Below are 72089 nucleotides of genomic sequence, written 5' to 3'. Positions count from 1 at the left end.
TGACAGGACTGCGAGCCGGGGACTCGATTTGGAAGGCACGTCGGGAGATGAAATCCAACTGTCCAACATCTTGTGATGCTGATGAAGGTTGTTGCTGACTTGGAGGATCTCGCTGTAATACGTTGATCGATTACAGCGATGGAAACAAAATTCTCTGAATTGGTCACAAGAGTAACAGAAGTTGAAAAACGAATCGATTATCTGGAATCATCGGAAAGGGAATTATCCGCTAATCCGCCCGCGTCCAAAATAGACTTGGAACACATTTTGGGAAAACTTGAACATTTCGAAAATATGAACCGAAGGAATAACATACGAATTGTTGGAATTCCTGAGCATGAAGAGGGCAGAGATATGGTGAAATTCCTGGACGAGCTCTTCCCGAGTTTGCTCGACATGGCAGGCCATAAGCTGGAAATCGAGCGAGCTCACAGAGTCCCGGATCTGCTGGGGGAGACAGGCCCCGATCGATTCTGGCCAGATTTCTGAGATCATCCGATAAAGATCTCGTGTTGCACCAGGCGAGGAGCAAAGGAAAGCTTTCTTGGAAGAATCACAGTATTTTCTTGTTGCGAATGCGACGAGAGAAACGCGATTGGTTCAAGGAATGTAAGAAACTCTTACATCAACGGAAGACTGCTTTTGCACTGATTTTTCTGGCCAAACTGAGAATAGACACCAAGGACGGCAGCAAAGTATATTTATGCCCCAAAAAGGCACTGGCCTTCATACAAACTATGGGTGAGTAAACCATTGGGCGTTTCTTATGTGAGTGGACTAACTCGCTGTTCAGTTTCTCGATTGTCTGAGGAAGCTGGGCGCCATTTTTGTTTCTTTCTGCGTTGGCTCCGCCTGGTGGCTGGAGTTTGTTTGTGGCATGACACTCCACGAAACCTTTGCATTGATGGAAGATCGCTTTTACACTGAAGTTCCCGGCCAGATTGAGAATGGACACTATGGATGACCGCAAAATATTTACATGCTTACATAAAGGACGTCTTTTATAAAGTTGTCGGACTGAGTAAGTTATGATGTATTTTTTTTAGGCGGCCTCCGAGTGAATTTGACTCGCTCAATACACACTTGATCATCCGAGGAACTGGGATGCCTGTTTTGTTTCTGTGCAGAAGCACCGGACTTGAGCAATCCGATGGCAAAGTTGTCGCGGGGGTTCTCACGTGCGTACAAGGACGCCGGTCCAGTTTGGAGGGATTGACGCCGGTTGGCACTGTCGTGCGTGGGGTTTATGCACACGTTTTTCTTTTTTCTGTTCGTTTTGTTCAGGGGGAAGTTCGGGGTTTGATTGTTGCATTAATGGGAAATGTGGTCTGTATAATCTTGCTTTTGACACACAATTTTTTTTTTGTTATATCAATATGTCAAATGTTAATGTGAATGGGTTATCTCTCTCCACATGGAATGTGAATGGGTTGGGGCACCCCATGAAAAGAAGGAAGGTTATTTCTTTTCTTAAGCATAAGAAATGTGATATAGTGTTTCTTCAAGAAACGCGTCTTTCCCCACAGGAAGCTGAAAAATTTGGGAAGATATGGGGTGGACATGTTTTCTTTAGTGCTGGCACAAGTAAGAACAAGTGGGTCATTATATTGATAAATAAACATCTACAATTCAAATTTCTCAAACAGATTAAAGATAAAATAGGAAGAGTCATTATTGTTTTAGCAGACATTCAGGGGCAAAGGTTGATTTTGGCTAATATTTACGCACCTAACGCTAATGATCAGGGCTTTTTTATAGATCTTGAAGGGTTGTTGCAAACCGTTAGCACCCCTCATGATATAATATTGGGAGGAGACTTTAATATATTGATGGACTCAATCCTTGATCATAGTGAAGCAAAAGTGTGTAAGCCCCCTAGAGCAACAGTGACACTTCACAAGCTGTGTAAAAATCTTAGTCTTGTAGATATCTGTTGACTTTTGAACCCATCTGGTAGGGATTATACATTTTTTTTTTCATCAGTTCATAAGATTTATTCTAGAATAGATTTTTTTTTTTTTTTATTTCTAAATCCCTCATTCCATCTGTTGTTGACTGCTCAATTGGAAACATTTTAGTCTCAGATCATGCCCTGGTGAATTTAGAGATGTTGCCACATACAGAGAAAAAGAAATCATATAGTTGGCGCTTTAATGTATCCCTTTTGCAAAATCCTGATTTCCAACAAATGTTAAAGACTGAAATCAGTATTTATATGGAGACCAACTGGTCCTCAGTATCCTCAGTGGCCGTGGCTTGGGAGACACTTAAGGCTGTTCTTAGCGGTCGGATCATATAGTATGCCTCATTCATCAAAAAATCTAAAGCACGAGAACTCATGGAATTGGAAGGGACTATTAAAAGTGCCGAAGCAGAGCTAAAGCGCCGAATGTCCTCTGATGGCCTCAGAGAACTGACCCAACTGAAATATAGATATAATACTGTTTTGTCACAGAAAGTAGAGTTTTGGTTATTCAGGGCAAGACAGTCATACTTTGAGTCAGGTGAAAAAGCAGGAAAACTTTTGGCTAGATATATAAAGCAGAGAGAGTCTTTGTCTACCATTCCCTCAGTGAAATCTGCTGGTGGTGAAATTTTTACCTCAGCCATTGATATTAATAATGCTTTTAAAGAATTCTATATTGATATTTACAGTTCCATGTCTTCGTCTACTTATGAAGATATTAGAAACTTTGTGGAACCATTAGTTCTCCCTAAATTGATGACTGAGCAAAATTGACGATTCTGAGATTACCTCATCAAGCTCCTCCAAGGTTATTAAGTCCTTACCTACAGGCAAGGCTCCCGGGCCAGATGGCTTTGCTGCTGAATATTTTAGATCTTATGCTACAAAACTGGCTCCACTTTTGTTAGAAGTTTATACAGAATCATTAAAGAATGGAAAGCTTCCCCCAACCATGACACAAGCCCGGATCAGTCTGATTCTTAAAAAGGACAAGGATCCAAGCGAGTGTAAGAGTTACCGTCCAGTTTCCCTGATCCAGCTAAATGTAAAAGTTTTGGCAAAAATTTTGGCTAACCGATTATGTAAAGTTATGACATCTCTTATACATATAGATCAGGTGGGGTTTATTCAGAGCCGCAGCTCTTCTGATAACATCAGGCGTCTCATCGATATCATGTGGTCAGTAGCGAATGATCAGTCTCTGGTCGCTGCCATCTCACTTGACGCTGAAAAGGCATTTGATATGGTAGAATGGGATTATCTTTTTAAGATTTTGGAAATATACGGGTTCGGGAAAACTTTTATTGGATGGATTAAGTTACTTTATAGACACCCGGTAGCGGCAGTACAAACAAATGGATTAATTTCAGATTATTTTACTCTGGATAGGGGCACCCGGCAGGGTTGCCCTCTTTCCCCATTATTGTTCTGTCTTGCCCTGGAACCACGCAGATGATATTTTATTATTCGTCTCCGACCCCACTAGATCTATGCCTTGCCTACACAGAATTATTAATTCCTTTTCTAAATTTTCGGGATACAGAGTTAATTGGTCTAAATCCAAAGCTTTGTCTTTGACAGCGTACTGCCCAGTAACGGCTTTTCAGCTGGGTGCCTTCCAGTGGCCCAAACAGGACATTAAGTATTTGGGAATTTTATTCCCAGCAAATTTATGTGATTTAGTCAGTTAATTTTGAGCCTCTAATAAAAATGTTTTCGAGCGATGTGGGCAGGTGGGCTTCATTACATTTATCGATGATTGGGAAGGTTAATGTTATTAAAATGAACTGCATTCCAAAATTTAACTACCTGCTGCAGTCTCTCCCTGTAGATGTCCCCCTCTCTTATTTTAAGCTATTTGTTTGCATAATGAGGTCCTTCATTTGGAATGGTAAGAATCCCAGGTTACATTCGAATAAGTTACATAGGCCAATTGACAAAGGTGGGCTAGGCCTACCCAAGATTTTGTTTTATTATTATGCATTCGGTCTCAGACATTTGGCCCATTGGTCGCTCCCACCTGAGAGAGCCCCTCCCTGGTTTGTTATTGAACAGGAAGTTCTTACCCCTATTTCGCCATTGCAAAGCCTTTCGATCAAACTAATCTGAGAAGTTAAGTCACACCCCGTTATCTCGCATCTGCACCTGGTTTGGACAAAAGTGTCCAGAGTGTTTAATTCGGACATTTATTTAAGTGTTGCCTCGAGCATATGGCTGAACCCTAAATTACACATTAATAAGTCCCCTTTCTGTTGGTCAGAGTGGATTGGGAGGGGGGTTACTACACTTGGTGGCCTATATGTGAGTGGAGTACTGAGATCTTTTGATAATTTGGTTCAACATTTTAAGTTTCCTAGATCCCAGTTATTTAGGTATTTACAGCTGCACCACTTGCTCTGTACTATTTTTGGGAGTAGTGTACACCCCCCTAAAGTGGCAGATACTTTGGAAATGATTACGGCTTTTGGGAAAGGTCATGAAGCATCAGTGTGTTACTCCCTGTTGATTCAGAGTCTGGGTGATGGAGTTTCATCTTCTCTCAAGAGATTATGGGAGAAGGATTTAAACTTGGTATTGGAGGAGGGAGTTTGGGCCAGGATCCTAAAAAGCATCAAGTCTGCATCTAGAGATGCAAGGGTCCGTCTAATGCAATTTAAGATTTTGCATCGGTTCTACTGGACCCCCTCTAGATTCTGCTGGCGGTGCCAAACAGAAGACGGGGACACAATACATGTATTTTGGGGATGTGTAAAGATCCAATTTTGGCTGAGGGTTCAGAACTTTATGAGTGAGGTGTTGAACACTAAACTTTCATTTAGCCCCAGACTCTGTATCCTGGGTGATGGGATGACTCTGGACATTGGGGACATTATTTAAAAAGTTGGGTCCAAGCCGGAGTCATGATTGGTAAAAACATTATCCTCAGGGGATGGAAGTCGACTGGGGCACCATCATTTAGGGAATGGTGTGGGGAGATGGGCGAGGTGGCAGCGTTTGAGGAGATGTTTTTTATAAGGCTGGGGAAATGGGATTTGTTTGTCAAGAAGTGGGGGGGGGGATGGTTCTCAGGGAATGGCTGTGGAGAGGGATTTGTTTTAGTTGGGTATGTGTTTTATTGATTTTATTTGAATGTATATCTTGGTTTTTTTATGTATTTTTTGTATTTATTTTATTTTGATGATTTAATTGTTGGTGACCACAGTACTGCATGTATGGGGGGTGGGGGGCTGGGTGAGGGGGGGTGGATAATGTTAATAATTGATTCCATTTTTTATGTTGCGTTTGTATGTTTTATTTTTGGAATCAATAAAATTGTTAATAACAAAAAAAGAAAATAATGCCTTTGCATTTTTTTAAGCAAGCCGCTGCTTTAATGTTCATGCTCCTTGGTGCAGCGCATCCATAACAGCCAGATAAGCAAGTTGTGGCAGCGGGGGCGTGGTCAAGCATCTCTCCAGAGAGAGAGAAAGCGGTAAGGGCACTTACACCTGAGCTAAATTATGTCTAACACCTGTCTCTAATTTCAGTGAGCACGGGGAGAGCGGCATAAATAGAGACACACCGCAAATAGAAGAGAGAGAGCCTGGGCACCACAGACGGGAATGAAACAAAGAGTGTTATTACAAATGATGAGAGTTTATTTTGTGTAGCGGTGTGCAATTGGAGATTAACTTAGTGGATAATGCAAAGACTGTGAGACTGTAATTGTGCTACAGACGCAGAAAATAAATCCTTACCTAAACAAGGAAAGCTGCTTCTCGCCGCCTCCTTTACACCGGTGCCGAAACCTGGGATTGAAGTTTGGGTCGAAGATGGATGGAAGTCGTCCTGTAGAGTCCTCCCAGTTGGTGGAGATCCTCCCAGCCCTCGCCAGCCTACATCAGAGCCACCAACAGACACTGCTTGAGCTCCGTCAAGATCAAGACCGCCGGTCGAGCTCCTGCACGCTCAAGCCGAGGACCGACAGGCGATCCGGAGCCTCCTCAGCCAGGAGGCGTCCTCAGCCACGACCCCGGACACTCCCACACCGTTACCCCCGCCAGCATTACAGAAACTGGGGGCGGCGGACCGCGACGTCGATGGAGTTATCGACCAGGTGGTACTGGAACAATTCATAGATCGACTGCCAAAAGGGACGGCGGATTGGGTCCAGTGCCACCGCCCGGCGTCGTTGGAGAAAGCTGTCCGACTTGCGGAGGACCACATGGCGGCGATCCCGAGGGCGGAAGAGCCCTCCTACATTTTCTCTCCTCCCTCTGTTTCTTCCCCCTCCCCTCTCTCCTCTCGTTCTGCTCTCTCTCCAGGTCCCATTCCTGCCCCACACAGACGAGGAGGACTTCAACCCCTGAGATCAGTTCCCTGGGTGTGGGAGGTGACACCTTCCCCTACTCCAATGCCCCGCCGCTCTCCCCCTCAGGGGGGGCGCCCGCCGACGCAAGTGCGGGCGTAGTGCCTGGGCCGGCCTGCTGGAGGTGCGGAGACCCGATCCACTTCCGAGATCAGTGCCCTCTGATGGAGCTGGGGACGGTGGTGCGGGTCTCTGACCTCCCACAGGCTGCCCCCAACCAGGCCGGAGCGTACCGGATACCGGTAAGTGTCAAGGGGGGTACTCACCAAGTGTTGGTGGACACCGGTTGTAATCAAACCACTATCCACCAATGCCTGGTTCAACCCGAGGCATTGGTCACAACTAAAACGGTGAAGGTGAAATGTGTACACGGGGATATTCACAATTATCCGGTGGTGACCCTGACGATTAAATTCTGGGGGAAAAAGCATAGAGTGGAGGCCGCGGTTAGTTCCCGCCTCACCCATCCGCTGATTCTGGGGACTGATTGGCCTGACTTTAAAGTTTTATTAAAGGGAATTTGCGCGGATGGGTCCTGTACGAAAATAGGGAGATGTGTGATGTGCGATGCTCTGGCAGGGGAGGCGGAGCTGGGGCCGTCCTCGACAGCTCCACATCATAATGACGAGAGAGGTGGAGAGGCTGCAGCTCCTCCCCTTCTCAGGGAATTCCCTGAGGGGGATTTCCCTTTGGAGCAGTCGCGAGACGAAACCCTCAAACACGCCTTTGACCAAGTGAGAGTCATCGATGGTCAACGACTCCAGCCTGACATCGCCCTTTCATACCCCTATTTTGCAATTATAAATGAGCGGTTGTATAGAGTGACACAGGACACTCGGACCAAAGAGGATACAACCCAACTTTTGATTCCAAGGAGCCGTTGGGAAATGGTATTCCAGGCGGCTCATTATAATCCCATGGCAGGTCACTTAGGAGAAAGGAAGACACTGAACCGTCTAATAGCCCGTTTCTATTGGCCGGGCATTGGCGGTGATGTCCGCAGGTGGTGTGCGGCATGCCGCGAATGCCAGCTGGTTAACCCACCGGCCACCCCAAAAGCACCATTGCGTCCTCTCCCTCTGATCGAGGTCCCCTTTGAGAGAATTGGAATGGACCTCGTCGGGCCATTAGAACGGTCAGCACGCGGTCATCGCTTTGTATTGGTCCTAGTGGACTATGCAACGCGATATCCGGAAGCAGTGCCTCTTCGCAACATCTCAGCACGCAGTGTTGCGGAGGCACTCTTCAAAATAATCTCCCGGGTGGGGATTCCGAAAGAAATCCTCACCGATCAGGGCACAACGTTTATGTCACGGACACTACGTGAACTGTACGAGTTGTTAAATATTAAATCGATTCGCACCAGTGTGTACCATCCTCAAACGGATGGCCTAGTGGAACGATTTAATAAAACCCTCAAAAACATGATTCGTAAGTTCGTGCACGATGATGCTAGAAATTGGGATAAATGGCTCGACCCCCTGTTATTTGCAGTACGAGAGGTCCCGCAAGCCTCCACTGGCTTCTCCCCATTCGAGCTGCTGTATGGGCGACGCCTACACGGTGTGCTTGATGTATTGCGAGAGGCCTGGGAGGAGGGACCTTCAAACAGTAAAAATGAAATTCAGTACGTTCTTAATCTTCGAGCAAAACTCCACACTTTGGGGCAGCTAACACAGGAGAATTTGCTCCAAGCTCAAGAACGACAGCGCCGACTGTATGACAGGGGAGCTCAGCTAAGGGAATTTGCACCGGGAGATAAAGTGCTTGTATTGCTTCCCACATCGAGCTCTAAATTACTCGCCAAGTGGCAAGGACCCTTTGAGGTCACACGACGAGTGGGAGATCTCGATTATGAGGTTAAACGAACCGATAGAGGGGGCGCACATCAAATATATCACCTCAATCTCCTGAAATTGTGGAGGGAGGCGGTTCCCGTGACGTTGGCTACGGTAGTTCCCGAGAAGGCGGAGCTCGGACTGGAGGTGAGTTCAAAACATAAACAGTTCACCCCAGTCATTTGCGGAGACCACCTCTCATTGAGGCAACTCACGGACGTTGCTAAATTGCAACAGGAATTTGCGGATGTGTTCTCCCCTCTACCGGGGCGTACAAACCTCATCTATCACCACATCGAGACCGAGCTGGGGGTCGTGGTACGTAGCCGCCCCTATCGATTACCTGAACACAAAAAGAAAATCGTTCGGGAAGAATTGGATGCAATGCTCGATATGGGGGTAATAGAAGAATCCCACAGCGATTGGTCCAGCCCAGTTTTTCTAGTGCCTAAGAGCGACGGGTCTGTACGATTCTGTGTGGATTATAGGAAAGTCAACGTGGTGTCTAAATTTGATGCGTATCCAATGCCTCGCGTTGATGAGTTGCTCGATCGGTTGGGCACTGCTTGATTTTACTCGACATTGGATTTGACGAAGGGTTATTGGCAGATCCCCTTGACACCAATTTCCCGTGAGAAAACCGCCTTCTCCACACCGTTTGGATTACACCAATTTGTGACACTTCCGTTCGGTTTGTTTGGGGCCCCGGCTACGTTTCAGCATCTCATGGACCGAATCCTCAGACCGCATTCAGCCTACGCCGCTGCCTATTTAGATGATATCATCATTTACAGCAATGATTGGCAGCGGCACATGCAACATCTGAGGGTGGCTCTGAGATCACTGCGCCGAGCGGGACTCACAGCGAACCCGAAGAAGTGCGCGATTGGGCGGGTGGAGGTACGGTATCTGGGGTTCCACTTGGGCCACGGGCAGGTGCGTCCCCAAATTGACAAGACAGTGGCGATTGCGACCTGCCCGAGACCCAAGACCAAAAAGGGTGTGAGACAGTTCCTGGGGCTGGCTGGCTATTATAGAAGGTTCGTACCCAATTATTTGGATGTCACCAGCCCGCTGACTGATCTCACTAAAAAGGGAGCTCCAGACCCGGTCCAATGGACGGAGCCGTGTCAGCAGGCGTTCACGCAAGTTAAAATCGCACTTTGCGGGGGGCCGCTTTTACATTCACCTGACTTCTCTCTCCCTTTTGTTTTACAGACAGATGCTTCAGACAGGGGGCTGGGGGCCGTACTCTTGCAGGTGGTGGAGGGGGAGGAGCGCACGGTGCTGTACATTAGCCGTAAGCTCTCGTTAAGGGAAACTAAGTACAGCACCGTGGAAAAGGAGTGTCTCGCCATCAAGTGGGCGGTCCTCACTCTCTGATACTACCTGTTGGGGCGGGCCTTCACCCTCTGCTCGGATCACGCCCCACTCCAGTGGCTCCACCGCATGAAAGATACTAATGCCCGGATCACCCGTTGGTATCTGGCTCTTCAGCCGTTTAAGTTCAAGGTGGTCCACAGACCGGGGGCGCAGATGGCTGTCGCCGATTTCCTTTCCAGAAATGGGGGGGAGTGGTAGGCAGGCTGGATGCTGCCCCTGCCTGAGTCGGGCGGTGGGGATATGTGGCAGCGGGGGCGTGGTCAAGCATCTCTCCGGAGAGAGAGAAAGCGGTAAGGGTTGCTTACACCTGAGCTAAATTATGTCTAACACCTGTCTCTAATTTCAGTGAGCACGGGGAAAGCGGCATAAATAGAGACACACTGCAAATAGAAGAGAGAGAGCCTGGGCACCACAGATGGGAATGAAACAAAGAGTGTTATTATTACAAATGATGAGAGTTTATTTTGTGTAGCGGTGTGCAATTGGAGATTAACTTAGTGGATAACGCAAAGACTGTGAGACTGTAATTGTGCTACAGACGCAGAAAATAAATCCTTACCTAAACAAGGAAAGCTGCTTCTCGCCTCCTCCTTTACACAAGTTTTCAGATCTTCTTTCTTTTGAGGGAAATTTCTCATAAGCATAAACAGTAGCTGGTGGCGGTTTAGAGTAGTTTGTGCTTTTCATTATTAATTTTCCACTTCACGGTTCATTATAATCACTGTACTGCATCCAGTTTATCCTTATCGTCATCAGTGGCTGATTCCAAAAAAATCAATGTCTATAAGGGGGTCTAAGTGTATTCTCTTCCGTCAGAATACATTTTATACACTGTAAAAATTTTTACAAAAATTCATTGTTAACATTTAAATAGTGACATTATCACAGCTATTGTATCTGTTTTTTTTTTTCTGTAGGTACAGCATTAGCAATGTCATCTTGCTCTGTGTGATATATTAATGATTTGCTTTGTTTATGCATGAACACACCTTCATGCACAGTAGTTACAAAAAACAATAGAAACATCTTAAAAAAAAAGACAATTTCCAAGCATATTTGGCAGCATACAGTATATATATATTTTTCATATTTCATTTATAGCGACATGCCAGCTGGTAGTGTGTATCAACTTTAGAAAATTAAAACTTTCAATAATTGTTTTATCAAAGCAACACAACTTTAACCTCTGTGTTTGAATTGTGGATATATCTATTATAAAACCTACAAACTGATTTGAAAGAAAAAGTCAAATTTACTTAAGTAGACATTTTGCTCATTTAACAATTTATATACAGGTGCATCTCAAATTAGAATGTCGTGGAAAAGTTCATTTATTTCAGTAATTCAACTCAAATTGTGAAACTCATGTATTAAATAAATTCAATGCACACAGACTGAAGTAGTTTAAGTCTTTGGTTCTTTTAATTGTGATGATTTTGGCTCACATTTAGCAAAAACCCACCAATTCACTATCTCAAAAAATTAGAATACATCATAAAAAAAACATTTTTAGTGAATTGTTGGCCTTCTGGAAAGTATGTTCATTTACTGTATATGTACTCAATACTTGGTAGGGGCTCCTTTTGTTTTAATTACTGCCTCAATTCGGCGTGGCATGGAGGTGATCAGTTTGTGGCACTGCTGAGGTGGTATGGAAGCCCAGGTTTCTTTGACAGTGGCCTTCAGCTCATCTGCATTTTTTGGTCTCTTGTTTCTCATTTTCCTCTTGACAATACCCCATAGATTCTCTATGGGGTTCAGGTCTGGTGAGTTTGCTGGCCAGTCAAGCACACCAACACCATGGTCATTTAACCAACTTTTGGTGCTTTTGGCAGTGTGGGCAGGTGCCAAATCCTGCTGGAAAATGAAATCAGCATCTTTAAAAAGCTGGTCAGCAGAAGGAAGCATGAAGTGCTCCAACATTTCTTGGTAAACGGGTGCAGTGACTTTGGTTTTCAAAAAACACAATGGACCAACACCAGCAGATGACATTGCACCCCAAATCATCACAGACTGTGGAAACTTAACACTGGACTTCAAGCAACTTGGGCTATGAGCTTCTCCACCCTTCCTCCAGACTCTAGGACCTTGGTTTCCAAATGAAATACAAAACTTGCTCTCATCTGAAAAGAGGACTTTGGACCACTGGGCAACAGTCCAGTTCTTCTTCTCCTTAGCCCAGGTAAGATGCCTCTGACGTTGTCTGTGGTTCAGGAGTGGCTTAACAAGAGGAATACGACAACTGTAGCCAAATTCCTTGACACGTCTGTGTGTGGTGGCTCTTGATGCCTTGACCCCAGCCTCAGTCCATTCCTTGTGAAGTTCACCCAAATTCTTGAATCGATTTTGCTTGACAATCATAAGGCTGCGGTTCTCTCGGTTGGTTGTGCATCTTTTTCTTCCACACTTTTTCCTTCCACTCAACTTTCTGTTAACATGCTTGGATACAGCACTCTGTGAACAGCCAGCTTCTTTGGCAATGAATGTTTGTGGCTTACCCTCCTTGTGAAGGGTGTCAATGATTGTCTTCTGGACAATTGTCAGATCAGCAGTCTTCCCCATGATTGTGTAGCCTAGTGAACCAAACTGAGAGACCATTTTGAAGGCTCAGGAAACCTTTGCAGGTGTTTTGAGTTGATTAGCTGATTGGCATGTCACCATATTCTAATTTTTTGAGATAGTGAATTGGTGGGTTTTTGTTAAATGTGAGCCAAAATCATCACAATTAAAAGAACCAAAGACTTAAACTACTTCAGTCTGTGTGCACTGAATTGATTTAATACACGAGTTTCACAATTTGAGTTGAATTACTGAAATAAATGAACTTTTCCACGACATTCTAATTTATTGAGATGCACCTGTACATTTAAGTCAGCTTTATGCTCTGTTTAAACAACTTTCCATCTCAAGTTGACAAAACTTAAAATTTAAGGCAGCACAAACATTTACAGTTTTAAGTTGAAACAACAAGATTTTTTTTTACAGTGTAGTTGACTTTTGACTGATAGTGGTAGTTTCATCTAAAAATGAAAATTCTGTTATTATTTACTTGCCCTAATAACACTCCAAACCCAAATCCTTTCTTCCTTGGAGCACAAAGGGGGAAAAAATCTCACAAATATTCACCATATAATGAACGTGAATAGTGATGTTGTGCTGTCAAGCTCCAAAAAAGAAGAAAAAAAAACAAACAAACAAACAAAAAAACACAACAGTAGTTGCTAACCCATACAACTAGTGCGCAATATATTCCTAGTCTTCTGTAGCCATATTATCACTGTGATAAATAGTAGACCAAAATGTAAGTTGTAATTTACACAAATGATTGATTAATATATAGTATTTAGTTTATATGCGATATAATAGAGTCATTTTGGCTACTTTTACTGAGGTTTTATATTTTATTTTTTGTCTTTTTTGGAGCTTGACAGCTCGGAGTCACTATTTAATTTCATTATATGGCAAAAAGTTGTGTGAAGATTTTAAAAAATATTTTTTGAACATTTTGATGAGTGGTGTCAAACTTTACAACATGAATGTACATTCAATTAATGTCTTATCAGTAGCTTTCATTAATTTTCTGCATAATGCATATGCATAATACAGGAGAACAATAAAGAGTAGGTCATCGTTGATTTATCCTCTTTTAAACCTGTATGGCTTTCTTTGCTCTGTGAAACACAAACGTGATGGAATTTAAATTTTTGGGTTATTTAACACTTTTAACCTATGTTTAAGCTTTCTTCACTTTTGCAAAAAACACATCAGTGATGTCATCAACTCCCACCTTTATGTCATGTGGTAGGTGGTAAATGCACAGCAGCAGCAGCTCATATCTACTGGCATTCAGGCTGGCACACACTTGCACCTCATCCAGAGGAACCACAGGGATTGATAGCCTCAGTGCGCCCATGTAGAAGCTCTCTCCCAGAGCACCGATGAGCAGCAGGTGACCCCCTTTCTTAAGCAGGCTAGAGATGTGACCCAGAGCTCGGGTGAAGGAAGGCAAGTCAGGACTTATGCTCTCCAGACAGAAAGACGACACTAGGCAGTCTGCTCCACGTGGGGGCAGGGACCCTTGTAATAATGGGTGGGACTGGTGGACATCGATGGGCAGAACATCAGACACAACATAACGTAGACGTGCTGCTTTCTCTGTCTAAGCTGTTGAACTGCAGATAATATAAAGATCCAGGACACATCAGATATGCAATAGTCAGATATCGGTGCTTTCTTGATGAGGTACATCTGTGGAGCTTTTTATTCCAGATAAGAGACCAAACAGAGTTCAGATTGCCATGAAAGAACATGGTGTTCCAACACACTCTCATAACAAAATGTCACACTAGTAACTAATGTTAAATTAGGGATGTCAGGTACGATACTGCACTCACGTACTTGTAGCTTACTTATACTCGTAAAACTGCTCCGATACCAAAAAAACGATATTATCTGATGTACAAATGTCATTTAGCGCTTAAATTAAAATCGCAATATGTCCAAGTGTGATTTTTTTAAACCTTAAAGGCTGCAATTTAATGAAAAAAAAATAACATAGTCTGCATGTGCTGCACACTTCAAAGTAAATGTGTGAAGCCGGCTGCTCGTTCTCTGTGAACAGCACATAAAGACTATATACAGGTGCATCTCAATAAATTAGAATGTCATGGAAAAGTTCATTTATTTCATTAATTCAACTCAAATTGTGAAACTCGTGTATTAAATAAATTCAGTGCACACAGACTGAAGTAGTTTAAGTCTTTGGTTCTTTTAATTGTGATGATTTTGGCTCACATTTAACAAAAACCCACCAATTCACTATCTCAACAAATTAGAATATGGTGAGATGCCAATCAGCTAATCAACTCAAAACAACTGCAAAGGTTTCCTGAGCCTTCAAAATGGTCTCTCAGTTTGGTTCACTAGGCTACACAATCATGGGGAAGACTGCTGATCTGACAGTTGTCCAGAAGACAATCATTGACACCCTTCACAAGGAGGGTAAACCACAAACATTCATTGCCAAAGAAGCTGGCTGTTCACAGAGTGCTGTATCCAAGCATGTTAACAAAGTTGAGTGGAAGGAAAAAGTGTGGAAGAAAATGATGCACAACCAACCGAGAGAACTGCAGCCTTATGAGGATTGTCAAGCAAAATCGATTCAAGAATTTGGGTGAACTTCACAAGGAATGGACTGAGGCTGGGGTCAAGGCATCAAGAGCCACCACACACAGACATGTCAAGGAATTTGGCTACAGTTGTCGTATTCCTCTTGTTAAGCCACTCCTGAACCACAGACAACGTCAGAGGCGTCTTACCTGGGCTAAGGAGAAGAAGAACTGGACTGTGATCCAAAGTCCTCTTTTCAGATGAGAGCAAGTTTTGTATTTCATTTGGCATTTGGAAAACAAGGTCCTAGAGTCTGGAGGAGGGGTGGAGAAGCTCATAGCCCAAGTTGCTTGAAGTCCAGTGTTAAGTTTCCACAGTCTGTGATGATTTGGGGTGCAATGTCATCTGCTGGTGTTGGTCCATTGTGTTTTTTGAAAACCAAAGTCACTGCACCTGTTTACCAAGAAATTTTGGAGCACTTCATGCTTCCTTCTGCTGACCAGCTTTTTAAAGATGCTGATTTCATTTTCCAGCAGGATTTGGCACCTGCCCACACTGCCAAAAGCACCAAAAGTTGGTTAAATGACCATGGTGTTGGTGTGCTTGACTGGCCAGCAAACTCACCAGACCTGAACCCCATAGAGAATCTATGGGGTATTGTCAAGAGGAAAATGAGAAACAAGAGACCAAAAAATGCAGATGAGCTGAAGGCCACTGTCAAAGAAACCTGGGCTTCCATACCACCTCAGCAGTGCCACAAACTGATCACCTCCATGCCACGCCGAATTGAGGCAGTAATTAAAGCAAAAGGAGCCCCTACCAAGTATTGAGTACATATACAGTAAATGAACATACTTTCCAGAAGGCCAACAATTCACTAAAAATGTTTTTTTTATTGGTCTTATGATGTATTCTAATTTGTTGAGATAGTGAATTGGTGGGTTTTTGTTAAATGTGAGCCAAAATCATCACAATTAAAAGAACCAAAGACTTAAACTACTTCAGTCTGTGTGCACTGAATTTATTTAATACACGAGTTTCACAATTTGAGTTGAATTACTGAAATAAATGAACTTTTCCACGACATTCTAATTTATTGAGATGCACCTGTATATATATATATATATATATATATATATATATATATTTTTTTTTTTATTGCAGCCTTTTGCAGTTTAAAAGTCACACTGGGTCATGCAGCAAACTGCTTTTCCGAAGGTGAGAAACTTCTGTAAAAAACACACAGAAACTGAAAATGCTTCGCTCAGTTTTCCGCCAAATTAAAAGCTCCATTTAAATGTAAAAAAAATTACAGAAATATCACTACTGTACAGTTATGTAATATTCAATACTACTACTACTAATGATAATGATAATAATAATACAATAATAATTGTCTTATATTCAAGCAGTATTTCACATCTGTGATGCTCTGTTTATTTCTGTTTTATTTTTCAGAATGAGAGAGACTGTAAAGTTAATTTTGTTTACGTTATTAAACTTTTGGATTACACTAACATATAGATAGCCTCAACGCTAACAAACACTTAAAGACACAAAACTAAAAGAGACACACACACACACACACACACACATGTTGGTGTGGCTATCCTTATGAGGACTCTCCATAGACATAATGATTTTTATACTGTACGAACTATAAATTCTATCCCCTAACCCTCACAAAAAACTTTCTGCATTTTTACATTTTCAATAAAACATTGTTTAGTATGTTTTTTAAGCGATTTCAATTATGGGGACACTAGAAATGTCCTCATATACCACATCTATAGCATAATACCCTTGTAATTACCAGTTTGTAATCTAAAAATAAGCCTCGTAAACCACCCAAACCCGCCCACACATACACACTTGACATTTCTACTGTTTATATTTGTTTACATGTTCTGCTAGTCAACATTCTATTCTTCTACTCTCAATTCCCCTATCTTTTTTTTTTTTTTTTTTCTTTAATGGAACTGAAAATATCAGTAAATATTCTGAATCTCACCTGCGGCCCTCCAGTCCACACACATTATCACACCAGTGACAGCAATAATATCATCACACCAGTGAGGTTTTGCAGGGCTGGTGATATACGTTAAAAGAATAAAGTCTGTAAACACCCGTTTTCTCCATGTTTATTACTAAATTAAAATGATGCGACTCTCACGAGCCGTCAGACTTTCACGGGCTTACAGCGGGAAACCCCTGAGAAAAAAACAAAACGATAAATGTCCTTCGTCTGCCACCATGGTACAGAGTTCTTGCCCACAAGTCACCATCCGATGCATCCTCGATTTCAAGAACAAATCCGGGTCATTTCCTGCATTCTCGATACTTGCGTTCTTGAGGATTGGAATCGAACTTCGGCAGTGGATGATGACGTAGAACGAGTCCACGAGAATGTAAGAACACAAAAGAATGCACATTGAGAAACAGCCTGTGCTATGTGCTGATTCTCACACACAGAAAAAAGACGCGTGCTGAGTATCATAAAAAGTGGCATTTACACAGAGCCAAAGCCTAAAAACGAAACTTTTCAAAATCTTTATCCTTTTGCTGCCTTGCAAGCACTGCTATTTCCTTCAGCAGATACAGACGTGCTCTCTTTCTGAAATACACAGTCGTGCTCACCATCATTAAAGGCTTTGTGCAGGCAGCAGTTTCCATGGCACAATGCTGTCACTGCACTCAAAGTCTGCTCGGGGTGGAGTGTAGTTATACTGCAGATATGCTGCTGGATCGAAGTGCTGGTAACTCCATAACAGCCATCGTCTTCAACTCGTCCAGCTCAGTCTTTGGTCTTTCACTGTCCATTCTAGCCATCTACAGCCTTTTTCACTCAAGACCGTATTTAATACCTTTTATACTCAAGACCCCCCCACCCCCCCAGAATCTTAAAACAATCTTTTCTTCAAGAATCCTCTTTTCCAAACAAAAACAGTTCATATTGAGCACTACTGTTAAGGTCCAAAGAAAAAAAAAATCATCATGACAATAACATACAAGTAGTCCATAAAACACTAAGCTGTTGTTTGGCCCCAGAATGCTTGGAATATAGTGCACAAATCATATAGACAACTGTAATGATGTCTTTATAATGAACCTTTAATTCTGCTTTTTAGTATTTGTCCTTTTTTAAGCTTGACCGCTCTTGCTCACTATAAACTGTTATTCCATGGAATAAAGCTGCTTAAAAGTCTTAAACAGAAAACTGCTCCATTAAAGTTGTGGTGGTGTAGTGGACTAAAGCACTGAACTAGTAAGCAAAAGGTTGTTGGTTCAATCCCCACAGCCACCACCATTGTGTCCTTGAGCAAGGCACTTAACTCCAAGTTGCTCCAGGGGATGGGCACTGTAATTCGCTTTGGATAAAAGCATCTGCCAAATGCATAAATGTAATGTTTTCACATTCACAATTATAAATGACATCCAAATCACGTACTGTACATGACATATTTTCAATTAAAAACATAGAATTTCGCAAAATGGAAAATAGTTTGCACCCTTGGAAATTACTTTCAGTTGGTACAACATTTTAATCATAAATCAGTGGTCAAATTTTGCATATTTATATTTTCTTAGACACAAGAATTTTAGGCCTTAAAATGTCTTAAATACAATTTCGACAGGTCTTAAAAATGTATTAAATTATGAAGTTAACATTACTTATAAAAAGTTCTAAACTTCAGTCTCGCTTTTAAATGTGTTTTGGAGAAAAAAAATTGTATTGATCACGCTGTAACAAAACTACAAAACGAAACCAACATGGAACCAATAACTACTCATGCAAACTGTGCAGCCCGGTCAGACTTTATCGGAGCATGCCCATGATGTGGTGTGTGGTTAACAAAAAAATAGCTACTTCTAGAAGTAATAAGTTACAATTGTTTCTGTTAACGTTACTTTCATCTAATATGGGTAAGTGCAAGTTCAACAAGATCTGGCTCGAGAACAGTGCATTTAGTGCTTGGTTGAAGCCTGTTGAAAATAACGAATTTGAAGCCCGCTGCACTTTGTGCAAGAAAACGCTCAAATTAGGAACTTTGGGTATACAGGCATTAGAGTCGCATATGAAGTCAGAAAAACATAAAGCCACCAGCAAACGCCTGGCATCACCCAATATTGTTCTGTATTCACATCGGGAGCATCACCAAAGTCCGGCCCCAATGCGACCCACTCTGCACTAACAACGTTAACTCCTGCAACTCCGGTAAGCAACCTCCGAACAACGTTTGGATCTACGCCAACATTAAAAGTGGAGGTGCTCTGAACTTTACACACGGTAGCAAAACATCAGTCATATAAATGCAATGAAGACATAGGTGAGTTGTTTCAAACCATGTTCCCTGATCCTGAATTCGCTTAAACCTTCATTACGCACTTTGGATTGGCAGATTTCATTAAGAGAGAACTCATCTCAAAAATTAGTAAGGGCCCATTCATGCTGATGTTCGACCAAATTCTAAATCAAACAAACAAAACCAAGCAATTGGACTTGCACGTACGTTTCTGGGATGGCGAGCATGTACAGTCGATTTTCTGGGGCATGCGACAGCCCAGGACTTACTGAAACATGTCAAAGTAAGTAAATGTTTTATTTATTAGCAAGCATTACATAATTTTTACTCTCACATTCATTTATTTTTTTCAATAGCAATGCTATGGCAAAGTGTGAAGATCTATTCTGTTGCATATTAAAGGGACAGTTCACCCATTTTTAACATTTTTATATTGTTTCACTTATCCCCAAAGTGGTATGTAGGACAGTAGTAATGGTGTCTACCTCACACAGTTCTAGCTGTACTGGTGGTTATTTTGCAAGAAATCTAGCTGGGGGGATAGTTATCTGAGCACAGCTTGAACTATGTGAGGAAGCTGCCATTGCCACTGTCCTACATACAGTGATGAGCAATAGCAAATAGCAAAGCTATTAGCTTAACTACATTTCTCAGTAGCGAGGTGGTAGCTTCGCTAGCTTTTAAACCAACATCATACATCACACCGGTGTTTACTATAGCCAGTTTTGAATCAGAACTAAAGATGTCTGACTCACAAATGAATCGCTCATCTGAGTCGGTTCTTTACAATGAATTGGTCACAGGTTATAGCAAAGTGGTCTGAATAAGTTTGCGACTCAATCCGAACGACTCAGAAAGCTTATGCACTGCGCGCTCTCATTTGTCAACACACTCACAGAATATTTTAAAATAATGCTTGTTTCAGTTGATCTACAATCAATGGAAACCAAACCTACAAATGCATCCTATCGTTTGCCATTGATGAAGAAGGTCTTTATTAAGTTCAACACCTGTGCAGCTTGTAAACGACTTCTGCAGGTAAAGAAACTGTACGACCAAAAGAGTATCAAAATTAATATCCTACACAAAAACACATAGAAAAGTACCATGGCATTACCATGTTTTTTGGACATGCACCATTACCTGGGAGCACTGTATTAATACAGTGGTTTACGAATAAGGTAGTCATATAGTGAAATACCATAGTAGTACCATGGTATTATTTGAATTACCTTGAAGCACCATGTACATTCAATTGTATATGAATGTGGTAATCATATATCAAATTTGGGCTTTCTGTCAGAAGCTGCTCATTTTGTCTCATGTACAGGCCTCTGTGGAGAGGCTTTTCTGTGAACAAGGAAGTGGAGACTTGCAACTTGCACACAGGCTTGTGTGTGATTATGTCACTCTACATGGGGGGTTACCAAGGTTCCCCTCACAAAAGAGCTCCTGACTACTGTGGCATCAGCCAGGTCCAGGTACCGTATCCACCTCGATCAAGAGAGAATGAAGCAGGAGTCTGATGCACAGGGCCAGAAGAGAATGGCTACAGAGGATTACCTTGAAGTACTAAAAAATAAAAGGAAAACCATCCAAGAGGTTTCTGAAAGTCAGGCCAGAGACACAGACAGGTTTGCAGAAGAGGCTGAGGGCAAAGCTGGCAGTCGGATGGCCCAGCTCATAATAAAGTCAAATGCTCTGAGGAGAGGCTGCAAGGAAAAGTTAGCTGAGCTCAAGAACAACGAGGAGGAGATTGCGGCCAAGGGAGAAGAGCTCAGATTAATGTAGCCTAGTTCTTGTGTACAAACACACACACACACACACACACACACATTACTCCTGCGAACACACAGTTCTGTGTAGTCATGTTCAGTTGAATGTTCATGTTGAATGTGAATAAATTAATTTACTTTGCAAGTAATTCTGGGACTCTTCATATCCTTCATATTCTTTTCCTTCATATCCTTCATACTTTGTTTGCCAGTAAGGACGTGAAATAGGTCTTAAATTGCATTCATAATAGTCTTAAAAAGGTCTTAAAAAGTCTTAAATTTAACTTGTTGAAACTTGCAGAAACAATGTTTTTAAGTCTTTATGTTATTCCTGCAAAACTTAATGACAATTATACAGCAGCACATAATGGACTTCAGCAGAACAGCAACAAGGATATCAATTTAGGAGGGACAATTTGGCCATATCTGATTATAGGAAGGAACTTGTCCCCCTCAGTGTATATTGCAGTTATGGCCCCAGCCTACAGAGATTATTTTATTTACTGTCTCCAGCTCGCAAAAATTGCATCAATGAATTAAAATAAGAGAGAGTGGAAAATTCAGGGATCTCTTGATACCAAGCCAAGGTCAGATAGACCAAGAAAGATTTCAGCCACAACTGCCAGAAGAATTGTTCGGGATACAAAGAAAAACCCACAGGTAACCTCAGGAGAAATACAGGCTGCTCTGGAAACATACGGTGTGGTTGATTCAAGGAGCACAATACTTGTTGACCCCACTCCAAACATAGCGCTTATGGTTGTGACCATAAAGCTCTATTTTGTTCTCGTCACTCCAAATTACAGTGTGCCAAAAGCTGTGAGGCGTGTCAAGGTGTTGTCAGGCATATTGTAACCAGGCTTTTCTGTGGCATTGGCGCAGTAAAGGCTTCTTTCTGGCAACTCGACCATGCAGCTCATTTTTGTTCAAGTATTGTCATATTGTGCTCCTTGAAACAACCACACAGTCTTTTTCCAGAGCAGCCTGTATTTCTCCTGAGGTTACCTGTTGGTTTTTCTTTGTATACTGGACAATTCTTCTGGCAGTTGTGGCTGAAATCTTTCTTGGTCTACCTGACCTTGGCTTGGTATCAAGAGATCCCCGAATTTTCCACTTCTTAAGTGATTGAACAGTACTGACTGGCATTTTCAAGGCTTTGGATATCTTTTTATATAATTTTCCATCTTTATAAAGTTCCATTACCTTGTTTCACAGGTCTTTTGACATATCTAGTCTGCTCAGTGCATCCACGTGAGAGCTAACAAACTCATTGACTATTTATACACAGACACTAATTGCAATTTGAAAAGCCACAGGTGTGGGAAATTAACCTTTAATTGCCATTTAAACCTGTGTGTGTCACCTTGTGTGTCTGTAACAAGGCCAAACATTCAAGGGTATGTAAACTTTTGATCAGGGCCATTTGGGAGATTTCTGTTATCATTATGATTTAAAAAGGAGCAAAACAACTATGTGATAATAAATGGCTTCATATGATCACTATCCTTAAATAAAAAACAGTTTTTTTGTATGATCAGTCATATTTTCAAAATCAATGCCAAAATTTCACAATTTCTGCCAGGGTATGCAAACTTTTGAGCACAACTGTAACTGAATTTAACCAACCTGAAATACCAAGGTTTTACTAAGGCATAACTTTCATTAGGTACAACTTTATCTGCTCTGTAAGGTCAAATCACTTTTTAACTTTGATGTATAACCTGACATGTCTTCTAAGCTCAAATCATATTTTCACTTTAATGTAAGTTCATTGCTTTATTCAGGTCAAATCGCATTTTCACTTTAATGTAAGTTCATGCGCCCATTGAACACTTTTCTTCTGTAGGCTGCAACATGTAGGTTCAAAACAAGCTCTCTCCATTCATTTGTATGGGATCTGCAAATGGGACTAATGGCACCTACACACAAGAGTTAACACTGCGTAAGAGAACGCTGTGAATGCATTGATTTAAAAGAGGATGGTGCATCGGAAGGACAGATGTCATGATATGTGAATGAACCCAAATTCAGACAGTCAAATAAATGAAATTACCAGAGAAATGAAGAGACATTAAATTACCCTTAAGAGGGGAAAAACTGAGAAAAGAAAACAAACGAGTACCAACTGACACAAACCAGACTGACCAGGAGACAAGACAAGAGGAATGAACCAGCACAGGCTAGAGCACAACAGGGGCGATAAATAGGGAAGCAAATAAGGAGGGTAACAAGGGAAGGCAGGTGTAACTGATAAATGGATAACAAGACAAATGAGGAGGCGGGGTTTCACTCAAGACTGAATTTACACATTATTGAGTGCACATGGCAATGAAAAACCAACAAAGCCATGTGCACTCATAAAACAAGAGAGACACATTTGAGTGTCAGGATCCAGCCACTAAAACTATAAACAAAGTCAACAGAAATGGCAGGATCCTGACAGGACAGAGAAAACGCAAAGGCTTCCGATAGTGAAGCTCTGTCATGTTAACAAAAGTTGAGAAAATGTCAACTTTTGCTGCAACGCACTCTGGTGTAGGCATCCATTGACCAATGAGAATCTCGGAGAGGCGGGAGCTGCGCTGCGAAATCGAAAAACATGCCGGACAAGCTCAAACATGCGGTGTATTCATTCCCTGTCCTCTATTATCTTTCTCTGTCAGGCTAAAAATATAGTAATTGTGGAGAGAGAGCCTGGAGAAGAATTTCAGTGTTTACTGGTACATTGTCAAAAATATATATTTGAAATATCCATCTCTATCCGTGACCACATCTACCCTCTGTTGTGCATGCCTTCCAAGTGGACCTTTAGCAAAACCATGTGTCCAACACTTCTTTGGAGCTTTCCCGAGTTTGTAAGCGCCCTTACTGTCATGTAGTGATGGCCGCTTTCGAATCACGCTTCACGAAGCTTCAAATCCTTTAAGAATCATTTGTTTCAAACCAGTGCTTCGGAGCGCATACTGAATTGGATAAGTCACGTGATTTCAGCAAACGAGGCTTCGTTACGTCATACTGTTTCAAAACAGTTTTGAAATGTTTCGCGGTTATGCTAGGGGGCGTTGATCCCACGGTGAAACCCTGAATTAGTGTTAAATGCAGGCTTTAACTGATCTCGAATCAGTGCAGAAATAAATTAGATCTGTAAAATCAGACTAGTTTCTGATTTGAATTTTAGTCATTTTAATTTCCCTGTAGATCACCTTGAGTTGTGTTCCCGAAGAAAAAAAATCTAAATGTTGTGTTTATGAAAAATAATTTTGAGAAAGACATAGATATTTTGTGATATTTAAAGAGATGTATTTGTTTTACAAAAGGTGAATCTAGAATTTCAACTATTGTACATGATGATGAGCCTTAACTTTTTTTATTTTTTTATTTAGTATACCACAATTGGTAATTCCAAAATTGCTGTATAGAGTAGTAGTTAACATGCTTGTTAATTTGTCTAAAGCACTTGATGTGTGAGTTTGAATCCCATGCTGTTTGAGTTTAACTTAATACCATAACGTTTCATTTTCAAATGTCAATGCACAATCTGTCAAAGCATTCATATTTGTAAAATTTCTTTATACAACAAAGTTGTTTTATAATATAAAATAAAATAAATAGTTTGGTATTTAAAATAATTATAAAATTGTAATCATATGAAGGTCTACATATTCTCCAGATATTCAGATCTGTTTATTCCAGGATACTGTAGACAAACATGAAAAATATATGTCAAATACAAGGCAGTAAATAATTTCCAATGTATTGTCACCATATCTGCTTTTGAGTCAAGTTTCTCATTGCATTTACAGTACAAGTCTGTGACCAGTAGATGTCCTCAGCATGCTGTGTTTCGAGCGCTTCAAAAACAAGGAATAATTTTCCGAAGCAATTGCTTCAGTTGACAAGAAGTTTTGGAAAGCTTCGTTTCTGTCATCACTACTGTTGTAACACGCTAGTTGTCCGTTAAGCTCTCTCCTATGGTTAAAACGCAAAGTTGTAATCCCAGTACGCCTTCCATCGCAACATTATTTCTACGTACTTTAGAGCAGATCTCCTATAGATGACACGACTCTGTACTGCCCTCTACAGGTCTGGTGGAGTATGACAATACAGTCGTAGTGTGCGTGTGTCGAACGTGTCCATACCAAGCTCTGTTGAGCTGCATTAGAAATTGTATTTTGGTTCAAAGAAACTCAATAAAGTTAAGCAATAATTCCTTGTTTTAGTTTACAAAAACCTGACTACATTAGGTTACACCAACAAAATAATTTTTTATAGTTTAAATCAGGTAAAAATAGCTCCTTCAAGCAACAACAGCATATGTTTCAGTTTTTTCAGTGTATATTTAAATAGATTAAGACCCTCATGCTGAAATCTGCAACAGCAAAAGCGCGCTTTTTTTCCCGCTCACTGCAATGAATTTCGCAAACATTACAATAATACATGAACTAACATACAGGTGCATCTCAATAAATTAGAATGTCGTGGAAAAGTTCATTTATTTCAGTAATTCAACTCAAATTGTGAAACTCGTGTATTAAATAAATTCAATGCACACAGACTGAAGTAGTTTAAGTCTTTGGTTCTTTTAATTGTGATGATTTTGGCTCACATTTAACAAAAACCCACCAATTCACTCTCTCAAAAAATTAGAATACATCATAAGACCAATAAAAATATTTTTAGTGAATTGTTGGCCTTCTGGAAAGTATGTTCATTTACTGTATATGTACTCAATACTTGGTAGGGGCTCCTTTTGCTTTAATTACTGCCTCAATTCGGCGTGGCATGGAGGTGATCAGTTTGTGGCACTGCTGAGGTGGTATGGAAGCCCAGGTTTCTTTGACAGTGGCCTTCAGCTCATCTGCATTTTTTGGTCTCTTGTTTCTCATTTTCCTCTTGACAATACCTCATAGATTCTCTATGGGGTTCAGGTCTGGTGAGTTTGCTGGCCAGTCAAGCACACCAACACCATGGTCATTTAACCAACTTTTGGTGCTTTTGGCAGTGTGGGCAGGTGCCAAATCCTGCTGGAAAATGAAATCAGCATCTTTAAAAAGCTGGTCAGCAGAAGGAAGCATGAAGTGCTCCAAAATTTCTTGGTAAACAGGTGCAGTGACTTTGGTTTTCAAAAAACACAATGGACCAACACCAGCAGATGACATTGCACCCCAAATCATCACAGACTGTGGAAACTTAACACTGGACTTCAAGCAACTTGGGCTATGAGCTTCTCCACCCCTCCTCCAGACTCTAGGACCTTGGTTTCCAAATGAAATACAAAACTTGCTCTCATCTGAAAAGAGGACTTTGGACCACTGGGCAACAGTCCAGTTCTTCTTCTCCTTAGCCCAGGTAAGACATCTCTGACGTTGTCTGTGGTTCAGGAGTGGCTTAACAAGAGGAATACAACAACTGTAGCCAAATTCCTTAACACGTCAGTGTGTGGTGGCTCTTGATGCCTTGACCCCAGCCTCAGTCCATTCCTTGTGAAGTTCACCCAAATTCTTGAATCGATTTTGCTTGACAATTCTCATAAGGCTGTGGTTCTCTAGGTTGGTTGTGCATCTTTTTCTTCCACACTTTTTCCTTCCACTCAACTTTCTGTTAACATGCTTGAATACAGCACTCTGTGAACAGCCAGCTTCTTTGGCAATGAATGTTTGTGGCTTACCCTCCTTGTGAAGGGTGTCAATGATTGTCTTCTGGACAACTGTCAGATCAGCAGTCTTCCCCATGATTGTGTAGCCTAGTGAACCAAACTGAGAGACCATTTTGAAGGCTCAGGAGACCTTTGCAGGTGTTTTGAGTTGATTAGCTGATTGGCATCTCACCATATTCTAATTTTTTGAGATAGTGAATTGGTGGGTTTTTGTTAAATGTGAGCCAAAATCATCACAATTAAAAGAACCAAAGACTTAAACTACTTCAGTCTGTGTGCATTGAATTTATTTAATACACGAGTTTCACAATTTGAGTTGAATTACTGAAATAAATGAACTTTTCCACGACATTCTAATTTATTGAGATGCACCTGTAGATATACATTATCTCAATCTACCACAAGGAAAAGTGCAATGAAAACTGTAAAGCGGTCCATTGGCATCAGCTGTTATATGATTGGCCAGAGAAGATTCACGTAAAGTTGACCGTTACACTCTCTACAATGGTAAAAGCTCGGAGGTTGATATCTACTGTATGTACTGTATAGAATATCTCTGGTTAGGGTTTAGATTAGGGTTAGCGTTTAGGGATAAAGGCCATGATATACTTCCGGAGAAGTTCTTCTTCATTCAGGGATAAAAAGAAGTTCTAAACAACCGAGCAACAGTATACTGTTTGCGAACTTTCAAACACCCGCCACACCGCTGTGGGAGTTGGGTGTCTGAATAGGTGTTAATATTTCAGAATAGAAACAAAACAATGGTCATATCTTACTTTGTGCATATGTGTGAATGGCTTTCACTGCAGATGGCACATGAGTGAATGGGAACTTGAGAGTATTTGAGTAGATTTGATTCCTTTTGTAGACTATTTAAAAAAAAATGTCTTTGAAAATGTCTCTATGTGAACGATCCAACTGATGTAGGTACATTTGCACCAGTTTACTAACAACTCTGCACGCCAGTTTGTTCATGTTGACTACTGACTGAACAACTTAAACAAAGTCTTAAACAGAGCTTCAGGTCACACTTACCGATGACGTGGACCAATGACAGTAAGAAGGTGTCAGATTTTGTTCTGAATTACGTCATACAAATTCGAATTTCGATTTCGCATGAAATATATCTGGGCCTTAAGTGTTGGGATAGGGTTAGGTTTAGGATTAGGGGTAAGGTTAACAGTGTAATTACAGATGTATTTAAATGCATGTACTTTAAATGTAAGTACAATGTAACAACATGTGTTTACCGGTACATAATAAGTAGTTAAAGACACCTAATATAAATTGGGTCAAAACATTTTTTATAATTTATTCTTACAATGTCTTTGATAGCAGAGTTGTATTGTTGAGCTTAATAAATGCAGTCAGCACAACATTTGTGTAGAAATAGATAAAAAGGAATGTGATAATTTCTATTCCTGCAGTGCTGTAAAAGGGAGGAAATTATGTGGTAAAACAACCTGTTCTCACTTCCAAGGCATCAAATAATGCTGCTTGTGCAGGAGCCCACAGTATCAATCTACGAATGGCAAAAACAGCCTCTAGTGTCTGTTTCTCGATGCACGCGGCATGTAAGCCCAGGGCCTCGTTTTCTTAGCGGTTAAGAGCATGTTCTACGAGTGATTTTATGAACATTCCTTATTTTTTTACGTACAAAGCTACACTTAACACAAACATGTGAGGACATGCTTTAAGTTTTTTTTTAAGAGAGTCGGGTTAGGGGTAAGCTAGGGTTACGGTTAGGTTTCATAAATTGCACAATATGCCCACCTCCCACTACTACACCACTGTGCAGAACCGATCACCGGTGATCACAGGCAGGTGAATGCTGGTTAGAAGTCTGACTTGCTGTGATGTCATAGCTACTTATGTCAAAAATACTCTTTCGAGAGTGAGGCGGTTGCAGTTTTTAGAGTAATGCGGCGCAGTTTCTTTTTTCCAAGCTGCACAAACTGTAAGACCAACGTGAACCGACTTGCTGTATGACAAAGCTCAATGAATTAAAAAACTGTGATGTTTTGTTCTCTTCTGATATCATGTTTTTATGTGTATATATTATGTGTGAATATTCACTCTGACAGTGCAGTTTTGCCATGGGCTATCTGGCCGGTATTTATATCGCTCCTCAAGTTTCCCCAGTAAGTGGCTCTGACAAGAACGGATGGTGAAAAGGGGTATGTGTGTGTGGCTGTAAACTAAAGGATACTGCCTATTTTTAAAAATGGGAAGGGTTGTTTGACATGTCCCGCCCCCACTTGCTGTTTCAGTAGGAAATATGTCGAATCACCAAATCAAACTGTGTACATTTAATTTACTAATTTACAATTTGAACTAAAAGTAATTTCACTGTAATGGCACAAATGGCCATTTCAAAGCAACTGACAATTCATGTACATTTCAAATATGAAGTTTCGTGATCAAATAATTTGAATGTACATTAATGAAGTAATTTAAGCTTTACTTAAGCTTTAGTAACAGATCTAAAAAGAGAGTTGTAAATAGTCTCTAATGTAGTTTAAAGTCCTTTATGCTTGTTACCAAATTAAGTTTAATATTATGTAAGATTTCAAAATAACTTATCAGAAGTTCATATATTAACTTTCTAGCAAACACCTTTAACTCAAATTATGTGTTTAATGGATTATGTTGCTATATCGCCTCTATTTTTTTTTAAATATACGTTTCATACACTACCGGTCAAAAGTTTTGAAACACTTGACTGAAATGTTTCTCATGATCTTAAAAATCTTTTGATCTGAAGGCGTATGCTTAAATATTTGAAATTAGTTTTGTAGACAAAAATATAATTGTGCCACCATATTAATTTATTTCATTATAAAACTAAAATTTAATTAAAAAAAAAAGTTTTTGAAATTGATGACTTGGACCAAATAATAAAGAAAAGCAGCCAATAAGTGCCCAACATAGATGGGAACTCCTTCAATACTGTTTAAAAAGCATCTCAGGGTGATACCTCAAGAAGTTGGGTGAGAAAATGTCAAGAGTACATGTCTGCAAATTCTAGGCAAAGGGTGACTACTTTGAAGATGCTCAAATATAACACAGTTTTGATTTATTTTGGATTTTGTTTAGTCACAACATAATTCCCATAGTTCCATTGATGTTATTCCATAGTTTTGATGACTTTACTATTATTCTAAAATGTGAAGAAAAAAAAAATTATAATAAAAATGAGTAAGTGTTTCAAAACTTTTGACTGGTAGTGCATATAAAGTTATTCATGTTGTATTTAATTTACATTTAACAATTTCCAGAACATGTGCAGTGTTTCTGGACCTCGGCTCCTTATCTTTAGATCTCCACTGCCATGAGGGCCACTTTCTCTCAGAAAGCACTACCAATGAGCTGCCAGTAAACAGGTAAGTGAGGGATCAAACAGTGTTGCATCACACAAATAGACTTTGTCATAATTTTTATCTCCTGTCTCCTCTTCTGCTTTATCATTCACACAATACAGCCTCAAACATTACAGGCCAGTATGCAGGTAAGAGCCCCATGCAGTCTGCACTATGTTCCTATACAACGGCCTTGGCATATCTAACTGTTTCTTTATTATCCCACACCATGAGTGTTGCATTTTTTAAGAAAGCATAGTTCAACTTTAAAACACATTTTAAGACCCTGTTGCGCTCCATCTAGTTATTTTTGAATGCAAGAACACAACCTTACATTATACAATCAGAAGTGAAGTGACAACCTCTTCATTCCAGTTATGCAATAGTTTTAAATTCTGTAACTTAAAAAAAAAAAACAATTTTGTTGTAATTTATTGGATGTTCAGAGACAACTATAATATGCAAAGACAACTATAAATCATTTGTAGGTTAATTGCCCTGAAAAGTGTAAACTTTGTGACTCTTTAAACATTGCTGTTTGTTTCTGCTTCCCGTCTTAGCAACATTGGCTCGTCCAGTGGTGTAATTTTGGGGCGGGACTACCTGTTTGGTTGATTAATGGCAGATGGGGGAGTGTTCGGGAAACCTGTTTGAAACCAGCTTTCTGTCAGCTTGAACCAGTCTAGCCATCCTCCGTTCACCTCTCCATCAACAATGTGTTTCCGTCCGCAGAACTGCCGCTCACTGGATGTTTTTTGTTTTTAGCACCATTCAGAGTAAATTCTAGAGACTGTTGTGTGTGAAAATCCCAGGAGATCAGCAGTTACAGAAATACTCAAACCAGCCCATCTGGCACCAACAATCATGCCACGGTCCAAATCATTGAGATCACATTTTTCCCCATTCTGATGGTTGATGTGAACATTAACTGAAGCTCCTGACCCGTATCTGCATGCTTTTATGCATTGTACTGCTGCCACTCGATTGGCTGATTAGATAATAGCATGAATAAGTAGGTGTAAAGGTGTACCTAATAAAGTGGGCGTTGAGTGTATATATACTATACAGTATATAGTATATTACACTCTATAGAATTTTTATCCCCCAAAAGTAACTAAATTTGTGATAGTAGATATTATAAAAAATGTAAATGTTTTTGTTTGCTGTACTCTGCTCTGCCCATGCATGACTGCATGGATTGGCAGAGAAATTGCCAGAACAGAACCATACCCCCAAACACCAACAGATGCTTCACTTGTTTATAAGAGAATAAAGTATTCAAGTATTCATTTGACAGAAGTTGTCCTGATTGAATGCAGTATTTACTGACATGTATCATATTATGATGTTAAAAGTTTGTTGGACATGACCTTGTTGAATTCCCCTTTATTCTTATTGGTAATTACTAATTGGTGCTGAATCCAAAGGTCAGGAAAAGATTCTCCAAATGGAATTTCATGATGTTTCCCTCTATAATAAGGCAGAAAACTGTGGACCGTAATGTAGGTGTAGACTAATGAGCAAGGGCGTAGATTTTGCTTGAACATTGAGGGGGTTGCAGGAGATGTAGACGATTATAGTTACTGCAGAATACCAAGCATTTGCATTATGAGCTCAAAGGCATGTGCGCTAAAACACACGCACACACACGTTGGTATTTGTGGTTTATGAGGACTCTCCACAGACATAATGATTTTTATACTGTACAAACTATAGATTCTATCCCCTAACCCTAACCCTACCCCTAAACCTAACCCTCACAAAAAACTTTCTGCATTTTTACATTTTCAATAAAACATCGTTTAGTATGTTTTTTAAGCAATTTGATTCATGGGGACACAAGAAATGTCCTCATAAACCACATTTATAGCATAATACCCTTGTAATTACCAGTTTGTAACCTATAAAAATTTCCTGGTAAACCACATAAACCTGCCCACACACACACACACACACACACACACACACAAAGAAGATTTCTACCACATGAATTGATCGAAATGCTTTTAGCATTTTTATTGTCAAAGTGTGAGAACAGGTAAATAAATTTTTGGCACATGCAGTGGCCCCAAAAGTATTTGTTCACTTCATATACACTTAAAAATGCTTGCAAGGAAAACATGAAGACCAAAAGTACTACTCTGTGGTTGTCAAACATTAGTGGAACATGTCCATAGTTGTCCAACATGTCCACTACACCTGTAGTAACTCTGTTAGGACACCTGTGTGAACGAGGGAACTGACTTTATACATTCACTTGCACATTTTTGAGTGTCCAAATACTTTCTGGGACCACGGTATTATGTATATAATAATGATTAATTCTTTGCTGACATTCACTATTCTGTCCAAAGTTAAAGGGGTCATGAAATGGAGAGTAAAATATTTTCTTGATATTTAGACATAAGAGATAACTGTATTATAAAAACATACTGTAAATTTCAGAACTCATAACGTCTGTTCGTGACATTATGAAACATTGCTAATTTGTATTTACACATCCCATAACATGCGTCATCTTACCTTTGGCCCCGCCCATTGGCGCGCAGTTCAAGTTAAGAGAGCAGGAATTGTGTGGCTAACTATTCCTAAAATAACACCAAAGGGGACCCATCTGGACTATTTTGAATTATTTTAAATCACCTTTATTTTGCATATAAACATGAACTACACAGACTCTTTGACCGCTGTCATGTATCTCGCCGCTTTAAAAAAATGCATTGTCAAGTTACAACTCTGAAAAGAAGCCACTCTCTTTTATGTCGAGATTCTCTTCTGATTGAGTTTGCTGAATTTGAGGGGCTGCATTATGTTAGCCAATCATTACAGTGGGCGTTTACGTTGAAGTTTTAAGGAGGCACTTAGGCCAAAACCAAGCGTTTCAGACAGAGGGACAAAAACAGGTTGGAAACTGATCATATATTACTAAATTGTGACTGTTTTTTGCAAACAACTTTTATAACATTCAGTGGACCTCAAGGAAGATAATACAATAATAAATAAATAGCATTTCATGACCCCTGTGAATATTAATTTCATTGAGAGAAAAAGAATAGACATTCCATTAAATAAACTAAATATTTCAAGCACTATTATGCAGTGTCAGTAACAAAAACTTAAAATAGCACAAAAAAGAAAGAAAAAAGAGACCCTTACTTTCAGAATAAACAATCTAGATCAGTGAGAATACTGTATTGAGTGTACAATATTCATGTAAGTATGATTGCTGTTATATGCATATTCACATTTGCATATAATCCCCTCCTTGATTTTTCCAGACTAATTATGCACTAAATGAAGTTAGAAGTAAGGCAGGAGATGGGGTGGTAGAGGGATTTTGGAAGAATTGTCACGGAAGTGAGGTAAGCAGCTGTTTATATACTCTTGCTTAATGATTGACAAGATTAGATGAATTAGCTCCTGCAGAATACTTCATTTTAGAACTCCATTAAACCAGCGTTGTCTCTTTCGTCCCATTCCTTTTGTCTTTGACAACAATCACATCAACATCTCAGTTTTTAAAATAATCTCTTAAAAATGCATTTTAGGGTGAATCTCGCTGCAAAAAGTATATTTGTCTTGTTTTCCAGTAAAATTATCTAAACATCCTTAAAACAAAATATTAAGAGTTGTTTCCACAGAATGTATCTTGATCTACGTATATTTTGTCTTGTTGCACTGGCAGATTTTTGTTCTTCATTTGTTTTGTTTATGCTTAAAAGTAAAAACAAAATACTTACTGTATATTCAAGTTACATTCTCAAATGTTTTGCTTCTCATGTAAATTTTCCACATTTTAAGGATGTTTAGATATTTTTACTGGAAAGCAATACAAATATACTTGTTTGTCATATCAAGAATATCTTTTTTTTTTTTTTGCAGTGCTCACAAAACTGTCCAGGTAACATTTCACCTTGTTGATATTTTTGCTTTGCATAAATGAAAACTGGGGAAAATTTGCATAAAATTAATAATGTCATAATGGTCAAATATGTCAAAATAGGCTTTGTTTTCTTTCAAAATATAATTTCTTGTTTTATTTATTTTTAATTTAGGTTGAAATATGTCATGAACATGTTCTTGAACGTTTTCGTGAGATTCACCAATAAGTAAGACATTTATACAAGCTTCCTCCCTTTCCACTTCACTCACAATTATTATTTTCCTTTTCCTTTCTTCTCATGTTTCACTCTTTTTCTTTCTTCATTCATCACTCTCTCTGTTGATGCTCTGCTGTCCTCCTCAGCTTTGCTTGGAGTATCTGGCTGTGGGCTGGACGTAGAATCCTGGCTGGTGACCTCACGCTCCAGTTGACACTTTGATTGGACAGATCTGGTGTCATCATGTAGATCTAAAGAGAACAAATACAGAAAAGATGTGAATTCAAAAGAAATTGTGTGGAAACATGTTGTAAAACATAGATTAAAGTTAAGTTCAAAAGCAGGGCATGAATGGTTGAACCTTTGGCAGATGTTACAGGAATGTCTTCTGTATCTGAGCAATCAGATATTGTGCTGCCCTCTGTTGGTTGTGAAGCATCCAGAAACTGCATATGAGCTTCAGCCATCCTTTGAACTGCTGTTCAACACAACAACACAATGCAAGTCAGTTACACTTTGGGGGTTTAATGGCGTAATCTAAGTTAAGCAGATAAAGCACTGAACCTCCTAAGATTTTCTCAAGGTCATGATTAATTACTGGCTGTCATCACTGTCATTCTGTTATCAATGGGTTCTTTCTTTGCTTCATATGCTGACTCACTTTCCAAAATCACTGTCTGTCATCTCCACATCTATTTTCTTAATACACTTGATGTCCCTATGGGAAGGTCACCTTGGACTTCAGCGTACAGGCTTCCACGAAAGTTGGAGTAACTTTGTCAGTCATTGTATTTGTGTGTTTGTTTGGATCACGCAATAACACAAGGAAACGTCTTTCTACCAACATTCATTCATGTAGCAAAACATTACTCTGGTAACATTTTTATTTAATTTCAGTAGTTTCCATGAAGACTTGGTTATCCTCAGACTCTGTTTAGAAGAATTCTGTAAAGTCTTGGTTATTTTTGGATGGTTTACAGATTGTGGCTTTTCACATGATTTTATTTTATTATTCTAACATTACTGTAAACCATCATGTAAAATATCATGATTTATGTGTGGATCACCTATACTAGCTTTAATAGCATTTGCGTGAACATCTGCAAAATATCTAAACATATTGCTTTTGCTCCTATTTCTGTATGTTGCATCCTTCAAAATTTCAGCGCACATGGTGCTATCACGTTTGATAGTTTTGATGAAGACGGAGGTGCTATATCACCTGCTGAGTCTGAAGGCAAGACCTGATCTCACTCAGCCGATGAGGATAATCGTGCGAAAGCAGTCTCTGACGCCGAGCTGATGTATGTTCTCTCTCGGGCAGTCAAAAATCTCCAGTTTGAATAACCCACTCTGAGTGCTCCCAGTGTTCTTGACTAGATGAACAGTTCTTACCAAGCCAATGCAACTCTGCGTCCAGCTGTCCAGTGCCATTTTTCTGCGAAATGCACAGCCAGCTGGTCAAAGCATGGAGTTCACACTACACAATCGCACATTTCTGGTGCAGCTGCTTTGATGACGCTCGATTGCATTGCGCAAATAGGCTATACTGAGATTCCCTCAGTTGAAGAGGCAGTAGTGGCCCATTTATGCTCTCCTCTGCACTGGGATGAAAAGCCAAGCCGGTGCATCAGTCCAAGCCAAGTTGGCTTACATCCTTGCTCGTAGGCTATGCTGCAGCCGGTCATGCTGGTTTTCCCCTGCACTCCATGGTGGTTTTGCAGGCCTACCAGGCTGACTTGCTCAAGGATATGGGAAGTGGAGTCTCAGCCTGTGGTTATGCCTCAGCAGCAATGGCCTAAGCATAAAAACTTAGAGGCGAGCCAAGCGTTCCTGATGGTCCGAAGACCATAAAGCAGGGACCAGAGCCCACGTACCAGTCTACTCCGGCTCCGAAGAAGGCTCAAAACACTCTTCTGTGTCCCTGCCGAGACATCCTCATTCTTGGGATTCGCCTTTGAGGGTACGGCAAACAAGTTCAAAGTAGGGATGTGCACAAATAATCGATTAATCGAGTACTCATTCAGCTTTAAATGTTCGACTATTAAAAACACCCTTAGAGTATTGCAATTTGATTTTACTTTGTGCCTTTTCCTGCCATGGGCAACATTAAAACTGCTGAATTCCCACCTTCTTCAAATCTTGCTGTTAGTTCTCCCAATAAGAAAATTCTGCCATTATTTAAAGTGATTGTATCGCTTCAGAAGACATGGAATGTATGTTTCTATGTGTGAGTGCAAATGTTTTTTTGTTTTCATTTTTGAATATAGATCTTGTTGTTTATGCATGGTAATAATTTTTTATAAGAAAAACAGGTTCAAAAGTTGACGGTTGAACTTAAATTCTAAATTTCAGGTAATCTATTACTCCTTTTTTGTGTGTTAGAGTACTCAACTACAAAATTACTCAAAATAGCCATCCCTAGTTCAAAGTCCTGCCCTTCAGCTTGTCCCTAGCTCCACACACAGTGTCGATGCGGCACTCGCTCTGCTGAGGCTGAGTATCAGGGGCAAAGCATCAAACACCATCTGCCAATAGATTGGCGTGACTTTAAAGGGCTTCGAGATCGTCACTTCTGGGAGAAGTTTCCCATAGCGTCAGCAACAGGCATCTTGTTCCCTCCCTTCAGGGAATCAAGTTTACAGTCGTAACCAGAATGTTAGGTAATCTTTACTACTTATCTTATGTGCTCTTGTTCTTTCACATCACTCTGCAATCTCTACAAGTAAGCTAATACTCAAGTAATGGCAAAACTCAAATCAATATTTCATGTCCATTTATTTATTTATTTTACAAGTAGTCATGTAATAGGCATAATAATGAACATTATTAAATAATGAACATAAACATTTATTATTGCAAAACAAACACCAAAATGTAGATCACAACTTAGATGCAAACCAGAAGTTAAATTCAGTGTTTCTGGAGTCTCTTGTAGTCTCTTTCGTCTCACATAATAACTTAGTTACTTGCATTTTTTTAAAGCGGCGAGATACATGACAGCGGTCAAAGAGTCTGTGTAGTTCATGTTTATATGCAAAATAAAGGTGATTTAAAATAATTCAAAATAGTCCAGATGGGTTCCCTTTGGTGTTATTTTAAGAATAGTTAGCCACACAATTCCTGCTCTCTTAACTTGAACTGCGCGCCAATGGGCGGGGCCAAAGGTAAGATGACGCATGTTATGGGATGTGTAAATACAAATTAGCAAATCAATATTTTATGCCCATTTATTTATTTATTTGGTAAGTAGCTATGTAATAATGTACAGTCACCTGGTCGTTATTGCTTTTTTCAGTGCACAGTCAGATGTAGTATAAAAATTGGTAACCTGTTACCTTAAAAGCGTCAATGTACTTCTAGCGAAATCAAAGTACAAACAGGTGTGACATCATTTCAAACAAAATCTGGCCAACAAGAAGGTGTTTTGAGTTTCTTACAGTGGTTCGTATAAACTCGCCAGTGCAAACTATCAGGAAAAATTTGTACCGGCTGCTAAACACCTTCACACTGCCACTGGTCCACGTCATTGTTAGGTGTGACCTGGAGCTCCACCTACTTCAAGGCCGACAGCTAATTTTCATTCTGTCAGTTAAGATCAGTCAACATGAACACACCGGCATGCAGAGTTATTAACGAACTGCTGAAAATGTACCTACTTCTGTATGATCGTTCGCATAGAGACATTTCCCAAGAACATATATTGTGATTTTTTAATTTTTTTTATTAGGCTACAAAAGGAACCAGATCTAGTCAAATAGTCTTAAGAGCCAATTCATTCTGTTGTTTGAAAGGCTGCTGTTTGAAAGTGCCATCTGCACCTGAAAATTATTTAAAGTTGTTACACAATGTTCAAGAATTGTGTTACATTAGCTTAAGTAACTAAAATCAATAAAGAGTAAAAATGCAAGTTGATTCACTGATTTTTTACTTCAGTTGACAATGTTTTATCTTACAAAAATTCTAAATTGTTTGTCATTTGCGTTGCATGATTAACGATATCAGAATAACCATCCTGGATATTTTCTAAATAATGCATATGATTTCATTGTGGAAACTTGGTGGAAACCAATGCACTTCATATAGTAAAGCTGCAAGTCTCACTCACAACGTACTTACCCTTCAGTGACGGTGGCTCATAGACGGCTGTGGCTCTTTTTGGCTTAAGGGCCCCATTTTCACTAACAGGTAACTACATAAGAGAAGAAAACTCAGCAATCATCTAATCATTTATTATTAAGTGACATTTTAGACAATATTGATACAGTTTATAGTGGTTCAGTAAAGAGTTTTATAACACTAATTGAGAAAAACTTGTTCAAATTCATGATAGGAACACTGTGATATTGTGTCGAATTACTGCTTATAGGCAACAGTATTTATTAGCCTATATGACAATGATTCCTTTAAAGTGTTTATATTGTAATACATTGTAAATCATTGTAAGAGTGCATGTTTTGTTTCCCTTATGAGTTTGTGTGAGCTGGGAGAACAGACATTTCAAAATAAGAGTCCCCTGTGTATTTCAGTCTTGTTTATTTTTAAAAGTTCAGGGTTTTGCACCAGTTTTTTTTTTTTTTAGACTTTTGATGTCTCTGTGTCTGTGCTTGTCACAGAAAGGAAAGACTAAGACATTTTTCATAACGTTCCTTAAATCAACTATTGGCCAATTAATTGATTAACAACCTTTCCCACCAGCTTAGTTTTTGATATCGCCTAAATCCAATATTGGTCAACCTCTAACTCATACCACACTTCACGATAAATGTAAATACCATAATTTTTTAATGAAACTATATGGCACACAGAAATAAGAATAAGAAAGAAACAAGTAAAACAGTGGTATCATTTCATTTTGTTTTGTGATTTTGTTGAACCTGATGGCCGATACTGTCATCATCTGGAGATGCATGATCTGTTAGCTTGAACAGGGTTGCTGGTGTCGGTCTTCGGCGCCGAATCTGATAGAAAAAATTGACAGTCAGTTAAAATCCCAATGTTACCAGTGTTCACTACCAAAGTTTTCAGTTACCATTCACTTTAATTGTATTTTTTTTTTCTTCTTCATTTTTTTTTTTTTTTTACAATGAAAGCAAACGGTAACTGAGACAATCCCTTACATTCTGCCTGACATGTCCTTTTGTGTTCCACAGAAGAAAAAAATCATTACAGGTTTGGAACAACAGGAGGTTGAGTAAATGACGAAATAATTTTCATTTTTGGGTGAACAAACCCTTTAACACCTGCTGTTAGCTGTAATATCATATACAGTAGACCATCCAATGTGCAATGTGCCACTCTTAGATGTTTTTGTGGAACTGCTGTCTGTTGTGAGTGCAAACAACAACAGCATTCTCATAATTTCAGGCTCTATAGACAACAGTAATGAGACAGATACTGGAATTTGGTTTAGATTCATGTGCACAGATGATAGTTTTTAAATAACATCTGTTCACATGAACCCAAACCAAGTTAAATCTTTTAAAAAGACTATAGTGGTGTTTCAATTGATGCACTATACACTGAGCACTTAGAGGCTGTCAAATTAAAATGAAAAATGCTAATATACATCGAATTTAAGGAAAAAAAAATGCACATTCTAATGCTAAAATTGTGCATTCGAATTTTGAATGCGTGCCAGGCACTGACAATGACCTGGGGGCCATTCAGACTGCTTACGTTTGGGCACTTATAAAATGCTAGACTCAGCGCAACGATTATAAACGGATGTGTCTTGAGACGCGTTTTAAAAGGTTCGAGTTCTTTTTAACTTGACAATGCATCTGCATGTGATGCTGAAAAAAACAGCGAGACACGGTGCAATGGTCAAAGATTTCCGTCTGGCACATGTTTTACATAGAAAAACAGCATGGACACCCTAACAAAAAATCTAAACTAGCTGCAAACTTATTTTACTCGTTATTTTCACATGCAAATGAGCTTTTGATTCATCGCAAATGTTTGCCAGAAATTTGTAGCACGTCGCCGGTAGTGGTGAACCTCCGACAAACCTTTGGCAACAATGGACAATTTGCGGCAAGTTTGTCATGAACTCTTGATTTTCGTAAGGGCAGATGCAAAAACAAGTTCAGTGTGAATGGCCCCTTAAGTGGAGATCTTTGCTATCTTTCAATTTGTTTTAAATGCTGTCAAGTTGAAAGTGGCTCAGTTTGGAAAAGCGCATCTTGGTATCCCCGCACGTGCTCTGTTCCATTCTTTTGTGCTCTGTCAAGTTTACTGTTTGAACAGCCTCTGTTGTAGCACTGGCCCTAGATACATGCTGTTACCATGGTGAGGTAAAGTCTGAGCTACAAATACCACTACACAACCAAGTTTAGCTGAGTACCACCGCTATCTTAGAATATTACTACCTTACATACAACTGTAATTAATGAAAAACACTGTGGTACCGCCAGTATTATGAAGCTTGAGTTTACCGGTATACCGTGCAACACTAGTTAACATAGAATCGTCTGTTGAAGCGTTTCTTTTCTCATTTTACTTTTTTACTTAAGATTTGAGAATATGAACTTGTGGACTTGAATGTTGAATTCAAAATCTGGTGATCACAGATGTCTTGTAGCTTTTTTTCCCCCAAACAAAAATAATGTCTTTAAAAATCGAATATGATTACATTTTTGAATATAATACGAATTTTGTTAATATTTAAGTGAAAAGTTCCAAAGAAGTTTCTCAACCCTGACAGCCCTAGAGCACTTACACATATACACAACCCTTAAGAAAATCGAGAGTTCATGGTAAATTTGTCACAAACTCACCACTGATCATTTTCATAGCAAACTTGCAGCAAATTGTCCATTGTTGCCAAAGGTTTGCTGGGGGTTCACCACTACTGGCGAAGAGCTGCAAACTTCAGGCAAACATTTGCGGTGAATCAAAAGATCATTTGCATGTGAAAATATCGAGCTGCAAATTTGTTGCAAATTTGCGGCTAGTTTAGATTTTTTTGTAAGGGAATGCACTTGATTCTCTAGTGTATGGATAATCAATTGTTTTTCACTTTGAGGAAGCAATGTTTCAAACACATCTTAGGTGTTGCAGCTAGCTTTAGCACGTTAGCCAACCTCAGTCCAACACTTATATCTCAAATAATGTACATATTCAGACAGCATGGGGTGATGGTAAAGTTTTCAACTCACATTTGTGAGGTGTTGTCTTCATAGACATTTTTGTAGTTGCTACTATCACCATTATAACAACTGTTTTTGTCAGTCTAGCAACCGCTTTGCAGGGCAAGTTGCGACTGCTGAGTGTTTTCATCATTCCACATCGTTTTTTTATTTTTCTCAATCTTCTGGGTACTCATAGTAATCTATGTTTCTTTTCCATTTACATCAACAAAGCATGGTGCACCGACACTGTCATTATCGAATCCCACTGTTCTGCTGATCTAAAAGCTATTGCCGCAGTGGATATTCCTCTGGATGCTAATGCTAAGTTAGCCATGAAAGATCTAGGTGCCAGTATTAGCAGGCTAAAACATCTTTTTTAAGCCAAAGGAAGAGACTAAAACATCTAGTTAAGTCTGAAGTTTAAAGAACTGTATTGTTCATAACATCATCCTTATATTGGCAAGATTCTAGCTGGGAATTATTATCTTTGTTCTCTTTTTTTTCCCTTAGTGCCATTATAAGTGTAATCTAATAAAATGGGATGAACCACTGATCTTTATGAATTACTATTTAACTTATTTCTTCTTCAATTCAAAATCAGTCGCTAACATATGATAAATGATTGCTTTATATATAAACACTTTGATGAAGCTTATATTCATTTTGGCTTAGGAAGATAGTGCTGAAGATATCTAAATATTCTAAATGTTGGTGGAAAACTGTCCACACATCTGCCTCACCACACTGTTGTCAAGTAATAAAACTGCCAGAAATTGTAAACCAGAATGCCTTTCTACAGGATTACATTCTTGTCAAATTGTCATAGCTTAAAAAGATATGGATATCATGTGTAAAAATGTTGTACTCTATCTTTTCTATTCCAGTCTCTTAACCTGATCATCACCCATAACCATAGGTCATTATGGTTTTTCATCCGTGTAATATTCCAGGCATTACATACTCCTGATTCAGATCTGATTCAGATCGATCTCACGAAAATTTGTCACAATAGTACGAGGTACAAGTTCTACACCCACCAATGAGAGACGCTTCCCTCGTGTCATTGTAGTTCCCAGTGTGGCATTTGTTCACATTGGAATGTATTAATCCAAAATTGTGTTTTTGTAACTTTAATCCCTAACCAAAACCCCATCCGTAAACCTAACCATAAAGTGTAACACCTTACACTACCCAGAGTATAAACATAACCATGATATATTAAAGGTACTCTTGTCCGCACATGGGGACAGCCATGTTAGAATCACATGACCAGCCAAATACTACTCGCTTAATCTCAGTAGCCGTCCTGTTATTTGACACTTTCACTCATTGATTAAAGTAATCATGGCTGACTGTGAATACTAAATTTCTACAATGACATCTGAAACTGAAAACTATTGATTTTAAATGATGCTGCATCCAAGCCACTAGGTGTCAGTGTAAGTCCAAGATGACACAAAGACAAAAGTTACTGAATGCACCTTTAATATTAAAAGCCCTGATGTAAAATACAGAAAAAAGTGACACTTCTGGGTTCCAAATGTGTGTTTGTGAAGCGTATGTGATTGGTTGATGTGTAAGTCGTACATTTTTGTATGAATTTGCCACCTCGTAGTATTGTGACACATTCTCGTGAGACTATGTTGTTTGTTCCATATTTCACAAAATAGCACATGCGTGTCCTTTGTACATAACTGTTTAGATACCAGCAATATCAGCAAAATGAGCTCCAGCTATAATGGGATAAAGAAAGATATGTCTTTCTGCAGTCATATATGGACATTAGAATGATATATTACAGTAAGAACAGTAATTGTATCAGCCAATTATTTATCATACAAAGTATTGGAACAATAAAACCAACACAGTATACGATCAGCTGAACTGCTGATGACAATTTATTTGAATATGTTGCTATGGCAACTATATGTAGTGTCCATCCTATGAATGTTTAACATGTAATACCATATATATCCACGTCATCTCATGCCAGCACTTATGAGCTGCAGACACAACAAGAGACAAAGTAGATTTAAATAAATGGACCTGAATAATATCATGTAATATATCATTTATGCTGTAAATAAATTGACTTTCAAAATCTATTAGGCTTCATACATGATTTACCCATGAAGAATAAAATGTCCTCTAATGAGACTGCATAGTTTGTGCCCTTGGGTTCTAGGACGACTACTCTATAAAAACATTCTACCTAAAGATTTGATGTATCATTCATGTCTGTAGCACAAACTGAATTTTAATACTTGGGATTAGGGGTTTGTTCAAATACATAAACCTAGGTATGAGCAATATAGCAATAGTGATGCTTGCCTGAGCAAATAATCACTAATTATGGAAGAAAACAGCCAATACATCCTCAGGCAAGCTATTTAGTTAGTTTCACATCCCAACCCTTGATGGTGGTCATTAGTTAATAATTTCTTCACATAAACTAGGTCAATTTGTCACAGCACTGTCTCAGTGCAGCTGAACTAGTTTCATGCTCTTGCAAGGGTCTGTTCAAAAGCATAAAAGAGGAGATGGTTTGATCAAGCAACATCTGTTTAATTTCATTTGGTTGTATTTCTTAATGGACTATTTGCATTAGGTGTAAATAGCACCTGCAACACAGCACCGTTATTTGCACTCCAATAGTCTGGTGGAAACACAGAAATTGAAGACAAACTGCAAATTGCTAACCCAAGTGCCACATAAGGATGTGCTTTTTTTTACGCGGAAGACCCGGGTTCGATTCTGCCTTTTGTTCACTTTTTTCCAAACCATGTCCTGTCTCCACTCTTAATATCTCCTTTAATACTACTTATATCAACCCTTTAAACTCGGATAACTGGCCCATGAGAAGACATTTTTTTTTTTTTCAAAATATTAATAACTACAGTCTTGACCAACACAAAATAGGTATTGTTTGAAAGCTTAGAAGCTCTACTTTGTAATGCATGTAGGGATTATGACTGTACAAGTGCTTTGAAATTTGCAGACAAATCAGAAGTGTTCCGTTTTGATTTATAAACAAATTGATTGAATTTACAAAAAAAAATTTTTTTTTTTTTGGAAAAATTGCAAATTGCATATTATTAAAATTAGTAAATACATCAAACTCATCAAATAGTCATGTGTCATATGTTGTTGGAAAGCTTTTAAAGAATAGAATACAACCAGCCTATTTGTTTTACTCACAAATTAATAGCCAATAATCTCTTTGACATTTAAGTTTCATGTGAACAGGTGTTGATTATATGCCGTGTTTTTGCTTATAACTTGACAAAAAATAAATGGAACATAAAATATCACATACCATTGATTATCTTTCAAACGAGCCCCCACAAAAGGTAATCGGATAGATTATTAGATAATCCACACGAAGCACAATGTTACAAATGGCCACCAGGAGATGGCACCGTGTAAATGACACAGACTCAATGCACACTCATTGACTCAAATGACACTCATTCTGTGAAATCTCATTACTAAAATCATGTCTCCATTCTATGCAAGCATTTAGTCATTGTTGTGTTTGAATGTGCAGTTAGTTCTTATGTATAATTCTTATGTTTTATTTGTTTGGAGAGGTTTTTGGACACCATGATAAATTAAATTTGTAATGCGATAATTTTTGATTGCTTTGTCTTATCAACACAAAAACGTTTCTCAGATACAGTTGACATGATTGGGAAAAAAACAAAAGCAGTTTTCGGAGCCACCCAGAGATATATAATGTCAAATCAAAAAAATAAGAAAAAAAGAACATTTTTGTTAAATTATGTTGGGCCTCATGTATTCAGATAGAAGACAAAGGCAGGCCTAACACAGTCGTAAAAACATAACTCAAGCCCCCACACATTCCATGTCGTAAATTTTACTGATAAAAATCGCGCCAAAATCAAACAAAAGGAGTCCAAAACAGACTACAGATCCATGAAGCCTTGCTCACTAAATGATCGAGCTCTCAACTCCTATTGGATGAGGCACACAACAGAACGTCCCTCAAACATGACATCATCAGGAGTTGAAATAATTCTGAAATGCGTCCAGAATTCGCTTCCAGCGACTTCGTTCACCGAATATAAACGTAGTTTTTTTTTGCTGCTCTCCGGTGCAACCTCGTGGCACAAGGAAGTAATGTCCGACTTGAAACTGTAGCCATACAATCAAAAGACGAGTTGAGATTACTCTGTGTTCAACCAAACACTCTAACGGATCCGAAGGAGGCCGCCGAGCAATTCGCATCTTCATCCGTTTGCCTACAGAAGTGAAAAGATTAAAGATTTCTCTTCCATCTTCAATCAAGTTGACATTTCTGAGTTCTCCGCCAGCCCGCCGAGAATAAACAGCCGTACCGCCCGCTGACAATCAACAGCCGTACCGCCCGCCGACAGAGCGAGGAAACGGCCTCCCGTCATCACACGAGCCTCAAGGAACCGGGTCAAAGTTAAAGGACGGAGGAAAACACATTCTACCTGTGTCCTCATGCGATTCAAGTAAGAGGTTTACGTCTGGCAGAGATAGAATATTATAGTGTGTTATTCTTGTGTTTCAAGGTTTTTGCTTGTACAGTTTACAGACCACCATGTCCGCTCATTATTAATACTCAGGGTATTAATTACCAAAAATTTGTTTTGCTGTATTGTGGTCCAACCAAATTGGATTGTGCAATTTCGCTATCGCGGGTGAGACAGCAACTGAGTTCATCCATTAGTCAAATAATGCATGACTTTTACAAGACCCGCTCGTAAAACCGCGTCTCTGAGTGATGAACACGGCTGCTTTATCTCCAGCTATCGCGAAATCAGCTTTAGGGCTGTCACTTAATCATCTCTCTCTCTCTCTCTCACTAACCACACTGACACACACACCTTATGTGTTATAGGATTATTTTATTTCCATATCTAATCATATCACTGTTTAGTTTGTAGTTGTAAGTCGGAAGTTTATTGACTGCATTGTATTAATTATTAATTGATATTACTGCATAAATAAACTTTGTTTATATTACAAAGAGAAGTGTTTTGGTTTGTTTTGCATACGCCTGTGTCACGCTGACGGGATGTCAGTGCTCGGATTCAAACCTTCATTCATTGTTTTTTTTCCCGAAAATCGATATTCTTCGGATGTCGATTTTCCTAAGAAAACAATCTAATATTGAGACTGTTTTACTATTCGGTTATTAGTCCCTGATTTCAGGGTGGTGCCCCGTCAATGTTAATCCTTATTAATATTCTGTTGATTTTTGATAATTGATAATTATCTTTGATGATTGTTGAATTTGAATGATCAATAAGCTAGTGTTAATTTGAATTAATGTTTCATAGATGTTAACAATTAACGATTATCTTTGATAATTGTTGATTTAAAGGATTAAAAAAAGCTAACATTGATTCTCATCAATGTTCTATTGATTTTAATAATTAATAATTATCTTTGATAATTATTAATTATTGCTAATAACCAAACTTGCTCCTAAACGTAGCACACTACATTTACTGGAGCCCCATATGAGGTTTTAATGAGTTAGATCCAATTAATTAATTTATATATTAATTAATAACTACAGAAATAATTATTAATTATTTCTGATAGTAACACTGATCTAAACAACCAGTAAAGCCCTACAATTATAAGCCTTTAATTTTAGGTATGCCACTGAAACGGGAAATCTTTAAAAACTATTGTGCAACGGGTAGCCCTTTTTATATCTGAAAAAATCCCTATATCAATAATCATTATGAAAATCTTCCAATTAACGATGAGTGTGAAAGGCATAGATCCCGAGCCTAGTTACTGTAGTAAAACCATGGTTAATTTTTGTAAGGGAAGGTTAGGGTTAGGTTTAGGGGTAGGGGTTGGTGTAGGGTGTCTGTGGGACTCTAAATTAACACAAAATAACATGCTGCAGTGATGCCCTATACTGTATGTTAGTATATATTTAGGGGTGTAAATAGCATCTATCGCTATTTGCACTTAGTGCCATTTCTTAATCCTTCTCTTCCAACTGCTTTAAACATGCTATAACAGCTCGGTTTTGCACAAATCATCTTCAAAACAGCACCTCTGTATGCAGCTCCTCTGGTATCATCCTCTATGTAACTGGGTCATGACTTGACACAGCACCTTTTTAGTGCAGCTGAACTAGTTTGGCTGTTATATTCTGGATATGTAGACGAACAGCACTTTTTACACACACAGACACACACGCACACTGAGAGATGCTGAACTCAAGACATTACATAATCTGTTGTCAGGCAGACTGATCCACGTCCTCGACATTGAAGACAAAAAGCATTTTATCCCAATTATCTCACTGATTTACCTTGAGAGATATTTCTACATGACCTAATCCTTAAAATGAGTTTCATTTGTGCAACCTTATGTAGCCAGGTTGATTCAGTCATAATAAATCAAAATTTTACTTTAATAAAACCAGTTAGATGTTTCCACATGAAGCACATTTTTTTAGGCTACCTGAGTCACAATGTGACCATCTGTGCGACGTCACCGTTACGCGGTTGTACCAGCAGCATGAACGACATCTACTATATCATCAATGACCTCAATGGTTTACTATTGATAATCTCAATGATATACTATTAAATATAGCTATATTAAATCCTAATACTAATAATCACTTGGCCCATTTCCAACAATCTTTTGCCGATCTCTCTGTAGTTATACCTTTGGGATGCCCCCAATCCCGTCACCTTCAGCTTCAATCAGCCTCATGATTCAAACCCGGCTTCTGCATTTCTGTCAGTCTACAACAGTCAGTTTTACAACATCTTCCTCTCACACACACTTCTTACTACTGTTTCCACACACAGTGATCTTACCAACTCTGCTTGTTTGGGATCCAGTTGGGAGGGCATTGCAGAGGGCACAGAGAAATGGATCTTCCTCCTGTCTTTCATATCTCCCTCCATCTCTGCTGGAAATGCTGGGTCCATCGATTCATACACAAGTTTTCCAGTCTAATGCTGAATCAGTCCTTCTGTCTGTTCATAAAGCACTTTGCAGCATTGTGTCCAAAACAATGTGTTTGATTAGAGGGCAACAAGATTTTGACTTGTTTGGTGCGTGCAGAGAAAAAACACCTATTTCTAAGTGTATGCTCTTTCTTGCTTTTAGATGGTCCCTTTTTCTTCCAAGAGCTGCTCCTCTGCCTCTTAACCACTAACCTGTGCTGTGTTGCTGTGTTGTAGGGAGGTGTGGCCTGAGAGAAAGTGCTATGATTGGATGGAGGAGGGAAGGGAGAAAGAGGAGGAGGGGAAAGCAGGACAAAGAGAGGCTGAAATCAGTGTACCACAATACTATGATGTAGATAGATATTTGATAATTGTGCTGATTTTTAGCGGACTAAGCACCGAAGGTGCTGGAACCCTACTGTATTTGTCCTGATTTTCTTCTTCTTCTTATTATTATTATTAGGAGCCAAGCACCAAAGGCGTTAGGCATATATTGTAACTGTTATTAGGGGCCAAGCCCAGAAGGTGTGTAACCCCTATTATATCCATTAGCATTCTTATTAGGGGCTAAGCCCTGAAGGGACAGAGGCCCTATTGTTTCTGTAAGTGTTCTTCTTATTATTATTCTGGTTGATAGCCCATAGAACCATACATAAGATAATTGTGAAATTTGGCACACTAATTGCTGAGGGTCTGATCATCAATCTACCCAACCTCAGTATCTCCAACTTAAACCCTCTAGGGCCACCATCAGTTCACAATTTGACTTTTTATCAGCTTATAACTTTTGAATCATATGGCCTACACACATAAATCATATATCCACTGATCTTTTCAACAGATCCCTCTATTCAAATCCATATTTATGACCTTGGGTGCAATCTTGAAATATATGTACTTTTGCTAACTTCTCACAGCCTGCGTCAAATCTGCCCAAAATTTGTATGAGATCACTTTGAGCCACTGACCAAAAGGCTTAAAATAGCCTTTGATTTCAAACCGTTTTCTTATAACACATCAATGGATTTAGCGGTGAGAATGCCAAACAGGAGATGAGAATAAATCTTGGCAATGCTTTGGTCTTTTGAAATGAAACTTGGAATGCTTCATTGGCACCATAATCTGAGGGTACCTGCCAAGTTTGGTGACAGCACCACCTACTGTACAAGAAATCCCATTTTCACAATTTGCTAATAACTTTTGAACCATTTGGCCTAAAATCATGAGCTTGGTCTCCATGTATTTTTGGGTCATACAGAGTCTGTTGAAACTCATTTTGCCATGATCGGCCATATCAGCTGTCGTCGACCATTTTGAAGTCAGAAAAGGCTGTATCTTACCAACAGTTTGGTGTATCGAAACAGAGCTTGGTAAACATCATTAGCACCATGCCCTGAACTAACTTGAGCAGTTTGGGTACAGCACCACATACTGTTCAAAAATCATATAAAAGTTCTTATAACTTTAGAAATCATTCACAAAAAGTACTCAAAAGATTTTTGAAAGGGGTGCTGATTCTCATTGGTATGCTTGTCTCGCAACAAAACATCAGCGTATCCAATGTGCCACACAGAATATAATCAGGAGGAGTTTCAATCCTATCTTGAACATGGTCATTTATTATTATTATTTTATTTATTTTTTTGCTGAGCACAATATAGGCTGATCTCATAGGCGAACAGCCAATCACGTGCAACATGGAGCGAGACGCACGATACACTTCTCGTGAGAGAATAAGCGCGACTTACTTCTCTGCTGAAGATAATGTATTTATGAAAATGTTGAAGAATTTAAACACAGTTACATCACACAAGAGGACGTTATAAAAATAGGATAAAATAAAACACATTTACACAACACGAATGATCACTATGAAATTATTAATAATTATAATACACATATACAACACATACGATCACTTAAATAATGAAGAATTTAAAGGCATTTGATTCACACAGGAAGAAGCATTGCTGCTGCTAGAGCATGAGAGGACTGCTGAAAAAACAAAAATCTGAATGTGATAAAAATATAAAAATAGCTGATATATCGATGTGAAAGTAACTTTATATAGATCCACAACAAGAACATTCAGGCTTTTTAATTTTAAAAGATTAATAAAAATGTGAGCAATTGGAAAATTAGTTCTTTCTATCAATATAACACACAATAAAGACATATTTTGTTTGCCAGTGTGCTTTTGTTTAACTTCAAATGAAATACATTCACACTTTTCTGATATATCAATATTGGGAATTATTATTTATTTTTTTTAAAGATGATTGATCATTATTGATATGCATTGTATTAATCTATTTTACTTTTTAATTATGTAATTATTTTAGGTTTATTTTTTCATAGAGATTTTATGGCCAGTGTGGGAAAATAATTGGGGGGAAAATTCGTGTCTTTAGATAAAATGCTGATGCTTAAATAAGACTGCTGAAAATATATTTCTAGCAAATAAATAATTATCATAAACAGCTGATTTTGTGGATTTCTAAAATTGTTTCTTTGTAGTGCCAGATTTTCTGGACTCACGGACGTGATCGTCGTCTGTGCGCATCATCGGCGCATGCACCGGCCATTGACTCTACTAAAAGACTAATCACAAAGAAGTTGTAGTGGGCATGCGTCAAACGCGTTCGTATTTGCTCGCTGTCAGAAGAGTATACTCAAAATCATTACAGTCGACCAGGCGCAAGCCGATTCGGAACACGCAAAAACGAGGTATGCCTAGGCCTTTAAGTTCAAAGTATACTTTAGTCAGATGTACAGGACTTGATGCAAATTTCGTCATCAGCATAGTGCGCGAGCACTGAATGCGCACAGCCTGATTTTTCTAACCGCGCGTCTTTGAACGTGCAAAATGTGCATGCAACTGGAGTTATTTGCTCTAATTAGTAGATCCACAAGTGGCAACACTTACATTTTGAGCTGTTGCAGTCACAAAGAAGTGCTAGAAGAAGATATAATCGCTGAAAAACATCAGGAGATGTAGGTAAAAATAACAAAAGTGTGAGGAGGTCTGGAGATACCTGTATTTGTATAACTCGAGTCTGAAGGAATATAAAGAATCTTTATGGGTCTAACCTTCTGAAGAGAAAGTCCAGTGTCTCAAAACAGTCTTAGCGCGCATGCACCAACTGCCTGTGAATGCGCGCATTGTTACTTGGAGTATACTTTGACAGGTTTGTGTTCGGCTACAAGTTATAATACAAATCATAAAACAGGACATTGTATCACAGAAAAGGAGGAGGTGACAGTATTTCACCAGATTTGTAGTAAACAACATTGCAAACTGTCAAATACACACTGCACTTTCAGTGTTTTGCCAAAATAAAAGCTCCAGAGGAAGTGAATACAACAGCACTTTAAGCTTTCCGACCAAATAAAAGCTGCTGGTGAAGGTGAAGAAAATAGGGCAGAAATATACGGTACAACTGTTGTACAAAACAAATATAATACTCATAATAATACTTATTTGGTATTGTATTAAAATTAAATTCAACTGGGCTCCAAAATGTGAAAAAAAATGGACCATTATTTTTATTTTTTTTAAGTTGTTTAGAAAATGTGTGTGTGTGTGTGTGTGTGTGTGTGTGTGTGTGTGTGTATATATAAAGTATGCATGTATTACCTATATTAATATTCATTGGCATTGTTCAATACAATTATGTTTTCTTGTTGTAGTCTAATGATTATTTGATTACCATTGTGCAAAAAACAAAACAACTATTATTAAATATAAGTTCTGTATGTTGGTTATCGAACACTTATTTACACTGTAAATAAATCAATATCCGTTACAAAAATCAATATCGGTTAATCTCTAGTTCTGTTGTCACTATTAAAGGTCATTGTGACATACTGGCAACCAGTAAACACTTGGAGAGCATCACACACAGCAGAGATACGTTCAGAAACATTGCAAACATACCCCAGTCAAGACTAGAATTTAAATTCTTTGAGACAAAGCAAAGAAACTGTATATCACTTCATTTCATTTCAGTCTACTGTATTAAATTCAGTCTATTAAATCCTCACTACTACAGTCTATAAAAATGATCACCTGACCAAACGTGATCGGATCACCTGAGACATATCTTAATACAATGTAATACTGGGGTAAAATCACCATTACAACACTTTCTCTTTCTTATCCAAACATGAACCACTTGAATTATTTATCCAAAGTGCTCCTATCATTTCAAATTTGTTTCTCTCGATCATACACCTTTTTTCTTTGAGGCTTTTATGTATTTATTAATTATTATTATTATTATTTTAAAAAAGGTTAACGTTTAGAATGTTTTAATGTGCTAATGTTTGAAACCAGGGCTCGACAATAAAAATGTTTTTCTGCTGGTGCGGTCAGGTAATTAGTTATTTTAACCAATATTTTCTCTGGCACCACCACACAAAATTATACATTAAATTTTTTTTAAACATATTTGTATATGTTTCAGAAAGAAATACATTTATATATTGCATTAAACAAACAACAACAACATGAAATTTACATTCATTTTATATAGCTTCTTTTCCCGAGGCATCTTCTTCCAGTGGCGGGCCGTGCATTTAAAGTCTAGGCCTTCAGTGTGATTCATGCCATTAAGAAAACACAGTTTCACAATGAATAAGACACCCTATGCCTTTGGGCATCATACATTATGTCGCAGCTAACTAGTAATACCAACTGACATTTTAAAAACACGTCCACGTACGCAAGCCAGAACTTGAAATGACACTTAATGCTCAAGCAAGCCTAATTTTAACTGCAGCATGACTGTTTTGTGAAAGAACGTCTCCCGACCAGACATTCAAAAATCATAATTTTTCATATGAATCTACCAAGGAGGTCTATAATACCTGGAAAAAATCTATCTAATAATATTTGTGATTTAAATGTTGCTTGCAATAAATTTCATTTCGTCAGGGTACACGGTTATGCTGCGTTCCATTCAAGTTGGATGTGGGATATTCCTACTTGATATCTCTGACCATAAATGCATTAAATTCCCCGATATTCGGAACTGCAACACTCCCGTTAGGTAAGCAGGGGTTTGACTCTCATTGGAGATGTCTCCTTAATTGTATTATTATTTATTTTGTAATTTTTTCACAGTTATCTCATGGATTTACCTGCTCTGCACAGCAAAAAGTTAAACTGTGCAATTGTCAGAGACGTCTCCCTGCCACCTCCTGCAGCTGGACATGGATACTTTCAGTTGCCTCTCATTCTTGTTATAATAAATAATATTTGGACTTCAGTAAAACCAGTTGTGGTTCAACATGAAGCACATTTTTTAGGTTGCCTGGGTCACAAAGTGACCCTCTGTGCTTTATCACTGTCCTGTGATTGTACTGGCAGCATGAATGACTGAATTCTTAACATTTATGACATCATCAATGAGCTTCATCTCACTGGTTTCTGTTTGGGTAGCTGTTCTTTAAAATATAGCTACTCTATGTTAACCCTATATGCAACATTACCCCCATAAAATGCATATGTGGATGGAAAAAGACCCAGGTGAAATCTAAATGCTTATTCTCTAGAAACTACTGTAATGATGATTTTATAGATTTCTTTTAAAGTGATTGATATATCTTTTATTCAGTTCTGAAAGTCACAGTGAATTCAAAATTGACAAGTCTTATTTTCTTATTGGATGTTGCTTTATTTATTATAAACTAATCCGAGCACGTTATATTTTTTAATTGTTTGCCCTCTTGGAGCTCTATTTTTATGAGTGCACAAAGCGCAGTGACCGTGTGCAACGTCTCATCCAATTTTCGTGAGAGTGCTAATTCTAAGTGCAATTTTCGTGCCAGCACAAAGCGCAAGTGGGCGTGGGTGTATTGTATGTAAATGAAGTGGCACAAAGTGCAATTTTCTAGTTTTCTTAAGAAATATGTAATTGCGCTAAGATGTTTCAATACCACCTCTTACCTCAGCGCAAAGTCCAAATTCAGTTCCTGCATTTGCAGTTTTGAGATTTCAACAGCAGGTTGTAATACATTTTATGTCACAATTCGGAAAGTACACAACATCAAATTATGTCCCTTCAATCGCTGTTGAAGCTGTTTGTTGAAACAAATTATGAGATTTGTGTTAAACTTTCTAGAGGTCATGGTTTACTTTTTCAATTATTATTATTATTTGTATTCTTATGTTTATATGTATTATTATTCTTGTATATTTACAATTGTATTTATGATTTCATTTTGACTAGTCATTTTCCACCTGTTGTCGTAGAGTGATTTATAAGTCACTGAAAAAGGGGCTGGTGGAAGAAGTTGGAGAGAGTAAAATGTTTGGATTTAGTATGATTTTTTGACCACATTGTTATTTTTTTTTTTCATTTTGTTTGAAGTGCAATTTGAATTTAGAAATATTTTGGTTTAATTTTGTCATGTTACAATAAATGAATATCATTTTTAAAAATCGACCTGTAGAAATAAAATGTGCACTGATACAATCACTGTTAATACTAGCCATGATTTGTGTGTCAGTAAATGAAAATTATGAATAATTACTTAATCTAATGGAGCATACAGTACATCCGAATTCTGACGAAAATCACATTTTCCATGCCTATAAAAGGAGCGTGTCGCTGTCGTAAAAATATGCCTGTCATTCATCAACGACGCAGTTAATGCACAAAAGAACATCATTTTCAATTATTCTAATTCATTGCATACAGTCCATTTACATTATCGCGTTGTATTCAGTAGTGATCATCTCTGGGATCTTTCAGGTCTGAAATGTCTCGAACACAACCGTAAATTCGACATTATTGATTAAAGATTACTTGGTCAAAAAAATTATAAAATAGCAAATATGCATGGATGAACTGTTCACAGTAAGACCAGTAACATGCATTAATAAAGTAAACAGGGTCCATTTTGATTTCATGCCGACTTTTAATCCTGGCAATAATAGCCACTTAACCCTCTTCTTCCATCAATTTTTTGCCTTTCTCTCTGTAGATATCCCTTTGGGATGCTTCACTTTCCATTACTTTGTGAAGTACTACATAAAAATTACATTTTATATGAGAGAGGATTAAAATAATGTTGGAGGTAAGTTGAACCACTGATTTAATTCTGGAATTCAGGATTAATATTTAGCTAAATCATTTACATGATTTTTATGTTTGCAAATCACCAACAAGTATGATATACTGTTCAGTATATATGTTTTATACAATATATTATCTGAGATTATTTGCTTTCTTGTACCAGTCAATTATACCTGTAGATATTTTATGTTGACATGCAAATACGTTTTTAGTCTAAAATACAAAATCATACTGGCACATTTGGTCAAATAACAAAAACATGCCATTTAGTTGTGGGCAAACCTGAAAAGCAATTATTCCACAATTATAGACCAGCATGGAGAAGACAAACACTTTTCCAAATAATTATAACAGCATGTCAGATCTATGGTGCAGTGGGTTGTGTGCATGCCAAGGACATACTATAAGAGTTGTTGGCTCATGGGGAACCCAGTTCGAGCATCACGTGGGTATATTATGTCCCAAACATATTTCAGATTCAGGTCACATAAGCACATTTTCCTAATTTCTATGTAGTTGTTTCTTTTACAAGATAGAATTTAGCACAAATGGAGACAGACTTGAGAGGAAAACAATTAAGGTGAGGTTGAAAGTTCTAGAGATATTCCAGATATCAAGATATCAAGATGGTGCTGCAGATGGCAGCCTTGGTGTGGAGCTCTCCAGTTCTTTTGTTGTTTTTGTTTGTTTGTCCTGTGTTTAGTAATTTTTTTCCAATCAGTTTTACCAGGGACGAACTGCTGAACATTTGGCAAAACATACCAGACAATCTTTTCCCGGTTTTGGACTATTCAGACGCTTTGCTGCACATTTTAGTTGGAGGCACAGCTGTGTTGTTCAAGCATGCCTTGAGACGCAAGTGAGGGAAGTGAGTCGCCGCGCTGGTCAAGCTCCATCAGCGCGTCTTTCAAACAGCGCAGCCGAGTATTCATCTAGCGAATCTCTGCTCTCTTCCTAACAGATTGAATTAACTACATCTGCCTTGTGCTTCACAGAAACCTGGCTGAGTGAAGCCATTCCAGACATTGTGTTACATCTGCCGGGCTTTCAGCTGTTCAGAGCGGATCGCATTGCGGCGAAAACGAGAGGCGGTGGAACATGCTTTTACATCAGTGAAAGTTGGTGTACAGATGTAACAACTTTAAAGAAGTAGTGCTGTCCAAATCTGGAAGCACTCTTTATCAACTGTACGCCTTTCTACTCGCCGCGGGAGTTTTCATCGTTTATTCTGGTGAGTGTTTATATTCCTCCACACGCGTGCGTGAATGCAGCGCTGCAACAGCTGGCTGATCACATCACAGACACGGAGCAACAACACCCGGGCTCACTTATTATTCTGGGAGATTTTAATAAAGCTAACCTCACCCGTGAACTGCCAAAAACAGACAACATGCCCCACCAGAGACAGAAATGTACTGGATCATTGCTACACAACAATAAAGGATGCATTTTGCTTTGGGACTCTCTGATCACTGGTTCATCTTCTTCCAACCTACAGGCAGAAACTTAAATCAGCTAAACCTTTAGTAAATACTGTAAAGAGATGGACCAATGAAGCAGAGCTTGAACTACAAACCTGCTTTGACTGCACTGATTGGAGTGTATTTGAGGCTGCAGACACCAATCTGGATGAGCTCACAGATACTGTGACATCATATATCAGTTTCTGTGAGGACATGTGCATTCCTACTAGGGCTTATTTAACATACAACAAACCATGGTTTACAGCAAAACTCAGGCAGCTTCATCAGGCAAAAGAGGATGCTTACAGAAGTGGTGATAAAATCTTGTACAATCAGGCCAGGAACACACTGAATAAGGATATCAGAGTGGCTAAAAGAAGCTACTTTGATAAGCTGAAAAACATGTTTTCAGCTAACGACCCTGCATCAGTGTGGAGTGGCCTGAAAGAATTTACTAACTTCAAGACACCATCCCCAACACTGTAGGGAACCAGCAACTGGCTGAAGACTTGAATGTTTTACTGTAGATTTGAAAGGCTCAGTCTCACACCCCACACCTGCTCTGACCTTCACTTCACACAAACATCAACACCTCCTGCAACCCCCCTCCTCCCCCCTCCTGTTACTCAACCTGCACTTAAGATCTGTGAAGAGGGGGTGTGCCGTGTCTTCCAGAAACAAAAGACAAGGAAAGCGCAGGGCCCAGATGGTGTTACACCCACTTGTCTAAAATCCTGTTATAACCAGCTGGCCCCCATCTTCACACTGATCTTCAATAGATCACTGGAGTAGTGTGAAGTTCTATGCTGCTTCAAACGCTCCATCATCATTCCTGTCCCAAAGAAACCCAAAATCACAGGACTTAATGACTACAGACCTGTCGCCTTGACGTCTGTGGTCATGAAATCAATTGAGAGACTGGTGTTGGCCCACCTAAAGGACATCACTGGACCCTTTATAGATCCCCTTCAATTTTCTTATTAAGCAAATAGGTCTGTGGATGATGCAGTCAACATCTGGACAGACTAGGAACATATGCAAGGATCCTTTTTGTGGACTTCAGTTTGGCTTTCAACACCATCATCCCAGCCTAATTCTAACATGACTAAATTACACCAACACTCTTTGTTCCCACGTCTATCTGTCAGTGGATCTCCAGCTTTCTGACGGACAGGCAGCAGCTAGTGAGACAGGGGAAATTCACTTCCAGCACATGTACAATCAGCACTGGTGCCCCCCAGGGATGTGTGCTCTCCCCACTACTCTTCTCCCTGTATACCAATGACTACACCACCAAGGACCCCTCTATCAAGCTCCTGAAGTTTGCAGATGACACTACTATCGTCAGCCTCATCCAAGATGACGATGAGTCTGTATACAGAAGGGAGGTTGAATGGCTGGCTCACTGGTGCAGTCAAAACAACCTGGAGCTGAACACGCTCAAAACAGTGGAGATGATTGTGGACTTTAGGAGGAACACCCCAACATTGACCCCGCTCTCCATTCTAAACAGGACTGTGGCAGCAGTGGAGTCATTCAGGTTCCTGGGCACTACCATCTCACAGGACCTGAAGTGGGAGACCCACATTGACTCCACTGTGAAAAAGGCCCAGCAGAGGTTGTACTTCCTTCGCCAGCTGAGGAAGTTAAAACTGCCACAGGTGCTGCTGATACAGTTCTACTCAGCAGTCATTGAGTCTGTCCTCTGCACTTCAGTGACTGTCTGGTTTGGTGCAGCTACAAAATCGGACATCAGAAGACTACAAAGGACAGTACGGACTGCTGAGAGGATTATTGGTTGCCCCCTTCCCTCCCTTCAAGAACTGTACACTTCCAGAGTGAGGAAAAGGGCTGGAAAAATCACTCTGGACCCCACTCATCCAGCCCACTACCTTTTTGAACTCTTGCCTTCTGGATGGTGCTACAGAGCACTGAGCACAAGAACCGTCAGTCCCAGTCATTCCCTATTTCCATGCAGCATTTTCTCAACATGGATTTGAACATTTTGTGCAACCTTTCTAATGCTCCCTGGCTTTCAGGATGGTAGCACTAGACATGTGATGGGAAATGTTAAGTGACTTCAGGACCTGTGAAAACTGCTTAGAATAAAGTTAGTTCCTTGGCAGTCCAAAAGTAGAGAAAAACTAAAGTAAAGTTTTAATCACAACTTTAGCTGTAATTTTACATAGTGGAATGGCTTCTGGTTATTGCGTAGCAGTACACATGATAGTGAGAAGGAAATGATTACCTGATCTGGTCTTAGGTATCAGTCCAACACAATCCACCATTACATGTTCAAAAGGTTTACCAAGTACAGGAATTCGTACCAGAGGTGCAGGTGGAATGTCTCAACACACGACTGTACATCTTTACTATACCCAAGTGTCCAGACAACAGGTGATCATGAGCGAGTGATAGAACTTGCTGTTGGTAAATGGTAGGAATAACCACTTGGTAAACTACATTCCATTCAGAATCTGTAGTATTTCTGGTATGCCACCTCCTCATAAGTAAACCATCTTCAATAACATATGAAGCATTTTCCCTTCATTGTTAACAGCAGCTATAAAGCACTTAGACAATGACGGATCAATTCTCTGAGCTTCAACATTTTCCCCACTAGTCAAAGATGAATGCAAAGGACTACACTCTGTACTTCCTTTCTTCTGAGAATCATCACCAGGCTGTTTTTCAGCAGAACCCACAAGTTCCTCATCTGCACTGAAGAACGAATCGGACAGCACAAGCAGGAAATACATTAGGGTATTTCAGAACTAACTCATCTGAATCAGACGGTATAACTGGAGTATCGAACACTTCCAACACAGGCAAAATTTACCTGATTATCTACCTGGTCCTTGGCATTACCAGTAAGTGATATTAACCCTTTCAATATAAATGGTTTGTAAGCGGGATCTGGTAACTCTTCATTCTGTATGGAATTCAAACATTCAGGAACAGTTTTCACAAGAGCAACCCCTTTCTGCGGTGGGTTCTGATGAGTTTTACGCTTTAACATCAAACAGTCAGCAATCACTTGTCCTGACTTGTGACAATAGAAGTATTTTTTTCACCAGTCTGCTTAAGCTATGAAATGTGTGCTGACGGCTTAACAGAAGAACTCTTTTCAGTGCGGGCAGCAGTAAACACATTTTTGTGCATAAGCACAAACTCGTCCGCTAGAATGGCGGCTTCTGAAAGAGTTGTTGCTTTCTGCTTATTAAGTACAGCACTACACGCTCAGGTAAACATTGCTTAAAATCCTCAAGCAACATAAGTTCTCTGATTGAAGGAAAGTCATCAGCCTTACTCACAACATACCACTTATCAAACAGGATTCCTTTACCCCGTGCAAGTGTTTGGCTAGCGCTTTTCTTGTGGTTATGGAATTTCTGTCTGTAGGCTTCTGGAACTAATTCATATGACCGAAATATTGCCAATTTCACTATGTCATACTTCAAACTATCTTCCGCAGACAGAGTAGAATAAACTTCAAGAGCTTTACCTGTTAATTTACACTGCAGCAATAATGACCAAACATTTTTGGCCAACCCAAGGACATTGCTATACTTTCAAACGCATTGAAATAACTGTCCACTTCTGATTCCCTAAAATTCGGTACTAGAGCAATATGTTCGCTCACATAAAAAAGAGAAGACGTCGAAACAGTCAAATTAATATCACTTACCGAGTCGAGGCTTCACTGGACAGCTGGGATTGATGCAACCTTCATTGCCTTTATCTAGAGCTGATGGAGCTTTACCTCTTTATCAGCATCAATTTCGAGCCTGCGGATTTCAAGACGTAAATTAAATTATGCTTGCCGTTTCTGTGATCTGTCTTGTGCCTCCATACGAACTTCAATCTCCCCCCAACACTCTAAACTATTAAACAAAGAATGAAAAAGGACATCTTCGGTGCCCGATGCGCTCTACACAGGCTACACTAGCTAACCAAAACAAAACATAAAGAGGTTAGTGCTCGCATCTTACCTGATGTGTCTAAACAGAAACAAACACCTACGTGCTGCACCAGTGTAGGTCACGTGATGTACTTCCCTATCCTCTCCTCCCTGGTCTGGAAAAGACCTGTGCAGAGGCCAAGTTGAATGAAGTCACGTTTGACCAGCAGGACAAAAAAACTAAAGCACCTCAAGAGCAGTCTATCAAAAATCAACACGAACATGTCAGCCAGACAAACACAGTGAACGGAAGTAGATCTCTCTCCTTCTTCCACTTTCTCCGGGTCTTTTTACGCTAGATGCATGTCTGGATTGGTTCTCAGATTTGACGTTAGTGTGGTAATGATGAGTGATGTGGTAGGTGTCCAATGGCAGGCCTGAGAATTGTGATAGTAGGAGGAGTAATAGAAGGAGACAAAACACACATCCAACAGTACATAACACCCGGTATTCATAGTACCCCCTAGGTGTAATAAAGATGGTCTTCCATTCATTTATTATTTTGTTTTTCTCCCTTTTTCTCCCCATTTTGGAATGCCCAATTCCCAGTGCACTCTAAGTCCTCGTGGTGGCGTAGTGACTCGTCTCAATCCGGTTGATGGAGGACGAATCTCAGTTGCCTCCGCGTCCGAGGCCATCAACCCGCGCATCTTATCACGTGGCTTGTTGAGCGTGTTACTGCAGAAATATTACGCATGTGGAGGCTTCAAACCATCCACCGCGGCATCCACACACAACTCACCACGCACCCCACCGAGAGCAAACCACATTATAGCGACCACGAAGAGGTTACCCCATGTGACTCTACCCTCCCTAGCAACCAGACAGTCTCCAATTCTTTAAGAGAAAGCATAGGTTTGATAAAAGCTGTTTTTCACCACAGCACTTATTTGTTTTTCAAAATTCAGTGCAGAATCAAAAATCACAACTAGATTTTTGACAGTGGGGTGAACAGCTGACGACAAAGACGCCAAGTTGCTTGTAACATCAGAGACAGCATTTGGGGGTCTGAAAACAACTATTTCTGTCTTGCTCTTATTGAGCTGAGGGAAATATATTGCCATCCAGCATTTAATTTCCTCCAGGCAAGCAATGATAGAAGAAAAGGAATCACCATTAGGACTTAGAGGGACATTTAACTGAGGGTCATCAGCACAACGATATGAGATATTATGCTTCTTGAAAATAGAGCCCAATTGAAGCATGTATATTGAGAATACATTTGGTCCCAGAATAGAACCTTGTGGAACCCCACATGTGAAAGGTACAGAGGGAGAGGAAGAGTTCCCATTCCTAACACTCACAGTTTTGTCTGAAATGTAAGATGTAAACCAGTCCAAGGCTGTACCGTTTATTCCCACCTCAAACTTAAGCCGATCTAGAAGAATAGTATGGTCTACTGTATTAAACGCAGCACTCAGGTCAAGCAAAATTAAAATAGCTGATCTCCCAGAGTCTAAAGTGATGAGCAAGTCATTAGTCACCTTCAGAAGTGCATACTCAGTGCTATGATGTGTTCTAAACCCTGACTGAAATTTATCTAAAATATTGTTTTTGTCTAAAAATGAGGAGAGTTGAGACCACACCATTTTTATTCAAGACTTTAGATAAAAATGGAAGTTTGGAAGTAGGCCGGAAATGATTAAAATCAGCATGATCTAGATTATGCTTCTTAAGAAGAGGTAGGACCTCTGCATGCTTAAAACAAGAAGGAATGATGCCGTCTCTTAGCGAGCCATTCAAAATGGATAAAACACTAGGACCAACAGTGTCCATCACTTCTATAAAGAGCCGAGCGGGAATAACGTCAGCAGAGGATGTCACTAGTTTCATCCGTCGGATTATATAATTTAACTCTAGGAGAGATATGGATTCAAACCGATTTAAATTGGCAGAACGGATAACAGAATCAGAGGGCTCTTCAGAATTGTCAGCTCCGAACTTACTAATGAAAAAGTCCAAAAAGCGTGTACAATTCTCAGAGGTGAAAACAGGAGAGAGTACTTTATTTATTGTGTTATAAAGAATTTTAGGTTTGTAGGGGTTATTAGAAATTATCTCAGACAGATACCTATTTTTAGCAACCTTAACAGAGCGCTGATATCCAGATAGACAATTCTTTTTATTTTTATTTTTTTGTCATTAACATTTTTTATTGATTCCATACATAAAAAAAAATAAAAATACAAAATTAGGAGAAACAGAACAGAAATACATGGAATCATTTATATCCCTATTACCACTCCAGAAAGGAGGGAGATCCAGCTGACTTCCAACCCCTATGAATTATTTGCCTCCCAATCATCACACTGGATAGAACCCACTTTTTTGATATATTTGTCATTTATATCAATGACTGTCCTATCCCCCAAATACACAGTCTCAGGCAGAGAGTAACATCAGTGTCCAAGACCTCACTGATGAAGTTCTGGACTTCCGACCAGAACTCCTGAATCATCACACAGAACCAAAAGGCATGGGCTATGTCCCCATCTTCTGACTGGTATCTCCAACAGGTAGGTGTATCTATTAAACCAAGTCTATACAACATAGAGGGGGTCCAATAGAAATGATGTATGATCTTAAAATTAGAATCCTTTCCCACTCCCCATCCTCCAGTGCCATGTTCATATCCTTTTCCCATAACCCCTTGAGAGATGATAAAGCTCCGTCTCCAAGACTCTGAATCAGCAAAGAATAGTACACCAATGCTTCGTGGCCCAAAAGTAGCAATCACCACACTAAGGGTGTCCACCACTTCAGGGGGCTTTATACTACTTCCAAAGACAGTACATAATAAATGGCACAACTGTAAATATCTGAAGAATTGAGACCTTGCAATCCCAAATTTCTGTATAATATTATCAAAAGATCTCAATAATCTGTTTTTATACATGTCTCCAAGTGTAGCAACACCCCTCTCAATCCATTCCATCCAGCAAAAGGGGGACTTATCAATGCATAATTTAGGGTTCAACCATATGCTTGAGGCAACATTCAGATAAATATCCATATTGAACATGCGCGAAGCCTTTGACCACACTGATTGCAAGTGTGAAATGATGGGATGAGATTTTACCTTTCAGGGCAATTTGGTAGAAAGACTTTGTAATGGTGAAATAGAGGCAAGGGCCTCTTGCTCAATGCAAAACCAGGTAGGGGCCCTCTCCGGTGGGAGCTACCAATGTGCCAAATGTCTGAGACCAAAAGCATAATAGTAAAAGAAAATCTTGTGGAGACCTAACCCACCTTTGTCAAGTGTAACTTATTAAAATGCATCCGAAGACGTTAACCATTCCAAATAAAGGATTTGGCTATACTATCAAATTGTTTAAAATAAATGAGGGGAACTTCAGTGGGGAGAGACTATAGTAAGTAGTTGAATTTTGAAAAACAATTCATTTTTATAACATTAACCTTCCCAATCATAGACAAATGTAAATGTAAAGCCCACCTGTCCACATCACTCGAAAACCTTTTTATTAAAGGGTCAAAATTAACTCTAATTAAATCACTCAAACTTAATGGAAATAAAATGCCCAAATACTTAATGCCCTGCTTGGGCCACTGGAAGGTGCCCGGCTGAAAAGCTGTTACAGGGCAATACGCTGTCAGAGCCAAAGCTTCGGATTTAGACCAATTAACTCTGTATCCTGAGAATTTAGAAAAGGATTAATAATTCTGTGGAGGCAAGGCATAGATCTAGTAGGGTCGGAGACAAATAATAAAATATCATATGCATAAAGCAAAAGCTTATGCGCCACACCTCCCACCACCACCCCTGGAAAATCATCCTCCTTTTTATCATGGCTGCTAATAGTTCCAGGGCAAGACAGAACAATAAGGGGGAAAGAGGGCAACCCTGCTGGGTGACCCTATCCAGAGTAAAATAATCAGAAATTAATCCATTTGTTTGTACCAACGCTACTGGGTGTCTATAAAGTAACTTAATCCACCCAATAAAAGTATTCCTGAACATTTCCAAAATCTTAAAAAGATAATCCCATTCTACCATATCAAACGCCTTTTCGGCATCAAGTGAGATGACAGCGACCGGAGTCTGATCATTCGCCACTGACCACCTAATATTGATGAAACACCTAATGTTATCAGAAGAGCTACGGCTCTGAATAAACCCCACCTGATCTATATGTATAAGAGATGTCATAACTACTTAAACGGTTAGCTAAAATTTTTGCTTGGATCTTTGTCCTTTTTAAGAATCAGACTGATCCGGGCTTGTGTCAAGGTTGGCGGAAGCTTTCCATTCTTTAATGATTCCGTATAAACTTCTTACAAAAGTGGAGCCAGTTCTGTAGCATAAGACCTAAAAAATTCAGTGGCAAAGCCATCTGGCCCTGGAGCCTTGCCTGTAGGCAAGGCCTTATTTACCTCGCCAAGCTCCTCCAAGTTTATCTCAGAATCACAAGTTTATGCTCAGTCGTCAGTTTAGGGAGTTCTAATGGTTCCACAAAATTTCTAATATCTTCATCAGTAGATGAAGACCAGATAGACAATTCTTTAAAATTTCATAGGACATTTGAAGCCTGTCTTTTTCCCCATTTACACTTATCTTTTCTACATGCCTGCCTGAGAGCGCTCATATCATTATTTAGCTAGGGCTGAGAATTACTGGTGGTTTTCTTAAATTTAAAAAGGAGCAATGGAATCTAAAATGTTTGTGCAGGTGGCATTAAACAGACTTAGAGGAAGTAACTACTAAGTTTGACAGGGAATTGTGCATAAAAATAGAAGCAGAGGAGTAAGCATCAGAGAAAATTTTGGCTGTGGAAGGGGTTAAGAGGCACGAATAATACTCAGACAAATTGGAATTCAAAGTCTGGCATGGGAATAAAGCATTAAAAATAAAAGGACTGTAATCCGATAGACAAAACTCAGAGATGTTAACATTGCAAATTGGAATACCAAGTGACAGAACAAGATCAAGGGTGTGCCCATGAATGTGTGTTGGACCAGTTACATTCGGTGTCAGACTAAAAGAATCGATACATTATGAACTTATTAACCAGTGGTTTGGATGGGCAGCACACATGAATGTTAAAATCACCAAGTGTGATAATATTGTCAGCTGAGGGCAGAATGCTAGAGAGAAAAATCAGCAAATTCATTGAGAAAGTCCTTATTGTACTTTGGAGACCTGTAAATAAGAGCACAGAGTACCGGACTGGGTAACTGAGCCTTAAGCAACTGTACTTCAAAACTTTGGTAATGTTCTGTAGGCAGTAAACGGCACTGTAACAAGCTCTTAGTTCGGGGCAATGGAGGAGTCAGGAGACAATGAAGCAGGTTCAAGGTCAGACTTTTTAAATTGTTCTTCTGCCCTGTACACACAAATCGACGGTAACTGTCGATAACAAAGGAATAGGAACTCTAATAACTGAAAGCACTCTAACATAAACAAACACAATATCTCTCTCTCTCTCTCTCTCTCTCTCTGAGTACGGGCTGTCATGCTTGGCGAACACTTTCCCCCCCTCTGATGCGTCAGCATGTCTTTTAAGCCTCCGCCATCACTATAATGAGAGACAGGTATTAGAAATAATTGTGAGCCAGGTGACTAGCCTTACCGCTATCCCTCTCCCGCAGACTGACACATGACCACGCCCCCCATGCCACAGGCACTTAAAGTGTTTTTTAAAAACTGTGGCTAAGCCCCCACCACGTCCTTCATTTCTGGGGGAGCTGAAAAAGTCACAGTCACTTGGAGAATGTTCAGATAGAGGATCCAACTCACCAACATTGAGCCAAGTTTCTGTCACAAATAGGAAGTTAAATTTATGTGAAGTGAATAAATCATTTAAAATGAAATTTTACTGGACAGGCCAAGTTTGCATGGTGGAGTTTCCCATCCTCAGGCAGACAGAGAGAGAAGATTTCGTAAATCAGCACCTTTTCTGATTATTTGCGGTCTCGCTGAAATTGGAGCACACTGCGATAGTACAATATCTGGAAGAATGGGCGGAGGCATATAAAACCATTATTCAGGCCCTCCTGAATGTACTTCTCTATGGCCTTGGTTTCTGGAGGGAATATGAAATTCAACCGTCCTCTAGGTGGAATGGTGCCAGGGAGGAGGTCAATTGCACAATCATATGGGCGATGTGGGGGGAGTGTGGATGCCTTTTTCTTATTAAACACTTTAGCCAAATCAATATAGTGTTGAGGAATTTAAAAAAAGTCAACTAGGATGGAGGTGGGCGAAGGGCTGATCTAGTCTCAGAGAGGGTGCTGATTTGAGCTGTTCTTTTCCTATTCACCTTCTGCATTAGGTGTTGTTCAGAGTGACAAGATGGTCCCCACTTTACAAGTTCCCTTGTCTCCAGTTGAATTGAGGCTCAGGAAATGTCAGCCAAGCATAACCTAGAATGAGGGGGTCTCTAGGGGTTTTAGGCAGAAGAATTGTAAAGTTTATGTGTGGTTCTCAGCTACACACATGCTAATGGTTTAAGTGTGGTACCTGAGTCTCCCAGATTCAATTGGATGTCCATCAATAACCTGCATAAACTTGGGTAAGTCACACTCCTCAACAGGAATAGAAAGCTGTTAAGCAAGGGTTGTTTCAGTCAAATTAACTGCTGCACAAGAGTCAAAGATCCAGACACAGACCGAAACCAAACAGGAAGTCAGGATCCAGACACCATGCTCTAGTCCTGAAACCGAAGACCGACCAAAGAGCGCACAGCGGTAACTCACACCCGGACCATTGCACTCAACACAAAGACAGGACACGAAACACAAGACAGAACATAGAGCGATGATGTCACTGTCCCGAACCTAACAAATTGACTGGACCGTGACAAAAATGATGAAGTATTTACTAAACTGAACAGTTGTTTTGATTTTTAAATGGTAACCAGTTGTGTTGATAGTTGCTATAATCGGGGACATAGCACCAAATTTTGGACCCTGGGCACAGAACTAATTTAGGGCCCCCTGACCAATTTGGGTTTGTAGTGGGGATAATATCCAGTATAAACATTTTAGATGGATATTTAACAGTGCTAATTCACAACTTTTTATTTTCAAATGCAAATATTATTTAAGTCAAGCAAAATATTATTAAAAAAAAAAAGCCTACTAACAAAATTATACATGTATGAATTTATGAGTTTTCTTGTTGGCAAAGTCACCATAACATTTCTGAAATGAGAAGAGTGCCAGATTGTTCGGTCTATCCTGAGACATTTCTGCTCTTGGGTAGTTTTAGAAAGTCTTAACTTGCTAACTGATATTTACACAGGGTCCAAAATTTACTTAAAATTATGGCCTGGGTATTGTTACAGGTATATTTTGGTTACAATTTCCATTTAACTTAAATATAAAATAAATTAACAGCATGAGCTGAGAAATATAAAGGGACCTTCTAAACATCTAGGTAATCCTTCTAGGTATAATTAGAAAATTACTTTTACAAATTTTATTTTGTCAGTTTTTCATCATATTCAGTAGTTTGTATGTTATTGTAATCTGATGTTGAAGCAGTAAACGTATTTGGCTTGCTGTCCGTATACTGAAGGGCTCGGAGCTCGAGACTCGACTCGAGTCCTGATTTCCCCCCAAAAGGTGTTAAGATGAAAGAACAGTACCATGACTAATGGCAGGAAGTATTTAGGACAGCAAGCAGCAACAATTCTATTTGGTAAATTGGCTTGGCGGATGCCTCTGAATTGTTTTCCCCAAAAACATTTGTACAGAGGGAGTGCTTTAAGCATTTGTTTGAAGGTGCATTCTTGTACGATTGCTGGTCGAGAGGGCTACGCTGCAATTCGAACGAGAGACCACCACTCATCGTAGAAGTGGGTGGGTTCTCGGTATGCGAACAGGGAAGGTGAAAATGAGAGTTTGCCCATGCTGCGTTCGAAAAGGAGGGCTCACACTGCGATTAAAACGGGAGACTGTTCTAAGAGAGAGAGCGCTCACGGCATTCGAACGGGTAAGCCCAGCAAGCAGTCGAACGGGGAAGGTGAGAATGAGAGTTGGCTCACACTGTGTTCAAAAGGGAGGGCTCACACTGCGGTTCGAATGGGAGACTGCTCCATAGAAAGAGAGCGTTTGCGGCATTCGAACGGGTAAGCCCAGCAAGCAATCGAACGGGGAGAAGGCTCACGCTGTGTTTGAAAGGGAGGGCTCACACTGCGATTCAAATGGGAGACTGCTCCATAGAGAGAGAGCTCTCATGGCAATCGAACGGGGAAAGTGAGAACTAGTTGGCTTATGTTGTGTTCGAAAGGGAGGGCTCACACTGCGATTCGAATGGGTAAGCCCAGCAAGCAATCAAACAGGGAAAATGAGAACGAGAGGAACGGGTCTTGTTTGCGGGGGTAGCCTCACTCAATACACTACCCATAGATAGGGAAATATGGTGCTTTGAGAAGAGGAGGTGGTGACTGCTATCTCCTGTAATGCTAGCTGCAGCTGCTGAGAAGTGAAGAAAAAAGGCTTCGGCAGAAGCATGGTAAAAAAGCTGCTGCAGCAGTAGAGTAAAGTGGGCCTTCTGTGGGAGCAGAGTTTAAAGCACTGCGGCGGCAGTGGATTGAGTATTTGGGGGCATAGTGAAGGAGCTCCTGTGGGAGCACTGCTGTGTTTCCATTGCTGTAGATGCACTTCTATGAAAGTATGGAACTTAGACATTGAAAGCACCTGTGGAGAAAATATTAACAACTGTGTACACACAATTGGTATGGGTGGGGCACTGTTGCTGTGGTATCGAGTAGGGCACAAAAGACTTCATTAGATTTATTAACACCTGTAATGGAAACAAAGGTTAGTTTGTACTTACCTGTAGTGGAGCAAATGGATAGTTAGGAATACGTAAATGTATTACATTTATATACGTCTGTAAGGGAAGCAGAAGGTTAGTTATGAAAAACATGTAAATTACATTTATATACAGCTTTGAGGGAAGCGAAAGGTTAGTTAAGAATACAACTTTATTACGTTTGTCATGGCAGGGTGCTGCGGCAGTATCAAAATGCGAAAAGGGGTGATGCTGTGGCATAATTGAGAGTATGTGGGTGCTGCAGCACATTATCTGGTGGGGCACTGTGGCTGCAGTATCAGATAGGACACACATAGTTTATCACATTTAGGCACACCTTATTGTGTGTCGGGCTCATTTAGACCATGAGCAAAGGAAACGCCAATGTCACGGTTAACGGGAAAAGCTAAAAGGCTCTTAAGATTACTGCACCACCACTACACTCGAAAAGGAGAGCTCATACTGCGTTTCAGATGGGAGAGCCCACCCTGTGATTCGAACAGGAGAGCCTGCATTGCGGTCGAACGGGAGGGCCCACACTGCGATTTGAGCGGGAGAGCCTGCGACCAATGCGCTGAGGTTCACACTGCATTCGAACGGGAGAGCCCACACTGCAATTCGATGGGAAAGCCTGCATAGCATTTGAAAGGGAGGGCCCACACTGCATTCGAATGGTGGGTGGCGCAGAGTAAAGAACCTTGCTGAATAGCGGTTTGATGGGTATACATTTATGAGCTGTGCCCCTCGAGTCTTAAGAGGAAACATAAGAGGAAACAGGAAACATGATTGTGGTGTTGTGGGAGATTTAGTGGCAGGGGCTGAAAGGTTCTGCAGTTGCAGCACCTGTACAGCACATTTGCGCTGCTTTACGGTGGGAGTTTGTCGCATGGTCCGAAGGACACCGCAGTTGCGGCACTGTACAGCACATTTGCGCTGCTTTGCGGTGTGGTGGGAGTTTGTCGCATGGTCCAAAGGACACCGCAGTTGCGGCACCTGTACAGCACATTTGCGCTGCTTTGTGGTGGGAGTTTTTTGCATGGTCCGAAGGACACCGCAGTTGCAGCACATGTACAGCACATTTGCGCTGCTTTGCGGTGTGGTGGGAGTTTGTCACATGGTCAAAGGACACCGCAGTTGCGGCACCTATACAGCACATTTGTGCTGCTTTGTGGTGTCGTGGGGGATTGTTGCATGACCCAAAAGACACCACAGTTGTGGCACGTGGACAGCACATTTGTGCTGCTTTGTGGTGTGGTGGGAGTTTTTTGCATGGTCCGAAGGACACCACAGTTGCAGCACCTGTACAGCACATTTGCGCTGCTTTGCGGTGTGGTGGGAGTTTGTTGCATGGTCTGAAGGACACCACAGTTGTGGCACCTGTACAGCACATTTGCGCTGCTTTGTGGTGTGGTGGGAGTTTTTTGCATGGTCAAAGGACACCACAGTTGCGGCACCTATACAGCATGTTTGTGCTGCTTTGTGGTGTCGTGGGGGATTGTTGCATGACCCAAAAGACACCGCAGTTGTGGCACGTGGACAGCACATTTGTGCTGCTTAGAGATGTTTTGAGCCAAAGACAGAAGCACCGCAGTTGTGCTTTCTTAACTAAAATGGATGCTATCTTTGGCTCCTCGGTAGGTAATGGTGAAGTCTTGGAAAGACACCTAGATAGAGAAAGTGAGAGGTAAACCTGCGTACAATCCAGCTGGAAGTAATATTGGTGAGACCCTGCAGAAGGCACAATTTCAGGCGTTGCTGTAGAAAAGACAATATAATCATATTTAGGTGAAACTTTAGAAAAAATGTGCTAGTGAATACAGTACCTCTTCATAAACAATGTGAAAAAATAGGATAAAATGATCTGAGAAATAAGAGTTTTGGCTCTGTACTGCATACAGATATGCATGGACTTGCAATCATCATTGAAGGATTCACTTAGGCCATTCGCTCTTTAGGAGTATAACTGTCACCTGTAGTACAATATACTTCTTGCATAGGAAATGCATCGCGTAGCAATAGGTGTGAATTATCTAGGAATGCATTGAGTTGCAGCCTTGCACTGCATGCAGAAATGCAGGAGATATGTACTGGGAAATACAGTACATCTTAATAAACAATGTGAAAAACAGCATAAAATGATCTGAGAAATAAGAGCTTTGGCTCTGTACTGCATGCAGATATGCAGGAGAAATGGACTTGCAATCATCACTGAAGGATACAGTTGTTGTCATTCGCTCCTTAGGACTATGACTGCTTCCTGCTGTACAATATACGTCAATATATGTCAATAATGCTGAGGGGAAGCGAGACACATTGCAGAATGATTATGAATGAGTTGGAACGCGGCGCATGATCCGCCTCTTGTGGAGCCGAATTCGGCTCGTGTCTGTTCGGACAGAGGCCGTGTAGAACTGCAGTGTGCTGTGGAATGGTCAGAGCGAGTGCTGTGTGGCAGCAAACTTGCGTTAAAATGTCTGCGTTGGTTTGAAAAGAATTTGTCATTAGATTATCGGTCGATTGAAGGGAGTTCTGTGTTGCATGATGCCCCGGTGTTCAGAATGAAATAAATCACACTCCGAAGAGCACTTTGGAGGGAGAAACAATCGTGATATTCATGTTAGAAGATGAGGAACAATCGCTGAATTAAACACGCCCCCTAAACAAGCTGTGCCGTGCAAATGAGGCTGACAGGCATCACCAGTGCAGCAGAACCTGATTAAAATGGTGGTTGGATTGAATAGTTAATCTTTGTTTCTTTCGCTTTCAAATAAAATTGAAGCCGGAATGGCGTCCGTTCGTGGAGGCAGCTGGCACTGCTTTCCGGGTGGAAAGTTTAGATAAGAGAACATATGAGCA

At 39.7% G+C, this 72089-nt stretch overlaps 1 protein-coding gene and 1 pseudogene across 2 annotated transcripts; both read right to left on the bottom strand.

The window, feature by feature from the left end:
- Positions 1–13268: 13268 nt before the first annotated feature.
- LOC127422855 (phenylethanolamine N-methyltransferase-like) lies at positions 13269–17464 on the bottom strand (annotated as a pseudogene).
- A 14273-nt stretch (positions 17465–31737) lies between these two features.
- LOC127423022 (protein phosphatase 1 regulatory subunit 1B-like) lies at positions 31738–48148 on the bottom strand. Of its 2 annotated transcripts, none has more exons than XM_051666998.1 (5): positions 47817–48148; positions 38716–38799; positions 37958–38030; positions 34200–34316; positions 31738–34089 (listed from the first exon to the last, which is right to left on the bottom strand). In XM_051666998.1, the coding sequence occupies exons 1-5, from the start codon at positions 47928–47930 to the stop codon at positions 33896–33898; spliced, it is 582 nt and encodes a 193-aa protein (XP_051522958.1). In that variant the 5' UTR covers positions 47931–48148; the 3' UTR covers positions 31738–33895. The 2 variants fall into 2 exon arrangements, with proteins under 2 accessions (XP_051522958.1, XP_051522959.1); XM_051666999.1 differs by having other exon boundaries at positions 34200–34313.
- Positions 48149–72089: the final 23941 nt, after the last annotated feature.

This window comes from Myxocyprinus asiaticus, chromosome 32 (assembly GCF_019703515.2).
Source record: "Myxocyprinus asiaticus isolate MX2 ecotype Aquarium Trade chromosome 32, UBuf_Myxa_2, whole genome shotgun sequence".
Lineage (NCBI taxonomy): Eukaryota > Metazoa > Chordata > Actinopteri > Cypriniformes > Catostomidae > Myxocyprinus > Myxocyprinus asiaticus.
This window is presented reverse-complemented; position numbering and strand designations above follow the sequence as displayed.

Coding starts and splice junctions, on each gene's coding strand:
- LOC127423022 (XM_051666998.1), bottom strand. CDS start 47,930: ATGGACCCAGCATTTCCAGCAGAGATGGAGGGAGATATGAAAGACAGG. Junction 34,317..37,957: donor TGAGCCACCGTCACTGAAGG/GTAAGTACGTTG, acceptor TGTGTTGAACAG/CAGTTCAAAGGATGGCTGAA. Junction 34,090..34,199: donor TCCTGTAACATCTGCCAAAG/GTTCAACCATTC, acceptor TGTTCTCTTTAG/ATCTACATGATGACACCAGA.